Source organism: Tachysurus vachellii, chromosome 16, assembly GCF_030014155.1.
Source record: "Tachysurus vachellii isolate PV-2020 chromosome 16, HZAU_Pvac_v1, whole genome shotgun sequence".
NCBI classification, from domain to species: domain Eukaryota; kingdom Metazoa; phylum Chordata; class Actinopteri; order Siluriformes; family Bagridae; genus Tachysurus; species Tachysurus vachellii.
In genome coordinates, this window is record NC_083475.1 from 14322050 (window position 1) to 14394138 (window position 72089).

At 37.4% G+C, this 72089-nt stretch overlaps 5 protein-coding genes across 7 annotated transcripts in view; 2 read left to right on the top strand and 3 right to left on the bottom strand.

The window, feature by feature from the left end:
* Positions 1-10550: 10550 nt before the first annotated feature.
* Positions 10551-20302, top strand: rint1 (RAD50 interactor 1). The gene is made up of 13 exons (XM_060889977.1): positions 10551-10813; positions 13364-13605; positions 13754-13927; positions 15378-15518; positions 15913-16069; positions 16537-16647; positions 16722-16947; positions 17048-17185; positions 17745-17944; positions 18028-18245; positions 18638-18818; positions 19448-19566; positions 19787-20302. The coding sequence occupies exons 1-13, from the start codon at positions 10583-10585 to the stop codon at positions 20004-20006; spliced, it is 2358 nt and encodes a 785-aa protein (XP_060745960.1). The 5' UTR covers positions 10551-10582; the 3' UTR covers positions 20007-20302.
* Positions 20303-21354: 1052 nt separating this feature from the next.
* Positions 21355-50081, bottom strand: cfap54 (cilia and flagella associated protein 54). The gene is made up of 69 exons (XM_060889225.1): positions 49966-50081; positions 49551-49656; positions 47485-47628; positions 47204-47372; positions 47052-47110; positions 46823-46966; positions 46222-46335; positions 45706-45807; positions 45297-45489; positions 45108-45206; positions 44909-45021; positions 44690-44816; positions 44092-44183; positions 43829-43966; positions 42484-42634; positions 42312-42376; positions 42060-42188; positions 41643-41790; positions 41457-41546; positions 41223-41344; positions 40959-41141; positions 40679-40771; positions 40268-40453; positions 40052-40197; positions 39806-39953; positions 39536-39691; positions 38850-38972; positions 38561-38662; positions 37567-37693; positions 37203-37301; positions 37000-37126; positions 36824-36920; positions 36666-36721; positions 36401-36586; positions 35225-35373; positions 34778-34962; positions 34483-34692; positions 34192-34370; positions 33221-33356; positions 33024-33132; positions 32691-32846; positions 31962-32162; positions 31787-31874; positions 31464-31634; positions 31312-31378; positions 30518-30703; positions 30049-30135; positions 29430-29549; positions 29260-29313; positions 29029-29176; positions 28746-28900; positions 28033-28184; positions 27813-27948; positions 27326-27482; positions 26186-26346; positions 25924-26070; positions 25719-25845; positions 25285-25449; positions 24959-25067; positions 24695-24809; positions 24488-24559; positions 24270-24396; positions 23919-24071; positions 23298-23467; positions 22971-23075; positions 22771-22874; positions 21984-22149; positions 21580-21663; positions 21355-21480 (listed from the first exon to the last, which is right to left on the bottom strand). The coding sequence occupies exons 1-69, from the start codon at positions 50079-50081 to the stop codon at positions 21361-21363; spliced, it is 9021 nt and encodes a 3006-aa protein (XP_060745208.1). The 3' UTR covers positions 21355-21360.
* A 1449-nt stretch (positions 50082-51530) lies between these two features.
* bik (BCL2 interacting killer) lies at positions 51531-55136 on the top strand. Its single transcript, XM_060889638.1, has 6 exons — positions 51531-51635; positions 51737-51765; positions 53883-53985; positions 54153-54293; positions 54404-54518; positions 54720-55136. Exons 3-6 carry the CDS (start codon positions 53891-53893, stop codon positions 54819-54821), a joined length of 453 nt encoding a protein of 150 aa, XP_060745621.1. The 5' UTR covers positions 51531-51635; positions 51737-51765; positions 53883-53890; the 3' UTR covers positions 54822-55136.
* On the bottom strand, positions 54037-58173 carry mcat (malonyl CoA:ACP acyltransferase (mitochondrial)). Of its 3 annotated transcripts, none has more exons than XM_060889636.1 (5): positions 57597-58173; positions 56630-56717; positions 55927-56144; positions 55399-55823; positions 54037-54322 (listed from the first exon to the last, which is right to left on the bottom strand). In XM_060889636.1, the coding sequence occupies exons 1-4, from the start codon at positions 58011-58013 to the stop codon at positions 55410-55412; spliced, it is 1137 nt and encodes a 378-aa protein (XP_060745619.1). In that variant the 5' UTR covers positions 58014-58173; the 3' UTR covers positions 54037-54322; positions 55399-55409. The 3 variants fall into 3 exon arrangements, with proteins under 3 accessions (XP_060745619.1, XP_060745618.1, XP_060745617.1); XM_060889635.1 differs by having other exon boundaries at positions 54037-55096; XM_060889634.1 differs by having other exon boundaries at positions 54037-55823.
* Positions 58174-62710: 4537 nt separating this feature from the next.
* rap1b (RAP1B, member of RAS oncogene family) overlaps positions 62711-72089 on the bottom strand; it is a 47470-nt gene continuing 38091 nt past the window's right edge. The window contains exons 5-8 of the mRNA XM_060890198.1: positions 70637-70777; positions 68218-68361; positions 65408-65523; positions 62711-65225 (exon numbers count right to left, since the gene is read on the bottom strand). Coding sequence (XP_060746181.1) covers positions 65437-65523; positions 68218-68361; positions 70637-70777 — 372 coding nt within the window. The 3' untranslated portion in view covers positions 62711-65225; positions 65408-65436. The remainder of the gene's footprint in view (positions 65226-65407; positions 65524-68217; positions 68362-70636; positions 70778-72089) is intronic.

Below are 72089 nucleotides of genomic sequence, written 5' to 3' on the forward strand. Positions count from 1 at the left end.
CTGGAACTGGAGAGAGGGTCTGCCTCAGCCTTGGCGCAAATCAGTCAGCCGAAGAGGTTCAGCTGAGGACACTGGCAGCCTCTCCCCCCATGAGCTTGCGTGCTGAAAAGCCTGAGTTCAGCTCAGGAGCCTAAGCCCTCTGCCAGCTCTTCCACAACTAAATTAGACTCAGACTCAGACCCAGGGTTTGGAGAATGATTATGTTTCACTTACTGCTGTGTGTATTCAGTGTGATGTTTTTAGGCCTGTGGCTCTTTTTGAATTAGCTGCATAGATCATGGTATTCTGGACCAGTACTACACATCTGCACTTTGTCTTCAGATGAACAGCACACAAGATAAAGCTCCAGAACAAAATTCATTAAAAAAACAACTAATACTAAATACTAAAACAACTTTAATACTAAAAGCACATTTTCATGTGGGTTATTTCTATTTCTATAACATTATTATTATTATTATTATTATTATTATTATTATTATTATTATTATTATTATTATTATTATTATTATTAAACTTTCACTCTGCACACACTAGCTGATTTGATAGATTAGAGAACTTTCATAAAAATCCTTTTCTTTATGGTTTCATCTGAAAAAGTATGGCATGTCCTCACCATGCACTTACACAAGGGGAGTCATAAATCTTTCAGCAGATCTTTCAAATTATAGCTTTAGCTTTAATACTCGAGTTCATTAGTTGAACCAAAGACTCTGCTGTATAATACATCATATGCAAAAATATTTTAATAAATAGCCATAAAATAATGTTCCCTAATTGTAGGCTGGTGCTGTTAGAATAGCTTGTTTTTATCTGGGAACCTTTATCTTTATGTGAAAAGACCGTTGAAACTTTTTATATGGTTATATAGTTTTTGAAATACTAGAAATAAACTAGAATAGTAATCAAATGGATTTATTTGGGGTTACTGTACATGTCAAAATTCAGAATGAGCATAGCCTTACAAATAGGCAAATATAATTATAATTCTACTTTTATATTCAACTCATTTATACAACTGAGCATTATAGAGTTAAAGTCTTTGAATTTGAGGATATGAACTCACAACTTGTTGAACTACAAATTAAATTATTATTGCAAAATTCTTTACCAATTAAAAATAAACTGAAAGTTGTAAATGCATATGTATTCAACCCTTGAGGCAAACCTGGGAAAAAAGTGGTGAATACTTATGCAATGTATTATAGACTATCAGCTTTTACAAGAAGGGTCCATTGTCTAATTAAACATAGTAAGTCAGTAAATGTAACAGGCACATTTGTTCACACATGTTTCTTTCTTCTAAAGGAAATTAAAAGGGGAGACAGGCTTTCATCAGGTAATTACTTTAAGTTCAACTCCTGTCACTCTCAACCTGACCAGCCTCATTGCCATGTTACAGACTACAACAATGCTCCAAGACAAACATTCAATAGATACTGGTCTTGTAAACTACAAGTTTCATTTTACTTTCAACCGTCTCTCTGCCCATACATGCCTAACACTCCAGGATGAGACATTGCTAGGAGACAATGACTGACAAATACTGACAATTCCAAGATCATTAGAGACTTCAACAGTGACACAATGAAAGTAATATCACTAAGAGCCTGGAGCAGCCCAAAATACAACAAATATAGACTGTACAAATGTATTCTCAGAGAGAATTAAATCTGACACTAAAAAAGCACAGAACTCTTTTAAGATGATACAGAGGTATTGCATGCTGGACAAAACATGTCAGTGTCTTTTGCCTGGAACGGCACATTATAAGCAGCAGAAGGAAATCAATTCAGTCACAGACATCAATATCTTTCTTTGAAGAGTTTGCATAAAACAGTGTGCGATTGTAAACCACAAATGCCTTTGAATCAGTTACCCAATGTTTTATCCAAGAAAATAAAGAAATTCTGTGGCAGAGGCCTGAACTGGACAAGCATATTACACAGTTTGCAGCTCAAATTTCCCAATAAGTGCGAGAGTTTGTAACATATTATTATAGATACCGCAATTCAGCAACACAATGAAACATTTAAACTATTGAAACTAACACTGAAATTAGTTTGTTAGTTTATTATTAGTTTGTATAATTAGTTATAAAAAACAAGCAGTCTAAAATAATTCTGAGGAAAATATATCTATACTTATAGTGAATATAACTAACAGGTTATACATATATAACTGTGTCCTAAGCTGTCAGTGAGAAGGCCACTGCTCTCACATCACATGATTTTGTTTACCTTCCTAGGTGTTTTGGATTCTGTTTTGGTCCTGGCTCCACCCATGCCTTGTCACTGGGTTGTCTTATTGTGCCTTATTATGTTCACCTGTATACCCTACTCAATCTTTGGTCTTGTTGAATGCTTCATATGTTACCAAGCCCTAGTGTCTTGTGTTATAGTTCACATTTTTCATTGTTTTGATTGCACCTGTTTATTTTAACCTATGGATTTAGATATGCCTCTGATATACCTGTCTGCATATACCTTGACCCATGGTATATTTCATGACCGTAATTCAATTCCTGACTTGATATAATAAAGTGCATAATGATTTTAAACTTCCTACTAGATTCATCCCAGATATACACAGTATAACTCTCACATACTGCCTACTACAATGCACACTGGACTGGTTCCACTGCAGTTAGTAGAAGCATCAGTCATAACATTAATAATTAATAAACAAATGAAATAAGTCAAATGTTTTGTGACATGCTCCCAGTCTTCCAGAATAAAATACCTGAGGATAAAATAAAATTTCCGTACCCCCTAAAGGGTTAATGTGAGCAGTGGTGGGGTTCAAACCCCACTACCCTTCTTAATCTGCTCTTGAATGTTTTTGCCACGTGCCTGCGGTTTGATCTGCCCACATTTCATCCCATTCCCCCTCTCCTTTCTTTAAACCTGTCAGTGCTCATAAGGAGAAACATATTGAACACATGCTATTTTTTCACCCCACCTTTTTTATATAGGGGTTGATGGATTTTTAATCTACAGGGAATTTTGTGCATGACATCACCCAAGGTACTTTAAACTGTAATATTTCACCAGATGCTGCTCTTTGGAGAATCATTGTTTTATTACCATCATGCTTTACAACAATCTCTTCTCTACAGAATGGAGCTGGTTAAATCTATGGGAGCATGACCCTGCCTTCTATTCTACCTAAGATCATGCGTTACTCTGTCGTTATTATTTCGTTTTAGTCGTTACTCTGTGTTATTTTTGATGGAGCAGGCCTAGCAGTGGTTGCAGCATAGGAGGGACTTGTGTGCAAACTCTTGAAACTATTGACCTTTCCCGATGACTGACTGACAAAACAAGGGATTTTACACATATAAAGAAAAGTTGTTTTCAGCCAAGCAAATCAGAGGGGTTTAGTGATTTGAATGGACTTGACATGGATCTTTCAGCATTGTTGTGTTTATTTAATCATCCAGAAATTATTTCCAGGTATCTGTTATGTTCAATATGTAGTAAACCGATGACCTATTCATTAAATGTTGCCTATAAAAATACAGCTTTAGATACAGAAATAATCAGTGTGCATTCCCAGTGAAGTCTTTAATAACAAAAGCAAGAAGAAAGCAGTCACATGCTGAATTACAAATTAGGCATAACAGGAGTGCCCACTGTGAGATGATTGATATCTGTTCTCTACAAAATTCTCCTTTTGGCTCATCGGGAAATTAAAATGTGTAATGTCATCTTCACTGCACAGTCCAAGATTTCTCCAAGCTAGTCAGTACCGTGTTAACAATTGTGTGTACAAAAAAAAGCAACTTGCCATTCATTTTTAGACTTACCAGAAATTACTTTAGGTACAAGCAACATTCATTCAGTAGGCCTGCTGTATTTACCTTTGAAGGAAGTGAGCAGTATTTGAGGGAATGAGAGGTATTAGGTCTTGCTACCAGTTACCTCAGCTACAGCCGTCTGAGTAAACACTTGTATTTGAGTAATTGCAGTGTTATCACATGGAAGACTATGAATGGGTACGCAGCAGACACAACAGTTCACTCAAAATAAACAGATCTACTTTGGTATGTGCTGATGGCTATAAGCAGCAGGGCTAACACTGCACTGAGAGATGAAGCTACTGTAACAGTTATGTCTAGAGACATAGACCATTCACAGTTAAATTAGCCATCCTTCCCAATGGACGTCATCAATATTATAAGGAATGCACTAATACTTTTTTCCAGTCCAATAATGACTACTTTTTTGCCACTCTCCAATATTATTATTGAAATTGACATTGAATAAACTACTTAGTATTAATTCATCAAGGGTGTGATGGAACATATTGTTTAAAATCTTTTTAAGTAGGTCGTTGCTATGTGCTGCAAGCAATGAACTGCTTGGTTAGTTTTTATTTTTAGGATGATATGCTGTTTATGCTGCATGCTGTTCATGCTCTGTATTAAAGCCACTTTTCACTGTACCCACTCCTCATATTTTCTCAGACCCCAGTTTTCTTCAATTGCCATCATTAATTGTGAAATACATCTAGCTTACTGTTATTTTATGCTATTTTTTTATTAATGGAAAAAAGATATGCTAGGCTTATGACACATGATATCATGTGGTATCAAAAAAGCATTTTATGTAAATACAAGTATAAGTAAGCATTGGAAGGATCATAGTATAAATATTGATGCATTTACTTTAGTTTTATTTTATTGAGATCCATTAACTAAGAACATAAAAGAAAAGCAAATTGCTAGAAGTCATGTGGTAAATTGCTTATTCTGTTTGAGGTATAAACTTTGCAAGCAGTCATAAACATATTTCAAGAATTTCTGTTGACAAAGAACCAACATTAGCCCTATCAATCACTTATATAGCAATATATTTAATTCAGATGTTCACCAGACGTCATTGTTACTGGTACCAAGGTTTGGCACTGAAATGAAATGAGGCTATTTCTAACTAAAATTAGTGCTAGCAATCACAGTAAGCTTTAGACACTGTGGAAACCAATCTCTCTTCACTCCTATAGCAACACAGATGGATGAAGCACATGTGGAACTTGTAACAAGAGAAAGCAAACATGGCCGCTAAGGGATATGGCCTGCACCCTGACAGAGAAATAGGAGTAATGAGTGACTGATATCCCTGATAAAGCCCAGTGTTTTCTTAAGCATATTGCCCGCATGTCTTCAGTTTCTGGTTCCAGTTAGGCAGCTTTTACCTCACTATAATATACACAGATTAAACACTCGATAATGCTTCCTATTTCGTCATTCCCTGCTCAAATTTGCCATCACAGGTACTCATCTGGTATTGTGCAGGACATCTCTCTCTCTCTCTCTCTCTCTCTCTCTCTCTCTCTTTGTCTCTCATTATATATGCATTACTTGCAATAAGTCTGTTACACCGCTGTGGAGGAAACAGTAAAGCTTAACAAATATATATATATATATTTGTGTGTGTGTGTGTGTGTGTGTGTGTAGGATGACTGAGCTTGGACTGAGCTGCATATTATTTGTATGCTTATTATTACTCATACACCGCACACAGCTATGCTGATTTGAGACTATATCAAATTCCAGACTAAATAATTCTGACTTGAAGCTGCAAACTACATTAAGAGTTAAATGCTGCATTGATCCTAATCAATGTTAATGCCATGCAAATGTAAACTATGTTAATCTGCATAGTCTTTCGTAGTAGCTAGTTCGTTCATTTTCTTGAAATCTCTGTAGCACTTCAGAGTTAATTCATTCTAAATTTGAAGATTTTAATCACTTATTTTATTCTTAATCACTTTCTGTTTGTATAGATGTTCATGAACACTCTTTCTGCAGCTGTATTGTTTCCCTGTAAATCTGTGTGAGTGTAATCTGACTGAGTGTATCAGTCAGACAGGCAAAGAGCACTATGAGAGTCTTATCTTGTTCAAATGTCTTTGAGTGATACAGGATATCCTTGTACACATAAATAGCCCGTTATTTCAGGTATGTGTGTGTGTATGTATGTGTGTATGTATGTGTGTGTGTGTGTGTGTGTGTGTGTGTGTGTGTGTGTGTGTGTGTGTGTGTGTGTGTGTGTGTGTGTGTGTGAAAATGGAAGTATGAGGTTGGAAATGCAGTGCACTGGTCTCACTGGTCTTACATTTTGATTATGTTTTTGCAGCTCCAGGGAACATTTGCTTTGAGAAGAGTAGGCCAAGAGGCAAACATCACTTCTATACACAGCACTGACTCATTTTTTTGCTCTTCTTGTGTGGCCCATATCTAGGTATCTCTTTTTGCTTCCTTTTTATATTTTCTTTTATCACTTGTGTGGGCCACGAGCTTTGGTGTACATGGACAGTATAACAGCAATGACAGCCAGAGGTGAGTCAAAATTAGAAAAACATTTACCTAAGTGTTGTGAACTAAGCAGTAAGACTGTGATTTTTGCTGCCCTCTCCTCCCGGACAGCACATCACACGCCATTGCTTTTTTCCTAAGGGCCCAGCTTAGGAGGGCCATGGTAAATATCCAGATAAAACATGGCCCCCACCCTTTGCTTTCATGTGATCCATATGCTTTTATTATGCTGCTTTGAAAGGGGGGGAAATGATTCATGCTGCTGGCGTATGTGGCAGAGCTGCAGCTGCAGGCTGCACCTGCAGCAGAAGCAGAGTGGGAAAAACAAGCTGCCAGGCACATGCGAGGACAAACAGACCCACCCTCTCTCTCTGTCTCTCTCTTTCTTTCTCTCTGTCTCTCTCTCTCTCTCTCTCTCTCACACACACACACACATACATGCTTCCCCACCCACTATTTCAGGCTCAACTGAGTTTTGTAAACACAAGACTAGCTCAAACTTTCTCTGCTTTACAAGTCAAATTCTACAATGAAGGAACAAAGACAGCTAACAGGACAAGGACCCTCACTTGTTTTATATTAGCTAGAATTGCTCAGTGTCATGCTGGGATGGGCATCAGAGCCTCCTCAACCTTTATGACCCACCACAATAAAAACGTTGTCATCCAGCTGCTAAAAGCTTTAATTAAAATGACACTTTACTGCAGAAAGGTCCGACAAGCACCTTTCAGCTAAAGATCAGAGGGAGCAGGGTTTATTGTTGGTTTTAGTGACGGTGACTGTGGGTGAATGTGTCTGCTTTTCATTATGAGAGGGCTTGTTGGACTAGGCTGTTTAATTAACTGAACTGGAAACTCAAAACAGCATTGGATCAAAAGGCCACGCTACAAGAGGTCTGTACTGTGTGCCTAAGCACTGGCATTTGCTCAGAGGCTTTAATGCTTTCACTGGCATTTAGAGACACTCCAGACACAGAAGCTCATAGAGGAGCTCATACTCACAACCTGTTACCTTCCATGATGCAATACTCACACTGTCTATATATAACAAAGTAAAAACATACCTCACTAATGGGGCTATGTTTTTGCATGCCGACTTAACACGCTCTGACAGCCATAGATGCCATTAGGGGGAAAAAAACTCGTACACACGCACACAAATTAGTGCTTATTCTCAATCACATGCAAACAGCTGGGTAAAGAATGTGGGGGAAATATTCCCAGTGTTTGGAACAGTGCTGCCAAGCACACCACGGCACTAAGAGCTACTTTCCTTACACTAAGGCTTGACTGTAAACGTGCCACTTTACATTATGCTTTCCCTTATGTAGCAGGAATATATTGAAATATTCAGCAAAATACATCCATTGTGTGTTTTTTAAGTTAATTTCATTAAAAGATTTATTTAAAAATGTTGTGAGCTGTCTAACTCCAAGATTTCACATACTCATATCTAAATTATATATTTATACAATAATGCACATCTTGTGTACTACAGTTTTATTTTGGTTATTAAATAAATGCTAAAATAAGTCAGTGAACCATTCTTACAACTATGTTGAGCAGGAAAGCAACTCAGAATGCACAAAACAGCAGCTTCCTCTCATGTCAGCCAAGAAAAGGAATCTGAGGCTACAATGAGCTTCATTCCCCAAACTCAACAGCTGAAAATTGGTCTTTTTCCAATTTCCATGCACATTATATATTATATTATTAGTATTCAATGGCTGTTGACATAAAATATTATATTAAAAATAATGTAATGTTTCTATAACATTGTGTCAAATGGTTAATATATTAGATAATATTATACTGTCATATTTGTGTTTCTGTGAGCCTAATGATGTCCATCAGCTAAGCATGTATATATTATATCAATAATGTCATCTTATATAACACTACTGAGAGGTACATGAAAACTTTTTTCTTTTGTTTTTACAGCTTGACAGACCTTATAGCCAGTTTTCAAAGGGTTTATCAAATGGAAAGATCTAATGAGAAGTAGATAGTTATTTAAAAGAAAAACAAAAAACAATTTGCATAGTGTAGACAGATATAAAGCAGTATTGCTGCAGGTCTTGTGCACATTATTTGTGCCACTTTACTACAGAAACTTATCTGATGATGGGGAAATTTTGTGTTAATTCTGTGGTTTTCACAAGCGTTCCTCTGAAGGACCAGCTCTACGCCCACATACTGACTGCTGCTGCACTGAATGCAGAGCATAATGGCAATAATTTTCGCTTATCATTGGTCATTGACTATTGATAGAGAAAACCAGTGTAAGATCAAGGCCATCATCAGTGGCTATTGTGTAACAGACTAATAATTCATTGATCTGGCATTTGTACAGTGCAAACAAGTGAAAGACACAGAGAAGCTCAGGGTACATTATGCAGCCCAAACAGCAGCCTGATTCTAAAAAATCAAGCCAGTAGGTACTGCTAAAGCAGCAGCAAATAAACCCTCCCTGAATTAGTGTGCAAGACAAGAGAGCCTGTAATGTACCATATTGGTTCTGCTGTGGACCCAAAGGGTGGGAGTATCATGGTGTGACAGTTTATGGATGTCTCTACAGCTGTTGCTGCAGGCTAGGTTTACTTTGGCAAGAACACTCTAAGCCAAACATCCTCCAGGACTTACGTTCTTCTGCATGCCATCCAAAGCAAGCAGAGCCCTGTAATATGCACATCATCCAACCTGAAACCTGTTAGGTTGTCTACAGAGAAGGTACGGAAGAAAACACAGTCAGTACTAAATCTAAATGTAAAAAAATAAGGAAAAGAAATCAAATGAAAGGGAAAAAAAGATTCTAAACACTTCAGTGTGTATTTGTGTGTATATTGTGTGTAATTGTTTAGGATACTTTAGTAATGTTAATACTAAAATAATAATAAAGAAGGTACAGATAAAGAAAGAAATAAAGATGGTACAGAACTATCATCACTCAAGATTCAGGGACAATTTCTACCCCTAAGCTATCAAGTGTCTCAGTAACCTCACTATTAACATTTTAAACACTATATCTGTACTGTATGATTAGATTTTTACCCTTCACATTGCCCATGCTTTTCTATTTTATGCTCTACTCATGTCTTCTTCTTCATTTCCTATTTGTACATTGCAACAAATGTGATTAAAAAAGTCAGTACATACAACTATACATCTCATTAGTCCAAACCAGATTTTTTAAAAGTAAACCCACATGATTCACCTTATCAACATATGTTCAAATCAATGTATTAGTTTCTAAAATGAACATTTTAGGGATTAAAGGGATTAAATAACATATATTATTCATTTGTTTGCTTTTTGTTTGCTATGACCAAAAAGTAACTACTTTTTTCTTGATCATTTAAGCAATTATGCTTAAAAAGCAGAATGGACATCTTGATTGTACAGAATACTGTATATTCTGTGTGGTAGCTGTAATACTTGTAGGAGGGAATGAAGGAGGGAAATGACTCACTGAAAATCAGCATGTAATGAGCATTCGGCTAGCAAAATGCAATGCTTTCTCATTCGTATGTGTGTTTTCTTACCTGTTTCCTTACAGGCTCAAGCCTTCCATAGAGATCATCCAAAAATGAAATTAGGCACTCTGTACTGTACAGACATGACTGTAGGATATTATTCCTGCTGTGCTTTCAGTGAAGGAAAAAATCACTGTGGTTCTTTTTTTTATTATTTTGATTTATCCAGCACATTTAGCCAGCTACCAAAACAAAAGAGGAGCTGGTCAAGCAAATAGATCAAGCTGGTAAATGTAAAAAATTCTGAATTTATTTATTCATCTATAGTACTTGCTTTGCAGTAAATTTGGAACAAGAATAATGGGTCTGAAGTGGGAATAAACCCAGAATGGCACATGAATCAATCACTTTATCACCTTTATACTAGGTAATCTGTCTACCAGCATAGTTTAGGGAGCTCAAAAGAGAGCTAGTGTTGTTCATGCAACATTACCTCCTCCCATTGAACAAGTTGAAAGAAAATAGCTCAAAATTAATGGTTAAATTGGTTAAATTGATCTAATTATAGGAAGCCAGATTGACCAGCTAACTGCTATCAATTTGACCTCCAATTTGAATGTAATAAGTTTTTTAATAAAATACTTAGACTTTTGTCAAGTTGGCTGTAGAAATATTTTTTTACTGTAGTGCACGTTTAATTCTAGCAGTACTGCACTACAGCCTCGTGACCGACAGAGTGCGTGCGCGTACTCAGTGTCAGCTGATGACGTGGTACGTTAAGCGTGGGCAAGATGGCGGCGCCCGCAAAAGATCACAATAATATTAATAACACTGATGTTTGTATGCCCGGGTTATTAAATGAGAGTTATTCTGATACTAAACATGCATCATATGACGGAATCTGGACGGATTATGTGGGTGAAGTGGTGGAGAGAGAAATTGGTGGGGATCTAAAATCACTGAGAAAAGTCAAAGGGCTTCTTGAGAAACTGACAGCAGAGAACAAAGTGTTAGAGGAGCAGGTAAGACATGCGGGTCTCCTAACACACTTATGACTTAAACGTTGTGTAGGTGTTTTGGATTTTTCATTTAAAATAAATAAATAAATAAAAAGCTTCATTACACCATATTCCACCACACTGTTAGTCAAGTCAGTAAGCTTTTATTGTCATTTCAGAATCAGAATCAGGTTTATTGGCCAAGTTTGTTGACACACACAAGGAATTTGTTTCCAGCTGTTTGTGACTCTCAAAAGTACAGACATAAATAACATTATACTATACAAGACAAGATAATACAGACATAAATAACATTATACTATACAAGACAAGATAATACAGACATAAATAACACTATACTATACAAGACAAGATAATACAGACATAAATAACACTATACTATACAAGACAAGATAATACAGACATAAATAACACTATACTATACAAGACAAGATAATACAGACTTAACACTGTACTATAGAAGACAAGATAATACAGACATAAATAGCATTATACTATACAAGACAAGATAATACAGACATAAATAACACTATACTATACAAGACAAGATAATACAGACTTAACACTGTACTATAGAAGACAAGATAATACAGACATAAATAACACTATACTATACAAGACAAGATAATACAGACATAAATAACACTATATTATACAAGACAAGATAATACAGACATAAATAACACTATACTATACAAGACAAGATAATACAGACATAAATAACATTATACTATACTATACAAGATAATACAGACTATACAAGAATCTGGACTGTCACTTTAACTCTGGACTTGCACAGCACAGTGCCACTTTATACACACCATACTGCACATGGACACTTTAAGGACAATCATAAAACGCATTTATGTATATACACTATATTGCTCACTTATTTTATTCATTCATTCATTCATCTTCTACCGCTTATCCGAACTACCTCGGGTCACGGGGAGCCTGTGCCTATCTCAGGCATCATCGGGCATCAAGGCAGGATACACCCTGGACGGAGTGCCAACCCATCGCAGGGCACACACACACTCTCATTCACTCACGCAATCACACACTAGGGACAATTTTCCAGAGATGCCAATCAACCTACCATGCATGTCTTTGGACTGAGGGAGGAAACCGGAGTACCCGGAGGAAACCCCCGAGGCACGGGGAGAACATGCAAACTCCACACACACAAGGTGGAGGCGGGAATCGAACCCCGACCCTGGAGGTGTGAGGCGAACGTGCTAACCACTAAGCCACCGTGCCCCCCCTCACTTATTTTAATATTTTCATATTTTATATAGTTTTTATATAGTTTATACTTTATTTATCTACCTCCTTTTTATTTATCTACCTCCTTTTCTCGTTTTATCATTATTATTATTATTTTATTTTTTTTTTTATTTATCTATTTATTTATTTATTTATTTATTTATTAACCCAAATTGCATTCCTTTTTCCTTTTATGCATGAATACCGGACAGTTGTAAAAAGCTGTCTATATATATATGTGTGTATATATATATATATATATATATATATATATATATATATATATATATATATATATATATATATATATATATGTGACATATATATATATATTTCAACCATATATAGCTGTTGCAGTACACAGTGAAATGAGACAATGTTTCTCCAGGATTATGGTGCTACATAAATCAAAGACAGAGATAAGGACTTAGTAAGTTTGTAGTCGATACATAAAGTGCAACCTGGTGCAAATAGTGTTATATACAGAGCAGTTTGTCGTCGTAAAATATTTGCGTTGAGACTGTTTAGAAGAGCTGCAGTGATCTGTCCTGATTATTAATTAACAATTTCTCACTGTGTTCATTTGAATACAAGGCATATAACAATCACAATAAGTACAATTATATGTAATAATTTGTGTATTAATCTCTTCGTTCGTTCTCAGTAACTGTTTGATCCTGATTAGGGTAACAGTACATCTGAAGCCTAACGCCAGAAAACTGGGTGTGAGGGAATACACCATGGCTGGGATGGCAGTCCATTGCAGCACACATGTACACACCATTTACATACCCGTTCACACCTAGGGCCATGTGGAGAATGTGCAAACCAGTGAACAATCAGTAACCCAAGATCAGGATCGAATAAGGGAGACGTGTGGCCACGCCACCACACTGCCAGATGTTTAAAGAAAAAGAATCTAAAATAGTATTTTGCCATCATTGTTCTATACGTTTATGTAGGGAATGAGACTGTAGAATTGTTAATTTTCTTCTTTACACTGTCAGGTGTTCCGCTGTTTTCTTTAGCCTGTAGGATACAGTTAAACCAGTAAACGATAAGATTTAGGATACAATAATTAATTACAGTCCAGAGAAGTACAATAAGCCAGCACTGTGTGGTATGTAATGAGAATAACTGTACCATCTTGTAAGGTATTAGGATAGTGGACTGAAATGGTACAACAGTATTAGGTCAGACTTGACACATTTTTTTTTTTTCCATTTATATATTTTTTTAAAAAACAAAGAGATAAAATGAAATAATGCATGTTTAATTTTGTTTCAGGTGGAGACTGTATCAAGCTCAGTACCTTTGCGTGTATCAGCTGCACTTGCTGATGCGGAGGAGTCCTGGTCCAAACTGGAGACTTTACTTCAGAGAGAGAGAGTCCTGTCCAACACGCTGCAGCAGCATCTCCAGGGAGCACAGAGCTGGGCTGACAGCCTCGGACAAACTCTTGGAGAGCTAGACACACTGGAAAGACACATGAAATACCTCCAGTGCTTGTCCAGGATTGAAGAGCTCAGGTAAGAAATATATTAGCTGTAGGTCTACACATGCAATGCTGTTTCTATGTATACATGCATTCAAATGTACTTTTCTGCTGCATCACAAACTAAGCTGTACACTGCACAGTGATGTGATCTTTAATGATTTTTATTTGTGCGCAAACAGTGACAGCATTCAGCAATTCCTGATGACTAACAGTGTCTGGGAGGCAATTGGTGAAGTAGGCAACATGGCCACTCTGGACATGAGTCTTAAAGATTCAGGCTGCACCCACCTCCAAGCATTCCTCAGAGAAACATTGCACTTCTGGCATAAGATCCTAAAAGACAAGCTCTCAAGGTATTAATCATTTTCAGAATATCATGATATACATTCACTATATTTTTAAATCAGAACAACTATTCAAAAATCTACTATTGTTTTTTCTCTCCATTGGAAATTTTGGCACAATGATATTTGAAAAAAGCTTTTATTTAAGGTTCCAGCTGAACTGATATGATATTGTTGCTGGTTGGTTATGGCGCAAAATATATTCACATACTCAAGTCACGTCAAGAAGCTTTTATTGTCATTTCAACCACATATAGCTGTTACAGTACACAGTGAAATGAGACAACGTTTCTCCAGGATTCTGGTGCTACATAAAACAAAGACATAGCTAAGGACTTAGTAAGTTAGTCCTAGACACATAAAGTGCAACTGTGCAACCTGGTGCAAACAGTGCAGGACAAGACAAACAAGACAGACAAGACAGTGCGGGACAAAAGACAAATAAGACAATACACAAAAGACACCAAACACAAACAGCGCCGACCAGTGTAAATACTGTATGTTCAACAATATTGCATGCAGTAATACTATAATGAACACAGTTTCATAGCAGCAGGTCCCTGAGATAATGTAAAGAATTGTGCAAACAGCAAACGACTGAAATGTTAGTCAGTATGTGCAAAGAGCAAAGAAGTGTGCAAAAACAGCATGTAAACAGGTTGATGGATGTAAAAAGCATGTAAACAGGTTGATGGATGTAAAGAGCATGTAAACAGGTTGATGGATGTAAAGAGCATGTAAACAGGTTGATGGATGTATATTGGAAGTGTGTGTTTGGTGTTGGTCTGTGCAGTCCATACAGGTGATGTGCTTGTGTATGTTGTGCTCAGAACAGTACAGTTTCAGTTAATAAGGAAATACTGTGAACGAAAAATGAAAAAAGGCAAGTCGAAAATTTGCATATTTTTTTGTTTGGGGCACAAACATGATGTGCTACATTTATTAGACAAGGATCATGTACAGTACCATATCATTTTCCTAGCCTATTTAATGCACTTTTTTTAGCAAACTGAATGCTGTGTATTAGTATATTATTTTAACTATAACTCAGCCTGCACAAGTGATGAGATTTACTTGATTTTTTTAATATGTACCAGGTCAAACAATGATCTGTTCAAGTTCATTCATGTTTTTTTTTAGCAAGTACAAAACTGGAATCTTTTTAATTTTATCACAGCGTGGTTTTGTCTAGTTGATAATGCTGATACAATTTAAAAACATTGCAAATGGAATTTTTTGGTTAGAATTTTGTTGTAGCTAATATGAACCAGTGAAACAAAGAGCTTAACTGTTGAATGTAACAGTGTTGTTTTTTCATGAGGGTGCAGACAGTTTTACTTGAGTCACTGTGACTGTAGAACCATAACTAGAACACTAAGACCTGTTGTGTGGGTCTGTTTTTGTTTTTGTTTTTGTTTTTGCACTGGATGTCCTAGCACTCTGTTTCCCTTAATTTCAGTGATTTTGAGGAGGTGCTGACGCAGCTGCACTGGCCAATAGTGTCTCCTCCGACACAGTCTCTCTCTCCGCTGCCCAACGCTCAGGAGCTCAGCAGCCAATTGGAACTGCTCGTTTCTCAGCTCATCTCCCTGCAGACGTCGTATCCTCTGTGCTACACACACACACTTATTCAACACATCTACTCCAATTATGTATATATATATATATATATATATATATATATATATATACATATATGTATGTATATATATATGTGTGTGTGTGTGTGTGTGTGTGTGTGTGTGTGTGTGTGTGTGTGTGTATGTATATATATATATATATATATATATATATATATATATATATATATATATATATATATATAAAAATATATATATATATATAAATATATAATGTAATAATTTGCTCACTGTCCTAGTCAATTTAACACTTTTCAGTAATGCATAAGTTCAATGTTTGTCTCATGGAAATTAAAAGATTTATAAGTAATTGTAAAATGAACATAAAACTAGTTTGCCTTTAACCCATCAAAGCGATGACCTAATATCAGAGACGAAGGAGGTGCCCATCCGCCCCGGCCAGCCTCAGGCCCCACCGCTCTCACTTCCTGTTCAGATCATGCTGCAGCCTCTCAGTAAGAGGTTCAGGTATCACTTCACTGGGAACCGGCAGACCAACTCGCTAAGCAAGGTCGGAACAAGTAATCAATTAAAAACCATATAGAGTATTATCATGTAAAACTGAATTTTTTCTAAAAAATGTAATGTTCAAATAATATCAGTTTATGTCACAAAAGAGCTTTGGGGCCTTGAATAGATTACATATGATATATGAATTATTAAAGCAAATATAACTGCAAACTGTGCTAAGCTAACTAGTCAGTCATGAAGTTATAGAAAAGTATATCAGAATTTGGTTATTTAAACATAACACAGAGCAAAAAAGGACCAAAGTTCTAATTCACGTTTGTAATAGGATATAGTTTTTAACAGTTGTAAGTTGTACATCAGGGATTTGATTAAAGATACAGCTTTTTTAAAGCTTAATATTTTTTTTTTTTAGCAGTCACCATATGTCATCTGCTATTAACCATCTACTATAGCTCTGAAAAACAAACATTATGAAATGCTAACTGTAGTCGTATAATCCACATACAGCCAGAGTGGTATCTGACTCAGGTCCTCATGTGGATGGGCCACAATTCCAGCTTCATGGAGGAGAAGATTCAGCCCATTTTTGACCGTGGAAGTGCCAAAGTCAATGCAAAGGTAAGACAAGTTAAATATATGTTTCACCCACAGCATGGGTCAGATACATGTGTAGTCCTTCCTGTGTTCATTAGGTAGAGCTGTGCAGAGGGCTCCTTACTCTGGTGCTTGACAAACTGGCTCAGGATGCCCAACGGCTACTCTATGACGATGCTCTCTTCTGCCACCTGGTGGATGAGGTGCTGCAGTTTGAGAAGGAGCTGCGCTCTACACACTCCTACCCCAGCAAGTACCCTGGAGCCCTGCACATACTGCTGGAGGAGAACGTCTTTCAGAAGTGGCTCAGTGTGGAGAGAAAGAGTGAGACCTCTGAAAGTGTAACTGAAGACACGTACTGGAGTTTACCGGAGCACTGTAATTGTAGTTTAAATAAAATAAACCTGTTTGTGTTGATATTTAGTGGCACTGGAGAAGGTGGATGCCATGTTGTCTGCAGAGGGGGCCTGGAGCTCTCAATACAAAGACATCTCCGATATGGATGAGCTGAAAGCACCAGACTGTGCAGAGACTTTTATGACTTTACTTCTGGTCATCACAGGTACAAGCTATTTATTTATATTAACATTATTGTGTTAAGGTAAAAGAATTAATTCTGGTTTTCTGATGTTTTATCAATGTAGAGTATAAAACACCCGTTAGTGTGCCTTTGATTAGGCGTCAGGTATGTCCCTATAGGAACAAAGCTAAAGAAAGCTGTGTGCTACTTAGAGCAATTTTCTAAGAGTGTATGGTGTTTTCCTCATGCTGTTTATTAACTCTCTTTTATGTTGTGCATACCTCTATGTAAATTACCTTTGTTTATGAAATGGTATATAAATGAACTTCATCTTGCCTTGTACAGTAACACAAAATAACAATAATAATAACATTAATTTGTTCATTCATTCTTTCATCTTCAGTAACTATGTTCAGAATGTCATTATACATGTCATCATCTGAGGATGTTTTACCATTAGGTTTTCATACACACCAAATTCTTTTTCATTTTTATATGATATATTAGTGGATTGTTTAAGAAAATACATTAAATCCAAACCAGCTTGTCATATCAGAATCCGTATGCTCCTACCCAGCTCCAACACATTTGTCTGTTTCAGATCGATATCGCTCCCTGCCATGCCCTCGAGCTCAGCTCAGTTTCCTGGCTCTACAAAGAGAGCTGGTGGATGATTTCCGCATCCGTCTCACTCAAGTGATGAAGGAAGAGTCCCGGCAGCCACTGGGCACTCGTTATTGTGCCATCCTGAATTCTGCCAACTACATATCTACAGTTCTCAGTGACTGGAGTGACAATGTGGTTAGTGTTCTTCATGCCCATTTTTTTTCCAAGTAATGGAATTAGGAAATTAATATGTCTCTCCATCGCTCTCGTTTTCTCAGTTCTTCCTGCAGTTGCAGCAGGTAGCCGTGTCAGTCGGGGATGAGGTGTTGGGGCCTCTCGGAGCTACAGAGAGTGGACGTCTGGCCTCCCTGGAGGGCTCCCTGTTTGAAGAACTGCTCTCACTACTTGAAAGACTGAAAGGAGACATGTTGGGCCGTCTGCTGGATGCAGTTATGAGAGATGTGAAGGAAAAAGCTCAGCCTTACTGCAGGGACAGGTACTGTACAGCAAACAGCTGTATGTATGTATGAGCATGGGGGACTTTGCCAAAATATGAATAACTGTAATGATGTAATAAATAATAATTGAAAACCATGTCGTATGTAGTGACTAGTAAAATAATGTTTGCACTGTGTAATTCCCAAGTTTGCTCCAAAAGGTATTTCTAATATTGTAGTTATGATATAAACATATTAAATATATATATTGATGCATTAATTCTGGATCAGTTCATTTTCATTTTAACTCTTTCATGTTGCTGATTCTGTTTTATTGTCACTGTCTTTTGTTTGTATAAAAGTGGCCATCTGTGGTGGCCAGAAAACACTGAAAACAAACAACTGCCAAGTCTCTGTGTAGATGTCTCAAAATGTAACGTGTGTATTTCAGGTGGATCTCTTTGCCGTCACAATGTGACCAGACTATCATGTCATTGTCCAGCTCTGCGTGTCCCATGCTGCTGTGCCTAAGGGATCACCTGCTCCAGCTGCAGCAGCTGCTGTGCCTGCCTCTGTTCCAGATGTTCTGGCAGGGCCTGGCAGAGAGGCTTGACCTCTTCCTCTATCAGGATGTCAGTCTCACTTTGCAATATCTTGGCATTTATATTAACATGTCTTTTTTTAAAAATAATACATGGCAGACCTGATTATCCCAAATGTAAAAATTCAAATGTAAAACTTGATTTTGTTCAGGGAATATGTGTGTGTGTGGTATGGTCATGTAGTTTGTTGAAGTTGCAGCTATAAGCTTACCATATTTCTTAGAAACATCAGAGGTGGCAAAATCTATGTATTTATTTTTGCCCTTTTGCTAGATTTATACATAAGAAAATAAGAGTTTTCTGAAGGAGAAAAAGAGCACACATTTTTGTCTGGTAGAGATTTCTCTGGAAATCATGAGTATATAGGCTGAGGCTTTGACCTCTGTACTTTCTTTCCCTATAAAATGGATAGCTGCCTGTTGTAGAGATCTTAAAAGGAAAGAAAAGAATTAGCTATTTTGTTCTCTTGCATAATATTGACTTTCTATCTTCTGTTTTTAATCTGTTAATAATGCTGGCACCTCTGCGAGATCAACCTAATAGCTGAACTAAAGAAAACTCGCCATGTCTTAGGATTTAGAGTTCGAGGAATTGTGTAAATCTCATGTTTGTTTAAGCCAACGTATTAATGGATGTACTTCTTGTTTCTGTGTTCACAGGTGATCCTGTACAACCACTTTAATGAAGGTGGTGCTGCACAGCTCCAGTTTGACATGACCAGAAACTTGTTTCCATTGTTTGGGCACTACTGCAAAAGACCTGAGAATTTCTTTAAACAGTAAGTTTGGTAGAAAAAATTACAGAGAGATTCACACTCACTTGAAAGAAAAGGAATTAGCCCAGTGCCTTTATAAATCAGGCAAAGAAGAAAATGATTTAATTTTGTTTAAAGCATCAGTAATCAATAGTCCATTTGAGTTTGTATTAAAGTACACAAACCTAGTGCTATTACTGAAGGCTCTGCAACTAACCCAATTCCCTGTCTATCTATGTGCCAGTGTGAAAGAGGCCTGCATTATCCTGAATCTAAAGGTCGGACCGGCTCTGTTGCTGTGTGACGTGCTGAAGCAGGAGGAGGAACCAGGAGAGGGAGAGGACTCCCTGAGACACCAGCAACCCACACCTGAGTCAGCGCTGAATGAGTTGGGGGTGTATAAACTGGCCCCAAAAGATGCGCAGATCCTCCTGAATCTGCGATCTGCCTGGCTCAACCACTGAGGGATGAATTCTGACTAAATCAACATCACTGGCCCTTCAACATAGAAACACACAGCTGGGCAAACAACAGTCTTACATGCTTGCTAAATCTGATCTAAAGAAATGAAGCGCTTCTAATATAAATGGGGTAGCAATGACAAAATTCTCAACCCTGATGTATCTTTATACCCAGTCTAAATATTAGAAGGTCTGAATATGTTGAGATTGCTGTTTTAAGCGATCCTATTAATCTGTAATTTGTATAGCTATGTAATGAATCTGCATTTGAAACTCTAATAAATTCACAGTGGATGTGACTCATTTTCTATTTATTTGGCATTAAATCTCTTATAAATTATAAAGCAATAATCCAGATTTTTTAACTATATAGATGAATTATAATCCAGATTCACTCATTCATTTTCTACCGCTTATCCGAACTATTCTCGGGTCACGGGGAGCCTGTGCCTATCTCAGGCGTCATCGGGCATCAAGGCAGGATACACCCTGGACGGAGTGCCAACCCATCACAGGATTTTATAACTATATTCTAAATACATATTTGTTTCCCTGCACTGAAAAAAGTGTGAACAGAGAAAAACTCTTTACTCATAACTTTTATTAGATGAGTTTTAAGCAAACCAGGTTTCCTTTTTTCAGCATAAATCAAATTGAAATTTTATTTGTCGCATACATAAACATACACTGTATGACGTAGTGAAATGTTTTATGAAAAAATACAATAAAAAATGAAATAAAAAATGTAGGTGCAATTAGAAGGATAAATAAAGAAAAATAAACATAGATCTATGAATCTGTATTTAAAGGTGGGGTGCATGATGTTTGAGAAATGCTTCAGAAAACAGTCGGGCCGACTAACAAAACAAACGTGTAGCCAATGAGCAGAAAGGGGTGTGTCTTCTCAATATGCAGCAGAGAGAGTGTTCAGTGCACATGTCTGACATTAGCAGAAAGCGATTGAAACGTTGACATGGTGGATACTTGCCGTTACCTCTGCCTCGGTTTCTAGGTGTTGAGCGTCGTCTTCCGCGTGAAACTGAGCTAAACCTTACAGTACTACAAAAACATTTGTATTAAAATAGTATTACTCATTGAGTTCATTTACTGATAAAAATATCCCCCCGGCCAGCTGCCCCAGCAGGTTCCGCCATAATAGTTGCCTGCATTACGTATGTAATGTGTAATATACGTATAATGTATGTGTAATGTATAATGTATAATAAATACAAAAAAGTAAGAGTAAAAAAAACAATGATAGTCACACACATGCTACTGATCCAAAAGAGAATAGTTTCAGACTAGAGTATTCCTTTACGTTTAAATTCCTCTTTGGAGTCTCTGGGTAGTCGTAGTGTCAGATGAGAAGAGAAAAGAGCCAGTCACATAGTGCTCTGTCCTCCAAAGTGGCTCCTGAGGCAGGGTTAAAGCAGCGTTCCAGGTCACACAAGATCTGAACACTTGGCTCAAAGGGTACCTGAAACACAACAATGAAACAGAGCAGATGCACACTCAGCTGACTCTAATAATGCGTGAGGTTCTCTGGAGGTATGCAGAAGATCTAGACGCTGCCTACCTTTGTGATGGGATTTGTTTTTAAATCAGGCATCAGCAGATTTCTTATCTCAGTACACACATGCATGGTTTTCTTTACCAGCATCTGATAACAGAAACAGCCACAAGCATGTTACTGACTTGTGAAAGGAATATATCGAAAATATGACTTTTTTATTCAAACCCCCCCTTCAGAAACTACTCATTATTTCTCGTTGGGGTTGGTAGGTCTGTAACTGTTTAACCCAGGTTCCTTAAATCTTTTCCACAATGATCTGTGTGCAGAATTATTTAGATTTGATACCGCTCGTTCAGTTAAATGATCCGAGTCTTCAAAACCACTACAAACCATGGCTTCTAATTGAATAAGTAGAATGGTCTGGTAAATGTGCTTATTAAGAACATAGCTGGAATGATTTTATTCACCGTTTGCTGTGAGATGGTGCTGGCTTTAACAGACGTCTCGCTGTCATGTTCACTCTCCTGTATGCAGCTGACAGAGGTGGTCAAGCTGGTTGAAGAGCCTGACACACTCACATCCACCTCAGTCTCCACACACAACGAGATCAGCTGAGCATGTAGAGCTTTCAAACTGCAAGTATAGGTAATGAGAATGTACGCAGTACAATATACGCAAAGCTTGGAAGGGACAGTTTTAAATGTAAAAATTATTTCAAAATATAAGGTATAACATTTTTTCTTATTCATCCATGATTTGAAAGTGAAACAGTTAACAGCCTTTAACTCAGTGGTAAGGGGAGTTAACTGGTTAATGTTGTTTCTCCATACAGATAAAAGTAATTCTATTTTGAATATGATGGAAAAACTAGAGTTTTAAATAACTGGCGCTGATGGATGATGCATAATACTAATAGAAAATGGAAACTCCTGAAACTCCTGGCCAATATGGACTCAACCATTACACACCCCATTACACACACAGTGAAGTGCTGACATTCTTCTTAAATAATTATTAATGTGCAGTTTATATTAAAATTAAAATAAGTAAAATAAAATTTCTTATATTAAATATTGTTATAAGTATATTGATTAGTATAAATCAGTACTAAAAAAATAAAAAAATAATCTATCATGTCATATTCCTCTTTTGATCTCAAACCCAAATTTCTTCAGTGTATAAAAGACACAAAATATAAATACAAAAGAATTGGCCTTGATGTTCTAGTACATTTGGAGGGTACTGTAAACTCACCTGTCTGTAGAGATAAGTCTGTATCCAGCCTCTATGTCAGCAGCAGCCGGGATGTTGGGCTGTGTGTCAGATGGTGCTTTATTTAGTCCAAAGACCAGCATTATCTATAGACAAGGAGCATGAGTCAGAATTTCTCTACGCTGTTTTCCATAATCCCTATGTTATGCATTATGAATGAATCTTATATATTATATGTTTACCGTTTTGGGTGATAGTCCATTGCTTGCGAGCGTGGGTCGATGCCACTGAATGCAGAGCTGGTGTGTGTTCAGTGTGGCCCATGGATACAGGTCTGACATCGTCTGCTAGGGAGAACAAACATAGGTTAGATTTAGTTTATATTGTCAGTGTATGATTCTACCCACTGTTACCATGGGTGTCATTTGATTAACTACAGGAAATGGTGTGATGTGACATTATGTTGTTGTGTTCCTGCATTGTCAGCATAGAACTGATGAAATACATAGCCATAAAATAACCAACAATAAAAAGCTCCCTAGATTTCATACATTAGTGTTTGTGTGTACCTGTATAGTCTGAGGCTCCAGTATGAGGACAGATGGAGGATCAGGTATAACACACTGCTCTTTGTAATTTGCTAAGTGATCACTGAAGAAGGTGTGTAACTGAGTGAGTTTGAGAGTTAAATTTGAATCAGCAGCTGGAGACATAAACTCCTCTACACACTGCTTTGCCACTGTAAAAAAAACATACACACAATATAGCATAATGCTCCAACACAACTTAATTCTGAATACCTGTACTGAATTATTATGAAACTATTTTTGGGGTAAAATGAACACCCTTTAAGACTTAAAAGCAAATAAGGACGATGCTGAAATCTGTGTATATAATAGTTGGGCAGTAAACTGAATTGGTTACATATACCTGACCATGGTGATCATTTTTACAATAATAGAAATTAAAATAGTAAAAATCTATTTATTTGTTTGTTTACCAACTTTAAAAATGAGATGTTCATCAATAGCCTACAATCAAAAACTCCCAAATGTATAGGTTTTGTTTTGGTGAAAAACAAAATAAATATCTCAATGCTGGGTCACAATAATCCGTTCAAAGTGATGTTACAGTAGACACTCAGAAACCATAAGACATAAGGTTGGGACATGTGAACTGCTTTACTGTACTTGGTTGTCTGGAGATGTGCCTCAGATTGAGTAGGTGTGTATAGTAGCGGATGAGATGCTCCCAGTTGATCTCAGAACATTTCTTGACTTTCAGCCCATTGTCTATGTCTGGATCAGAACTGGGCTGAACTACCGTGGGCTCCTGCATCCCACCTGAAGCACAACCACCATATACATATACAGGTAAGAAGATTTCAAATTGAGCAAAGACCATTAAAAAATTCTTATTTTTTCAGAACTTTTGTCTTTTTCTCTAAATAAACAAATGAACAGCCTATCCAGACTCATACAACGGCTGTTTTCTCTCACATAAAGAGAATACTATATGGTTGAATGAACATAAGCACTTACCACAAGGACTGAGTAGATCATTGGAGACAAAATCAGCAAGAGCTTTGAGAGATCTAAGAGGAAGTGGACCTTCTGTCTCTGTAGTGATGCCACACAACTGCCCATGGTTTGTGAGCACTTCCACTGTCTATAAAACACACCACAATTATAGGCTTAAATGTTAAATGGGACACAGTGTCATTACAACAAAGTCAGTTACATGTTAATCTGTGACTCACCTTTGCAGCAGCTCTCAGACAAACCCAGAAAAGAAGTAAGTGACTCTGCGCCACAGTAATGCAGTCTGAGCACTAAGGACAGTAAACATACATAGTTGCAATACTTTAAATTATATAGTGCATTTCTTACATTAAGGTCACAAATTTAAAGGCCAAATGCAAAGACACTTCAATCATCATCATCATCATCATCATCATCATCATCACCTTGTCAGATTCAGTAGGTTCCAAAGGTGTTGGAGGTTCTGCAAGGTCAGTGGGGGTATTCTGCCACTGCTGCAGGTATATTAGAGCCATCTCCATATAGCACATGTGGATCAACCTGAAAAAAACACACCCATGCAGAACTAGATAAAATGTATTGAATAATACTGCAGCTTATGTTATCAATGCCGATCAATAGCAGTAATACATCCTGAATTGTACTGAATAATAACGAATGCCTCAGTGACACACACACACGTTACTCACTGCAGACTGTGGGTGTGAGAATGAGCCAATGTGATGCTCTCCAGAAAGGTTTCCACCACTGGCTGGTGTCTGAGTATGCCCAGTGACATCAGGCTCCTCCCCACAAGTCCTACACAAACATAGTCATAATTAAAGACAGACTTATGCCAAAGCATATTCATCAACTTATACATGGCCTTGTATGGTGCACGTCCCATGTTTCTATAAGTCTGTAGTACGAAAACTTTGTAAACGTCATATACAGAGCTGTTCCTTTGTTTTATTCCTTACCTAAACCCACAGTCTATTATAGTCCTCTTTGCAAGCTCTGCTCAGACTGTGCTTACCTTTAAGATGTAGGATATCAGCCTCCAGCTGGGGGTCTCTGCTAGCCATGGCTTGTGAGATGATGAATGCAGAATGGAGCTTCTCCTGAGCCAATAACCACAGATTCATGTATTGTTTATCCTCTTCTGAAGATCTCACCATTGCCTGCAGGGCCAAACACTGGCCTGGGATACAGAAGAAATCCAGTAATTCGCCATGATGGAATATAAATGTAATAAATGTGCACAAGTAGTTTATAAAAGTATGAATTATGAAGTATTATCAAGTATGTTTATTAAATGTATATATTAATATATACTTAAATTAATAGACATTCTTCAAGTTGATGTAGGTTTATAAAGTATTTGCTACTATTTATAAAATAAAAAAAATAAAGTAAAAGGAATAATGCAACAGCTCAGGTCTCAAGAGAGTATATTGAAGATGAGCTTACCCAAGCGCATGGTTGTCCGGGCCAGTAGAGGGAGCTGTGGGTGGTAAATGTTCTTCCATGCTGGAGTGGAGAGCAGCTTCAATCTTCCCTCTGCCGTCTTCACAAAACACTCGCCCAGTGACATCAGCTGTAAAAGGAGAAATGTGCTCACTTTAGAGGTTGCTATTGTTGACCTTTATGTAAGGGTCAGTAATTGAAGACTGACCTGCTGCAGCAGGAGTTTCTGATTGAGCAAGTAAAGCGGTTGACCATCTGAACCCCTCAGCTCACTCAGCCGAAGAGTGGCCTTAGCAAGGGACAGACCAGACTGCAGAGAAAGGGTACTGCGGCCAGACAGCAGACATACTGCCTCCTACATTTATACAGACACACAGAATATTTCACTTAACTGCTAGATCAATGTTTAATTATTATACATATGGGTTTCGCCTAATTAGTCAGTAAGATATTGTGAATGGGTCACAAGCCTGCAGCATGGCGGTGCTCTCCTCTGGTGCCCTACCACAGTGTGTGTTCAACGTGACCCCCTGTAGGAGTAGCAGGACCTGTGTGTCTGGGTCTCCCCAGGCCTCAGCATCAGCTAGGCCTTGTTTTATCAACCTGTCTGCCTCCACACTGCTGTCCACACCTACACACACATACACATACACACATACACACACAAAAAAAACACTGTCTGTAGCCTCCTTTCAGATCTTTTAAATTAGACCAAAAGCCTGCAGTGTGTGGTGAAGCGACTCTGTTGTGTTTGCACTTACTGTTTTGGGACAAAATTCGCTAGATCATATCTAGGAAGTTTACTGTTATGGGTTAGAAAAGAAAATGTGGGTATCACATGCTAAATACTGCTCTGCAAAAAAGATTATGATTTATTACTAGACCTTTCAGAGATTTTAACCCATTCATTTATTTGAATCTTAATTTATTAACAATTTAGTAGTTTTCAACTTCCAGATGCTAGTAAGTTATGAATTTGGGAGGGTGGGGACATGAAGTTGCACATAAAGTCAGTCAGATTTCTTTAAACTGCTCTTCCTGCAATGTCACAGGGCAGCTAAACAATGATAGTGCTAACTATCGTTTTCTGTACATATCAGCTAACATACCAGGGATCATCAAGTGACATACCACTGTTCGGATTCAGATGCAGAAAAGTACTGGAATGAACTATAAGCATAAATATATACTGTATTGTAGCAGAGCTGGTGAAGATATGGGAATTTCATATTGTTCCAAAAGCAAGAAATGTCTGGAGAGGTCTGGCTGTTTAAGGGAGACAACTATAGCTCAAGGTTTAGAGTTCTTTATGTTGTTAAAAAGGGAAACTTTATTCACATGTTTGACAGTAATGAAAACAAGGCAAACCTAAGGATTTGACAGATGGAGCAAGCACCATTTCAACACCTGCCTTAAACCTCTACATCCAGCATTTATCACACTGTCTACAGATGAAACCATATACCAAATACTGGAAATTTGTTTAAAACAAATGAATTAATTTAAAAAATCTATTCAAGGCATAAAATCTTAAGTTTTGAAAAGAATTACTGCAAAATAACTGTATTGGCCAAAATGTACTGGTAAATATTTTGGGATTTCCTGCTGACCTGCATAGATGACAGTGCCAGGGATGTGAGCAGAGAGGCTCTGGACCACAGCCACTGTGCAGCGGAGCCATAATGAGCGACCCATACGCTCTAAAGCTTCCACTGTAGCAGGCATGTCCCCTAGCTGAGGTCCTGTATCTGCCTCAGGCTCATACAGCTATACAACAACAAAAACATAAATAGCGGGTTACACTTTTCCTTGAAATATTTAAAATGACAACACTGCTATATGAGCACTGTCAGGTTAGTGTCAGGTTCTGAGGAACACATCCTTGTAATAAATTAGTAAGTATTTGGTTTATAATAAAGAGGTCTAAAAATTGCAAGAACAATTATCATTAATATTTTGTGCAATTTCAGACCGAACAGTCTCTCAGCCATTTAAGATAACTTTACAATGCTTATGAAACACAGGTTTCAGAATAAGTATATGTGAGTGCATCAGTTTAGCACTTCTATTAAATATTTTCTACATATTACAGAGTACCTTCTCATGCTCAGCTCTAGTACTGGACTGATTAAGCACAGAAGATGGCTGTCTTGGTGCCAGTTGTTGGATACTGTCACTCTGGAGCAATGAAGAGTCCTGCAGTAATCTGAGAGCTGACGCTGCCTGATCCGCACTGCAGCAGGAGAACCACATGATTGTTATATACAAACACACACAGATATACAGGCACATATGCATAATCAACCTTGGGTTTTACCTTAAGGCAGCTTTGCCTTGCTGCAGGGTGAGACTGGACAGCAGCAGTCTGATCTCCACAGCCAGATTCAGCTCCTCAGGGTCTGTATGGATGTGCTGAAGAGCATACAGCTCAGAGTTTAGCTGGTTAAAGGTCTCTTTCAGTAACAGCGTCTGCAGAAATACAGTGTCATAAGAAATAAACTTAACTAATCAAATATAGAATTTAGCATCTAAAAAAGCCATACAATTGGCATTGACTGATGTATAATATAGTTTATAGGCATATATATAGTTTATATAGTTTATATCAAAATTGAATGAGACACCAATAGATTTATATCACAGCAAAAACAGCTACAGTATATACAAGTGAAGAGCCTTAGAGACCAAAAAAACAGAAATTTGACAAAGTGGCTACAAAATAGATAGATAGATAGATAGATAGATAGATAGATAGATAGATAGATAGATAGATAGATAGATAGATAGATAGATAGATAGATATGATTTATTGGTATGATTTAAAATGATACATCATCATTATAAAATAATAAATAATATTTGTGAAAGCTTAATCAGCTAATGTTTTCAGCCAGATGATATATTGGTTGGACCAAAGATATAATAAGAAGTAATGGTGTAATTATGTAAAATGATTCTATAATTTTGATGATTATGATTTTATATTTAAAGCTTATTTTGTGACTATTTTAAAAAATAATAAGCATTGACCTTGACTTGTCCTGGAGTAAGTGTGTCTTTTTGGAGCTGAAGCTGCAGGCCTTTGGGTTCTACACTCTTCATGTTGGGGCTGCTGGGAAACTGGTCACTGCTGGATTTGCTCAGGCTGGAAAAACCTGAGCTCCTCACCTTTTCCTCCAAAATGTCTGTGTCAAAACGCATATGCACATATATGTTTGAATGTACCTGTATTTTGTATATTAGAGTATACTGGAAAACTACTAGCATTCACTCTAAAAGCAAGTCCCTTTTGCATTGTTACAGTATTTAATACCTGACAGTGGCTCAGGTAGGTAATGAATTGTACTACATATGGCCAAGATGAGTTGAAGTCTGGCCAGATGGAGTTGGCAGGTTAGTTTGGTGCCATACAAAGCCATGATGTCTTCAATAAGTCTCTTGTTCACAAGCTCCTCCAGAACCTGCAGACAACACAATAGCATGTTGTTTCTATACAGACAAGTACTGTTTCTTCATCCATTATCTGAAAACAAAAGCTTGTTACCTCAAGATTACAAGGATCTGTGAGAGGTTTATAATTACTGAACTGCTTCCATGTCTGTGAACACAATACACAAGAGAAGAGTATATCCTTAATATATCCTACAGATATAAAGTGGTGTTCCACCATTGTTATTACTCCCACAAGCTATGTGATTACTGCACGTATGATACCGAAATGTTCACTGATTTAGTGAAGCTACTGTGAGGCTGGGGGACTTCCTCTCCATCACTGAGATGGTGTATCTCTTTCACTGCCTCAGCAAAAAGGTGCAGCTCAGTCAACATTTTTACCTGTACAAAAGAAAGTGAGAGCATGACCTATAACCAAACTGACAGTTACATTACAAGCAGCACCCATAATTTTAATTAATTACTTAATTACTTTATTCATTCATTCATTCATTCATTCATTCATTCATTCATTCATTCATCAGTAACTGCTTCTACCTGCTCAGATGTGAGGTGGGAGAGCACTTTGGATGGGACGCTAGTCCATTGCAAGGAACCATAGTGTACAAACTCTAACAAAAATTCATAGGGACTCCACAGAGACAGTAACCAGAGTTCAGGATCAAACCAGGGTAATTGAAGGTAGCAAAGCTACTCACTGTCCCCTTTAAATTTATTCCAATATTGTTGACTATAATCTACTACTAATCAAGAGAAAGGCTAAAAAGTAGGGGGAAAAAACCCCAGAAAGACAGCCTTTCTTTTCCCCAAAGCCTACCTCCAGTGTCCTCATACCCCTACAGTCTATCAGGTTTCTACACCTGTATCCACTCTTACACACCTTCAGTATTCTGCATCCTGCAGTGAGATGTGGGTGCCGACACACTTTACTGGCTACATATTCGTAGAGAACCAGAAGAGGAAGTGCCTGCAAGCAGACAGAAACATAAAATGAACTTACTGGCACATTAAGGAATGCCAAAATATTATTAATAGTGTTAACTAATCAAAATAACATCCAGATCCAAAAAGAGCATGTAAAATGTGTGCTATGGTTGCGGTCAGGGAAAGTGCGTTTGCTTATAAGATAGAAGGCATTCTTGATTGCAGCAAATGTCTCATGTAGCAGTTCCACAAAGTATCAAAAGACAGCATAAAAAAGCACACATTTATCTTTGAATATAGGACAATTATTTTGCTCTTGTATTGTATGCTACTTGTGGAGAGATTAGATAAATTAAAAAAAAAACATATTTGATCAGGTGTAGGATGACTGTAAATGTTAGTATGTGATTGTGATGCTTCAGTACTGAGAGGTGATGTCCTGTGGTGTAGAGCCAGTCACACACAAAGCCCAGGCTAGCCACAGTGTTTCCGATCAGAGTTTGGTCTGAGTCTGAGAAGACCTTCACCCCAGGTATGAGCTCCATATTCAGTGTGTAGGACGAGTATTCCAGATCATTATCAGGATGAGGCTGGGATGCCCTCAACAGACACTGCGCAACAATTGTGCAACACACAAATAAACAAACAGGAAGAAGAAGCAAACACTGATTTACATGCATTCTACAATTCTTACAGGCCTTCTTCTTCAGATAGAAGAATGTCCTCTAAAACAGAATAAATAAAAGGTGAATATCAATATTTTCTATACCACAGCACTTCTCAATCTGATTAATCAGAAGGAGTTGATTCATTTTCTATAATTCTGACAACAGTCCAGGCTGTTATTCAAATCCCAGGCTTTTATATTAATGTACTAATTCTAACATGTTTGTTTCAATAGCAACAAATCAGGTTTGTGCTGCATAATCTAAAAGTACTATTAACAGATTAAGGAGGTTTGGTATTTAGAGAAATACATCCAATTTTTGGAAAGCTGTCATTTTCTTGTGTTTGGGAGGCAGGTGCTTTGCAGTTTCTCAAAATAAGATGCCTTTAATTGTCTAATTAACTGTAATTAAAATTGTGGGAACAACCATTTATAGCTGCTGTAATTAATCTGTTTTGGAGTTTGTGTGAAAGAAAAGGTATAATAAATGGAGAATTATAAAATCTAATCCCTGATAAATTGCTGGGGAATAAGAGGAATAAAACAATTTACCTTAAAGAGCTTAGCAGAGAGAAGGCAGCAATTTGTCCGTTGGCTTATATTAGATGTAAAGATATACCTGTGGCCAAAAGAAAAAACACTGTGATCAAATCTTCAATAAAATGACAGCCAGAACAAATAACTTCACTAGTCATTTTACGTACTGAGCAATCTTAGCAGACAACAATGCACCCTGGAGACAACCCCATATCCCAGCATGCCTCATGGGCTGTTGAGTAGAGTTATGGCTCCAAGAATCACCATCCCAGGATTCTAGAACATTTGTGGTCTGCAGGGAACAGTCCAGAGCCTTGCTCCAATGTGTGTGAGCAGCCCTGCGCACAGATTATACAAACATATATGCCATTATTGTTAATATTCTCACTAACTGTACTTCATATGTTATTAGGTATATAGCTAGCTACACTACTACATAATTATAACTTATAACTACCTATAACATAGTTATAAATATGTTAGTACATACTTTGGATTTCCATTGTAGAAATATAGGTTCCCCAGGTCATGCAGAGTTTGAACTTGCAGTGAGTTATAATTATTTGCCTGAAGGTATTCTACATTAATGAACAAGAAGAGTTTAGCTTCAAGATCAACACTGTATTTTATTAATATGTTTTCAAATTTCAGATATATATTCTTACTGATAGAGCTGTTATAGGAGGACAGGACAGTCTGGATGTACGAGGGAGATAGAGGTGAGCTGTACACAGAATCCACAGAGTTGTAGTCTTCATAGGACAGATCTGGAGGACCGATAGATGGAGCAGTGCTGACTGCTATGTTAAACTCCACTTTGTCCTGTGAGCCATGACAGGGCTCCTTACAGAATGGCACCTCTATTGCTAGAGAGTTATTTAAAATAGGAAATTACTCACACAATAAATATGTAACATTAAACATCACTCAACTAATAAGGTATACATAGTTTCAACAAAATCTTGGGGTCAGTTGGTGTAAATAGGAAGGCAAGCCATGAATAACAGTTTATCCCCAAGTCTCCCTTGATTTATGGATGATCTCATCAAGATAAGTTAACGACTGCCTTGTGCGCTCTGTTCTCATACTGAACAAACTTTCAACATACTTAAAACTATTCTCCTTTACTCTTCTACACCATATTCAGCAATGATTTCTAATTCTCCTTTTAGGCACCAACCACCTTGTGAGTCTAATTCCTCTGAAAGTTGTTGTTCCTCTTCTGTTCTTTGCCATTGTCGCTCTTTTTTTTTTATCAGCAGGGATCTAAACCTACACCCAGATTTCTACAAAGCTGCTTGGTGCTCATTTCTAATGTTAAAATGCTATATGAATAAAATTAAATTAAACTTATTCATTATACACTTGTGTGCAGAACTATGAGAAGGACTCACGGTGCTGTGAGTTAGCTAGCAGAAGCATAAACAGTGTGCGGCTGTGTTCGAAGGCACGAAGTGTGTGACATCTCTTGGCCTGGGACTCTCTGAAGCAGTGCAATGTGTCATCAATGTCCAGTGGTACAGAGACTACGCACATGGCTCGTCTTCTTTCTGCAGAGATGGAAAAACCAAGGAATTTTTACTAGTGTAAAAACTGATCTCATATATTCTGAATAACCTGCATTTGCCCAGAAAATAAGATCTGAATGCAGCTAAAGTGTATACAGTGCCATACAGTATAAGAGGTATATGAAGAGTAAGACAGCTCTGAACCATGTCAGCTTTTACCTGCCAACTCCAGAGGTTCTGAGGCAGTACTATTTGAAGTACTCTCAAGACAACTCTCTACACTAGAACATAAGAGCAGTTGCTTGACTGCATAGTTCCTACAGGTCACCTGTGGATAGATGTCAATTACACAGGATTATTCTAGTGCGCCGAGAATAAATGTTATCTTTCACAATTGCCTGCAGCATTTTATTCACCTTTTTTCCAGTGACCATCTCTGTGTAGGTGAAGTGTGGCTGAGGGACTGAAGGGCCTCCAAAGTAGCTTATTCTTTCCAGCAGTCTTCTCTGGGCATATACCAGTACTGGGGTTATGACATGGGTGTAGTGTTCCCTGTAAAACAGACCATTAGTTTCCATTTTTAAGATTTCTTTTTTTCATTTTTTTTTATTTTCATTTACTGCTGAATTATAACAATTTTATATGTTGCAAAATAGCTACCTCAAAGTATTTTGTACAATTTGTAAGCATAAAAATTATTTAGCAGTGGATTAGGAGCTTGTGTGCAGTCAGTAACCGATTCCCAACCAACCAATAAGAATTATATAACCTGGTATTTAACAACTTGATAGGACATCATCGTTTATTATTCAATTTCCATCATTTTCATCCCTGTGTGCTCATTTGCCAATTCTTACCCATCAGCTAACTCTCCCATATTACACAGTACATAATGCCAACCTCAGCATTTGTTCAAGCTGCTGTTCATCACAGAGCAGTGTAACAAACTCCAGGGAAAGCCATACAGTACATAAGCTCACAGATGCCCACAGTAACTGATAGGTCACTGATAGGAGAGAATGGGCAATTTTGCTCTCTAGGCTCCCAGCCATCAATGGCTGCAACACCATTAGGATTTGACTTGCAATCTCCTAACAATAGAACAAACATATGTCTATTGTGCTACAATGTTTATTGACTTGTCATCAAATTATAGCATCATGTAATCATGATTATTTCATCATGTATGCGTCATATTCACAACAAAAATATGTAAATCCTTGAAAAATAAGTTTACAACAGTAAGCAATCCAGAATATCAGGCCCATTTTTGCCCAGATACAAATGCTCAGCATTGTAGTAGTATAATTGGCCTGAAAACATCCTCTCATTGTCTCTTTTCTTCCAGTTACTTCCTTTCTCTGAGTTTCTCAGTGAGACGACTCACCTTGAATAAAAGTTGTATAACAAGGCAAGATGAGCAAGAGTTTCCCATTTGTTCTGGTAGAAGAGGAGTTCCAGTGTGTGCAACACCAAACTCTTCATCCACTTCAAATCTATCAGTACTCCATTATTCAGAGGCCTGGTCTCCAGCTCTTCTCCTTCCTCATCATACACCTTCCATTGCTACAAAGAGAGCCCTCAGCATCAAACACTAAACATAATAGGTTATGACTAATTGTATAAAGTGTGACACTCATGGTGGATGAGTGTACACTGTCTGAAACTGTCTACTGACCTCTAATTTTTCCATCATGTCCATGAGCATCTCTGAGGCGAGAGCCAGCAGGGGTGTGAACACTGTGTATAAGTGAGCCAGTGTTAGTGTGCTGGGATTTTCAGAGCTCTGGCTACACTCCACCAGAAATGCAATGGTGCTGAACTGGTCCCACAGGATTTCACACACCCACTGTAAAGATGTCCAAAGTCTTCCACGATAGGCTAAAACCTACACAAATATTTAAGCACAATCATATCTCTAACATCCTAGTTAAGAATGAATGCTTTTAGATTAAGTGTGGACTAGGGAGTACCATAGCTCTCCTGAGGTGTAGTGAGGCCTTGGAGACTATGTCCAGTTGCTTGAACATAAGGCATTGCATAGAACTTTCAGTTGTTTCACTGCTTTCTGATTCACTGAACAGTTCAAAGCATGGATTGTAAATCTCACTCTCCACTTCACTTTCCCCAGACCCCGATTCACTGTTGATTGCTACTCCTAACAAGATATCCGGCACATTATTACATATTAGCCATGGCAACAATACATGGACAGTTCAAGAATTTCAATATTACAGAAAAATAAACTGTATTTCAGAAATATATCTTAAATGAGTGAAAGCAGGTCCAAACCTGATGAAGATCTTAGATGTTTTAAAAAAGTAAAATGTTTTAAACTTAGTTTTCTTTATTTGATGTAATCCATCATAAACCAATCCTGACAAAATTGTCCATCACCATTCCTTATCAAGGATACTCACCCTGACTGATATCCTTGGCTTTGTAAATGGTGGGTTTGAGGACTGAAGGGCTCAACTCAGGAGGCTCGGTTTGTTGAGAAATATTTTTCCATTTCACTAGTGTTCCCAAATTTGCCAAGGAGAAGCAGCGCAGAGACAACTTGCTGTAACTGAAGATTTTAATCAAAAACAGAAAGCGCTCACTATATATAACTTTATATATATATATATATATATATATATATATATATATATATATATATATATATATATATATATCAATCCATTAATAATGTCAGGTTCTGGGACATGTTAGACAAAACATATTCTGTCTTCTTATTTCTTATAATTCATTGTCCTTACAATGCTGTTGCAGTATGCTACATCCTGTACATATAATCTTTGGCAAATATTTTGGCTGTTTCCCACTTTTAAATCTATATGTTCTTGACTATTTGTACTTAATAGTATTTGTAACTTCTATGTACTTTTATATTCACATCTCTGGTAGACTATGAACCATCTTCCCCCATCATTATGAACCATCTTCCCCATCATTATATTACGTGGAAATATAAAGAAACATATACAAAGTATAGATAATGACATTTTGAATTTTTTTAAGAAAATATAGGGCTGCAAATACATTTTTATGATGTTTTTGGGCTTAAACACTATTTTAAATTAAAAAGAAATACTTATGATTATGATGGTTGTAAAGGAAAGTTAATTTTAATTATTGAGCCTATTTTTTAGCAGCTTAGTAAATGTATTATAAAAATTCCTTCTAATTTTATAAGACTGAGGCAAATCATTGAAAATTATCAACACTTGTCAGTGCATAGACAATTTATATTTGAAACCCCAACAACTCCACAAAAAGCAACATTCATTAAGCTGCAGATGAAAAATGACTATTTGACTGAGTGCTTGAATTAAGGATTTCTTTTGGATTGCATTCTTTTAAGTCATTAATATGAAATAAATGTACTTCCTAAAAAATATAATAATAAGTAAGAAATAAATAAGTTATTTAAACTTGACAGAATAATCTGTACATAAAATTGAGGTATCTCACACCGATTATCTTCTCTTAAGGGAGTCTCCGCACATGTTGCTTAACTTAAGAGCTTCTGTAGGTTACAAATGTAGGTAAATGCAAATGTAAAAATGTTTTAAGTGATAAAATGGGCATACCAGTGCTGGAGAGGGTTTAGTTGTAGGTACTTTCTTAGCAGACCAAAGTGTGCTTGAGCCAGGGTAAGGTTGGCACGGCATCGCCATGGCAACTCATCCAAGTGCATCTGCATCATCATCCTCTGCTGTTGGTGGCTTCTCACGGAACCCAAATGTTTCATCATTATCTCCACTGCCTTAAACACTCTACCACACCATACAATGCATCAATATACAATACACAACATCAAATGAAAAGAACACAGGATTAACTATTAGAGCTTACTTCTCATAATCTTCTGAGCTGGATACTGCTTTCTTCTTTTTATAAACTCTGTTTTTCTGGAAAAAAGACATAGAAAGTAGCAGTTTAAAGGGTTCTTGAAGTGAAAGGGGCATCAATGAACATGTGTATGTGTAAGTGGGTTTGTTTTCTTCATTTACTTTATTACAGAACTGGATGATGGATATCATTAACTTCTTCTGATCTTTCCCCAATTTCTCATAAGGCTTCTTTGGCAACATCAAACTTTCATCTCGGCTAGTAAAAAAAAGACACATTTCAGCCATGCAACCAGACAATTGCCAATGTGCACATACATAAACACACACATACAGACCTCTTAATCCACTTGAAGATTTCTTGGCCCCACTGGATTAGCAGTTCCAGCTGATCCTCCTGCATAGCTTTCTCCAGAAGAACTGCCGCAAACTCCATGAAGCCAGACGTCTGTTTAAACTTCATTACTATTTGGAAATACAGTATATACATTACAATAACCGTTTTTATGTTTTCATGGCTGTATTATTGTGACCAGCTTACCATTTTTGAAGGCATTCTTTAGGGAGTTGGAACCAATCACGTTGTACAGAATTTTGGGATCCTCTTCTCCACTGAGGTCATGATCAATACTGTCTGCTGCTGAAAGAGATGTTTCTGACACTAGAAATCTGATTTTTAACATAGAGATCTCAAATCCAAAGGATAATTCTGTCTAAAACACCTACTGCATTACAAGTAAGTAACTTCAGGACATGCTATTATAGAAAATAATCAGTGATAGGGTGGTGTGATGTAGCTCAACACTGAGTTACTGTTACCACCTCAGTGTTAATTATTCTCCCTTTTTAGTGCTTCTAGCCTAATCCTATTAGTTAAGAATGACCATATTCTCAGGGCTTTCTACCTTCTCTCTTCCTGTTCAGTGCTCTGGTTTTTTCTTGCAGCTTCAAAGCAATACATGTCAAAGCCTTCAGCTCCTCACTAGGTTCATCCTCCTGTTCAGCCACTGTCTTCTTTTGGGGTTTCTGAACCTGAAATATAAAACACATCCACAATAATTATGAATTTTTAAAGCTTATTATTGTGTGCTTATAATGCTAGCTATGTAAATTAATAGTTTATATTTATTAAAAACAGCTTAATGACCACAAACAGGACTGCTGTATGGTTCCTTTTTGTACCTGTTCAAAATTGGCACCAACATGAACAAATGATGCTCAAGCATGGGGCTAGGACAGTGGCGGCTCAGTGGTTAAGGTTCTAGGTTAATGATAAGAAAGTAGTGAGCTTCAATCCCATCACTGCCAATCTAACACCGTCTTTGAACAAGGCCGTTAAGCCTTAACTGCTCCAGGGAGGCATATCATGTGCTGTAACTAACCATAGCTACTTATTAAGCTGTAATGTGTGCATAAAAGACTGACTGTATGTGTGACAGTACAAACTTTATTTGTAGAAGCACTTTTCACTGCAATATATAGGTATATTGAAAGAATCTGTAGATATGAATCCATACAGAATGTTTCTGCTATTTAAAGTAATATGATGATAATAATAATAAGAAGAAAAAAATGCTATTTTTCTATTTACCTTGTACTGTATAAATAATTAAGTTTGTCTCATTTCTAAAATCAGACAAGCACAAAAAGTGATTATGTTATCAAAGGAGCTCAAACAAACTGCAACTATATAACTGTAACAATTTTCTATCCATAATAATTGCCATTCGTTTGTTCTTTTGTTCATTAATTTTTTTTGTTTGTTCGCTCGTTTATTCATTCATTATTTCATTCCGTAAATGCTTAATGTGCCCTGGGTGGCCATGAATCTGGAGACCATCACTGGAACCCTGGACATAATGTTGGAAAGTTTATATGAGTTTTATTAAGAGCACTCACACTGTCATTCTGTGGTAGACTCTCACTCATCTCCATTAAGAGCTGCTTGCCTTGTTCCATCACTGAAGATGCCATGCATTCCTCTTTTGAAGCTTGCAAACCCTAAACATATAAAAACACACAGAACTTTGTACTTTGTCTTAGCAATGCAGTCTCTGGTTACTGGATTTGCTAAACCATTGAACTAGAGTAGAGTAGAATGATTATCTGCATGCAAAAATGTCCCAGTGTATTTCGGATTAGTTTGACATAAATCAATTCATTTGATAAAATTGTTAATCTGAATTACCTTGGCTACATAATGTGTAATGCAGGCCACCATATGATACAGTGATTCGGTAGTAACTACAGGCCTTTTTTGCTTAAGTGCGCCTGGAATCTCCTGCAGCACCATCAGACACTTCAACAGCACCTTTAATAAGCACAAAGAATAGTTAATACGGTTCATAGTTCCATAATTGAATACATAAAATGAAAAGACTGTACAAACATGACATTTATGTTGTAGATTTTATATATATATTTAACAGCCACAAATGACACATTATTTCTACAGTAAAAGCTATTTGTATAGCTGTAATATGCTTTAGAACAGATAGAGCAACAAATGACATTAAGAAATAAAACACAAAGTGGAGTGGGTTACAGGAAAATATCCAATAACAGCATACTGCAAATCATTTATTCCTCTTTTCAGCTAAAAATGCTCAATCAGCTGTATTGTTGACTGTTACAAAGTGTTTTTTTCTAGAGAACCTTCCAAAAATTCTAAATAAAAAAGCCTTACAGAAAATGTCAGCAAAACAATTATGCATGCTTTTTAATTCATATGTGGAGCTTCTGCCATGTACAGTACATCATTACTATTGAAACACTAACATTTTAAATAAGCTATAGAAAATTAATAAATATCTTCTGACCAATCAGATACAAGCTTTCAACAGCTTATTGGTATAAACACCTTGATCAACACACCTGGATCACAGGGTCTGATGGGATCTGATAGAAGATAAGAGGTGCCAGGAGGCCATAGCAGCTCACTACTGCCTGTAATGCAGCACTGCTGTCATTGAGATGAAGAGACAGATCTATGGCCACAAGCATCTTCTCACACTCTGCAAGTCTATCCTCCTGTAGCAAAGATTATGAGAACGGCCTTAAAGAGTATTTGCATTTTATTTGTCACAAAATATTTAGATTTGCATTCAGTCAACACATTTGATTTACAATTGCTGAGGCTCTAACCTGTTCCCAGATCAAAGGGCTTCCTTCACTGACGGAATCACAGTATAGTGCTCTCTCCTGGATGTTGATATCAGTTTGCATAAAGATTGAGGTGAGGAAAAGCTGCTGTAGTATAGGAGAGGAGAGCTGCAATGTCTCTGCACACAATCTTGAGGGATAAATATAAAACAAATAAGACATAAGGTTTCTGAGGGTGTATTCAGAAGAACATCAGGTAGATAATCTCCACTGATATAGTTGTCTAACTTTGTCTGGGCAAGCCTCTCAGGAGCATTCTCATCCACTGGTTTCTGACAGGCTCCAGAATCTGCAGCCGATGGAAGAGTAAAGTGGCTCCAAATGTCACTGCAGGCTTTCTTGGCTAGTGCATACTGTCCTGTTTGGTACGCCACCTGAACCAGAGAAATTGGAATATTACTGGTGTAAGCCTTGTGTCTTACATTTTACATTTATATGACGTACCTGAGCCAGATGTGCCCAGGCTGTCAGCAGAGGCAGGGGGAGGTAGGCTAGCACTGGCCGGGTGGTATCTCCAATACTACCTCCGATCAGGTTGCCCTGAGAATCGTAGGCTGCCAAAGCAAAAATATACTTCTGGTTGGACTCCAGGCCGCTTATGCAAAACAAGCGTTCTCCTCTAGACGGAATCTAATTGGATCAATAAATTTACTGCTTTAAATCACAAGTACATTCTGACATAGTGTACATAAATGACTCAGAAGACAGCTAAAGTAAGTACAATCCAAACAGCATGGAACAATACTACAGTCACTTTCACACTGCATCAGCATTTTGTTATATTTAAATTTCTTGATTATTTTATTTTTACATTTTTTTCACTGGTTCACTAGGTTTTGAATTTTTGATATTTACCATTTCACCAGTGCCAGTCAGGTGGCAGTCTCCAATCCTCACTTTCAGGTTGACACCTCCAACTTCTTTACCATAAATTCGGTACCAGCAAACCTGACCCAAACCAAAATAAATAATTGAGACCAAAATAACTTTTGCTCAAATGTATTAAAACGAAAAAAAGTCAAAGCCAAGTCAAGTCAAAGCCCAGGCCACAATCTGTGGCAAGACACTGGACTGAAGATATCAGACAAAAAATGAAACAAAAGAAAAAAATCCCAGAATAAGAATTTGAGTTCACCTGCTCCTCCTGCACATATGGTGCTGGTGTGAAAGTTAAAGCTTGGTTGCTACGTGATACCAGCACAGGAGGTGGAGGAGGTCTACACCCTTCTCCCACTCCTAATCCCATCTCTGCAGAGGTAGCATCACTAAGCAGCCGCTTCTCCTCAACTCCTGCTTTCTCCAGTAATGCCAAAGCCTCCTGTATATAAAAACAGCACAAGACAACAGTTACATTGTTTTGTGCTTGTTTAGATTTTAAATGGACGTTTTAAATACTGACCTCAAGCAGCTGTTTGGTTCCTCTGTTAGTAGCATCTTTCTTGTAGGAAAGTAAGGCCTTCTGCACCAGAAACAAAACTCTGGAGATTTTATTCTTCTTAATCTTTGCTTGCATTGCACATTCTGTTACAAATAAACAAGGACAATGCAGCACTGTTTAGGCTGTATTCTGTGTACACAAAATACTTATTGGATGTCTTTTTTTTATTTGGAAAAGATAAATAGATGTGTTTACCTGTTCTGGCCCTCTTTGAAAGTACAGCAGTACACTGTCCTTGTGTACTCTGCATAAGTGGCCTCTTTCTCCCCTCAGGATTCTCATCATCTGAGTTGATAATATTGGTTAAATTTATCACATAAGCATTATTATTGTTTTTTTTCTTTTCATGAAGGGTGGAGTGGGTGGTGGAGTGTCACATACCTGGGTAGATATCTAGGAGTTTGAGAGATATCCTGTGCTGAAAAGCCAACAGTTCCAAATGCATATCCATTAAGAGAGATCTTGTGAATGAACTGCTAGTTCTCTCAATCTGTCCATCCCTAGACGATCTCAAATGTTCACTAAACATCTGAGAAACATTAGATGCCGTTTAGTGCTTGGTATCCACACATCATTTTTACAAAACCAGTTGTATTTAATTGTATGTATTTCAGTCTGCTTCTTGCTGACTAATGATTCTTTTGTCAAAACACCATCTTGAACAATTTATTATTTCTACAGAAATATTAAATTAATACTGCATTACTGGGTACATGTGACAGTTATTCTTTCTGTTCTCATTTCCATGTAGACTAATTGGAGATGCTAGCTTTATTGGATTGCAAGCTACAGTATTACCTGTAGGTATGCAGTGTCAGAGATGGCAGAAACACCACAAGGGAGACATACAGTCCTGCCTCTTGATACACACTCCAGGCCTTTCTGTAGCACAGTCCACACCATCTCAAGATGTTCTACTTGTGAGTTCTGGAGGCATGTAGAGGTACTAATTGTATTTAAGTCATGCTCAATCTTATTACACAGTATCATTACAATTAATTCATTATTTTACATTTAATTAAGACAACAATGTGGCTTGGATGAACATACAATACTAGGTGTGGCTGTAGGTTTATCCACAGGGGTGGAACTCAAACTGCTGCCGTTAGTTGTGTCTACATAGACAAAAGCAAAATAATGTGATTGCACAAAGCAAGTGGGAATTTTGTACTAATCCTCAAATGTGTCAATGAAGTCAGCAAAACAGTGTGTAATTACATACATTTTGTTGAGATGGTCAGTGAAGGCGAGTCTGCACTGCCCTCCAGCACTGAGGCTAGTCTTAATGTCATCTCAGCCACTGCCACTGGGTCTATATCAGCCAGCTGGCACATATAGGCCACCTCACACAGAAGGAACAGAGTCTGGACCCACTGCATAATAGTCACAATTAATTGCATTCATTAATAACACTAGAGATGTGCTGCTTGCAAACAAGTTCCCTTTGAGGTTAGGCTGAACACCGGAAGCGACCTTTATTTCTGAAGAGGTGCTTTTTATAAGAAGATAAGACAAAAAGGTCTTCTGTTAAATATATATCAGTTTTTTGTATTTACAATTATCTCAAAGCATATAATGTGCATCTGGTATTTACAGAGTGTGACTTATCAGTATTGATCAGAATAATATACAAGGAGTCTAGTGTATGGGAGAGGTACACATTAGGCTAAATAGAACGGAAGCCTGTCTAATGCAATTCTGTTGTGTTACTGCATTTGTTAATGTGCATAGTGCTTTGCTGTTTTCACATATATTTAGGTTGATTTTGTAACAATATAAATGTGCAGAATAGTGTTATTTTCTGGTAAGTTAAATTAAATGAAAATCTGTCATTAAAAATCTGTCAGTGAAAATTTAAATGAGCTATTTTAGAATTCCAAAGATCTGTCTCTTATTGTTAAGCAGGGCCTAGTACTTTATTGTTTTCTATTTTACTTTATTTTTACAATAATGCTTTTTTTACATATGCAGCATCCAGTGTGTACTAATTGAATGCTGGTGTGTTAACCCCCTTAGTCCAGTTTGCTTCAGCATGCTTAAGCCGCAAAACCTTGACTATGAGTCATTCCCATGTGAATCATTTCAAATTTAGTTCCACCCAACTTCGCTTACCCAAATGGATTTGAATCATCAGCTAGATCAGTAAACAACATTCATGACATTCTAAAGTGAGTAAAGAATATGTAAAGTTTAGTGCCAAATAGTGTCAATGGTTATTTCCCTGATTCCTACTGTAGTTAATTTGCCAAATAGTGTCAATGGTTATTTCCCTGATTCCTACTGTAGTTAATTTGCCAAATAGTGTCAATGGTTATTTCCCTGATTCCTACTGTAGTTAATTTACTTTCTTTGCATTTCTCAGAAAACATATTTCTGAGAAGTGAATGAAAAGTTAGACTGTTTCAGTCCTGCAGTGAAATTCTTTTCCGTTCCAGTTATATCTGTGAACTGTAAAGCCAAATAAGACTAAACATTCTGACTAGGCAACTATGACTAAATGGTGAGAAAGTGTATTTAAACTATATATAATTATTAAATCAAAATACCACAATCTGGCATATAACTACCTTGTCTGGAAAGGCCATTTTGGCTATGTAGCCTACAGGGTCATTGTGTCTGGCCTGAGCTCTCTGAAACACAAGCTTACATTTCGCCCAGAGATACAATAAAATATCCAGCACCAGATCCTCATCCGGTCTGATGTCCTGCACACAGATACATGCAGTACAGTATACAAGAGCACAATCAGCAGTCTTTCACCACTGGAATAACAAATTACAAAACAATTTACAAAGAAATGTATATCTGCTGTGTATATCTGTGTGCTGACCTGGGCTGCTTCACACACGCATACATGCAGAGTCTGGACCAGATTTAGTAGCTCATCTGTCATGCTAATTGGCACTGAAGATTGGTCTTTATCTGTAGTTGAAAAATAAAAACAAAAAGACAAGAGAGTATGTCAGAATGTATGAAAATTAAATTGATGAAATTGAAATATGAAATTGGTGCAAACCTATTTAAACTTGGTAAACTTTTTTTGCACCCAGAGACACCTTACAGTGTGCAAATATTTTTTATGAACACCCATATGATCATAGTATATTTTTAATTTATGTGTAATACCTAAGGAATAAAACTCAACAGATGGACACCTGACCATAACATTCATATATGAAGGAAGAAGGAAAGGAATGGGTATGCTGGTAAAATGTCCAACTTTTGGCCATACAGTATAGAAGCTAGAGTATAAACAGTCATCCCTTTCTTTCTTTAGAAACAACAAGAAACAAAATACTCCATCCTGATAATTTTGTCAGAATACCTAGCATATGTAAAAAAAGTGTTGACTCTGGAGAGTAATACTATAAATGTTAATTAGTCATCTTTATACAGAAGGTTTCAACAATTTCAATAGTTTTTGCTACCAGTTTGAATCTCAGCCATGACGTCTTTGGTCCCCAGCGAGACCCTCTGCGAGGAAATGAGATGCTCCACAGCCTCCAACAGAGTAAGCTCCAATTCAGCCTTCCGGAAGAGACGGCCCTCCAAGCTCTACCAAAAACGTAAATAATACACATCTGAATGTCAGGGGATTCATTTTTAAACACAATTTTTTTTTTTTATGATTTGACCAGCTGACTTACAGACAGTACGGTCACAAGGTTGTTTGAAAGGCTGCAGAACACATCCCACTGCTCATATCTAAACAGCAACTTCACAAACTTCACTGCAGCGTCCACTGAAATTTGATTTTTCCCTGTGGTAAAAGTCATAGTAACCACAAGATAAGCACAATAGCCACAAAACATAAATCATTTAAAATTTAAGAAGTTTAAGATTCACCAGCTATTGCCATCTCCATAAGGGTGTAAGTAGGAGTGAGGGCATTCAAAGACAACGGCAGGCTATCACTTCCAGCTCGAATGAAGGAGCCACCATTTCCTAAACCACAAAAGAATGTTAAAACTACAAGCTACATCAAACCATGGTTCATTTTTATACATGGGGGATTAAATAAGGCAGCATGGATACCAGACAGTATGCTGATGCCAGCTGACATGAGCTCGATTGCCACCTCCTGTATATCAGGATCATCTGGGAAGCCAGTCTGCAGAGGTCTGCGGGAACTGTCCCACAGAGCCTCCAACACTGCCAGGAACTGAGCAGCATTTCCGTCAAACAGCTCCATCAGGATGCGCTCGGTTGTTGTACGTGGCCATGGATTCTGAAGTGAAGTAAGAGTAATTAACATAGTAATGGGAAGTAGAAGAAAAACAGTTTTGTCAGCAGTTTGTAAAATCTATAAGTTTAAGCATGCTCAGAACAATGCTATAAGATAGTATCTTCTACATAAAAATATGCATCTGTAAGAATGTAATATATATAGTTTACATAAAGTCATTGCTATATATGCTAGAGGGTGGCAGGAAAAGACACTCACGTTATGACCATCCCTGAGATTGCTCTTCTGTTTTAACCTGAAATATCCTTTAGGTTTCCTCCGAGATTCATACACTGAGCGTTTAAACACCATGACAGCAACCTGTAACCCAACACAGCAGCATTGCAAAGCATGGACAAAATCACACTCACCATTAACCAGGTACCTTTAAGAATCAAATTTTATATCTTAAAGGTATTGTCAGCAATCCTGTGGGAACTAATCCAAACGTATATAGTTCCTTCCATCAGATTTCCCAAAAACCATGCAAAGTCATAAATATTGGTTCACAGAACTGAGACCTTACAAAACTGACAAGCAAATGCCTTTTTTCCCAGGCTGGATGATGGCTGGTTTTTTTTTTTTTTTTTTTTTTTTTTTGCTTTTAATTACAGAGACTAGACCAATGTAGAGAACAGATTATTGACAGCTTCTAAGAAAAAAGGGTTCCGATCCTGAAAAATAGCTGATCCTGTTTAAAGAGAAATACTTTTCAAATATGAATTACATCCATACCTTGATGGTGGCTTCTTTAAAGGCTCGCATTGTCTCTGGTGAGGATGGGAATCCACTCAACTTTTCCAGCTTCCCTAGCTCATCTATTTTAACAAGAGCTCGTCTAGCAAACATCTGTCCAAGAAAAGACACAATGTAGAAGATTAAATGTACTAAAGCATGCATTTACAAAATATGATAACACCTCATTTAAAAAAATGTTAAATTGCACCAAGGCAAATAGAATGAAACATTAAGGACATTATATATATATATATATATATATATATATATATATATATATATATATATATATATATATATTTACAATTATTTTATTTATAAATATATTATTTTACTAATAAATTTATTCACAGGAGTAAACGTTCAATTTATCAATTTACAGGGTTGAACTGATGTGAAGGAGCATGATTAAAATGTACATTTTATTCTAAATAATATTCAGTAAGTACAGTAAAACTACAGTGAATAGGAAAGCTATGTTGTTATGAAATGGAGGTATACATAGTTAAGGGAATAAAAATCTAAGAGGAGACAATAGCACATCAGGATACTTAATATTTTAGGCTTACAGATTTGATCAATGAAGTGAGAAACTGACCTCTGCTTGCACAGCAGCCTGGCCAGTATAGTAACATTCACAAACACTACAGTAAAGTGTTGCTCTCCAGGACAGGAAACTAGGAGTTAGCAGTGGGATGGATGTCTCCAGACACACACATGCCCACAGTAAATACTCCAGAGCCTGAGAGGTAGAAAAACATGAACTGTTAAGAATCCACAATGCTGCAGGACATTTCAGTGCTATGACTGAAAGCATGCATGCTTACCTGTGCAGAGTGACTTATGGACATCAGGAACCTACAGATTTTGTAAATGTACAAAGAACCTAGAAACAGAAATTAAATTCTTACCACCACATTACTTAAGGAAATGTTTAACATCACTTTGCTTCAGTGGGAAGAGCTGCAGCATTACGTACCATTGTACAACAACCAGCTCAGGCTCTCATGGGGCAGGATGGCCTGCATCATGATGCGCAAAAATGCAAGAATGTTGAGCAGTTTCTGCATCCCAATGCAATCTCGCTGCCTGCACCTCTCACGTTCCAAGTAATAAGCACACAAGCATTCCCCATACAAAGCACGGAGCTAACAAACACACAAGTAACCAGTTAAAATACTTAACAAATGACATCTCTTTGGTCCAGTAGAATCTATAAACTAGCTTTTGCAACTCATGGCTAGGTTAAAAATGCCTAACCGTAAGCTTTGCTTCTGCAGTATAAAAGCCTTTTGAGAAGAAGGCCTGCTTGAACTGCTCCAGATCTTTGATGTTGTCCAAGCTAGCAGGGGAGAACCGGTGTAAGTAGCGTGTGTATCCTTGCCACAGAGCCAATCTGTAAAACTACATACAACAATTACAACACTTTAAGTGACCTTTATATTTATATTTCACACCTACTTGCACATAATTGCTCATGTATTTACTCAGTGGTCACTTTATTATGTATACCAACAATACAAGCCTTCTAGTTAGGTATACATTAATAATACTAAAAATAATAGTATAATTGGCCATTTTACTAGGCAAATCTTCTTTATACATATAGTCATTAACCAAAGCCCATACTGGTTCTCAGCCAACAAACCCAATTAAATACAAAGATACACCTCAACCAATTGTTAACTTATCTGTCAGAAGGCAGACAGAAATAGATAGTGCAAAGACAAGGAAAAATAGGAAAAGAAAGGAGAGATGTAAGGCGAATAGACAAACGAAAATCAATGTGAAAATACAAAAGGTTGAAGAGTTGGTTAAAGAGTTGAAAGGCTTAAATATAAGTGACTAAAAGAAGACAACGATGAATTAGACGCTGTACCTAGACAGCTGAAAGAAGAGTCCAAAAGAAAGGAAGATTATAATGTGTTAAGTTTTATTCAGGAGAACTCTGAATTGCTTTCCTTTTTCTTATATTCATGTATTTTCCTATAATAGAATTGATTAGATTAATATTACTTATTTGAACTGTAAACGTAGATGATTATGTTTCTCACAATGAAATCTTAAAAGCCCACTCTGATGTTTACACTGTGGCATTTACTCATTTTACTCATGTGACATTTGCTTGTACTGAAAATCCTGGTGAAAAAAACTGAAGATGATGTGTTTAATGTAACCACATCTTTGAGGCTGCAGGAAGTTAACTGCAACAATAACTATATATAGAATTTGCAACCTGTGTATAAGACCCATGAAATGCCATTTGGGTGTGCATTCACCTAGAGGCAAGCTCAGTGTGTTATACTCAGTTATTGCTGATAGTGGGTGCATCAGAGAACAAACGCAAGCTTACACTTGGAGAGTGTTTCTTGGTTTGTTAGTATCTTTGCATTTTAATTACTTTTATTTATTCTAATACTGTTTAATTATTTGAAGGAGATTTTATTTGTAATTTTCTTTTTCTTTTACTTTACATATATTACACACATCTATCTGTATTACATTGTTTTTAATTAAAACAAGGCCTCCCTTTGTGAGGACCCTGAAAAGACAAGAAGGTCTAAGTCTGACTCCTTCATCTAAAGATTCAAACAATAGATTAGGTAGAATAACTTGAAGAGGATCCTTTGTTAAAGGACACCTGCGTTAAAGGTAAGACCAACTCTGATAGTTGATCTTGTGTTTTCAAAACTAACCCGTGCAATCTAGGACACATTCCTTAGTGTGATTGTGAAAGGGTTTCCTGCGCAATCTGAAATCAAGTGTCACTAAGGGACACATGCATCAGTATAAATTACTTCAAAAGGCACCATGGAATCACCGCAAACTAGATACTGTTTTCCTGATGGACCGTTCTCAACAGAGCTTTGAAATAGTCAACATAATAGAGTGCATTGAAGCAGCTTTTTAATCACTGTACATTACTCGTGCAACTTAATACAAATCAAAATCTATCAAAATTTGCTTTAAGCATCTTCTAGCATTTAAGTTGGACTTTGTGTTACTGTCACTGTGGAGTTTCAGTGAATGGTCTGTTTGGGTTTCCTCCCACTTCTCCAAAACATGGGCATACAGTAAGTGGATGTTTTTGACTCTAAATTGCCTCTGAGTGTGAATGATTGTGTGAACAAGTGTGTAAATGTTTACATATGACACCCAGTGATGGGCTGGAGTCCCATTCCTCATGCCTAGTGACTATTCTTTTAACACATCCAGTAATGCTGCTAAGCACGATAGTCTCGTATCAGCAACACACTACCATTTAGTGCCTTCGCTGTGTTAAGAATGAAAACAATCCACCATCCACTCATATCTGGTCAGCTTACTTTCGTCTCGAAAAGAAAATCTGCAGTATCCAGCAGATGCTCCTCATAATAAGGCTTTGGGAGACGAGGTTCATATTTCTTCCAGATTTCAAAAAGTTTCAAAGATCTGTAAAAAACAAAACAAAACAAAACAAAACAAAAAACATATAAAGTAAATGTACATTATATTTAAACTAAGGAGGTCAATCCAGATGACTTTTATGTATATAATGTATAAAGAAAGTGCATTAAGTTATACACCAAATGTATTTACCCTCTTGAATAAGAGAAATGGTCGAAGGTTAAAGACTCACGAATCCTCTTTGTGTACGATTTAAAATCTTTTAAATCCTTCTCAAAAGCGGAAAGGACCGGATTTGATTTGTCTAAGGTTCCATAATCTGAAGCTTTTAAAGGTTGCATCTTTTATTCGAACCGTAAACATCGGCGTAAACTGGAAGGCAAAAGTTTCTTAATGTTGCTATAGAGACGAGCATGCGCGGTGGCGATGCACAGGTATACGCTGAGGCGGTACGTCAACCGCGCCGCCATCTTGGAGAGGTAACCTCCCAGGTTCAGAGACACGTTAGTTGAGGTCACTACTTTTTTTTATTTTTCGATTTTTTTTTGTCTGTTTGTATTTACATATGTGTATTTTTTTATTCTCATCTTATTTTTATTGCCTGTGTGTTGTTTCTGTCTCTGTGTGCTGGAAGCGTATGACAAACAAATACATGGCAATAAAGTTCTTTCTGATTCTGATTCTGATTCTTATATAAGATAAGATAAGATAAGATAAGATATACCTTTATTGATATATACCTTGACATATTGCACGTGTTGGTTAAATACTTTGTTATTGTTATTATTGTGGTTAAGCAGTAATAACAGTGTGTAATTATGGTGACTGGTTCACTGGGAGCAGCTTTGATTGTAAAGTCTAATAGCAGCAGGGAGAAAAAAAGTGTCTGTATCGCTCCTTCAGACACAGGATGTAACAGTCTGTCACTGAAGGAGTTGCTCAGAGATGAAACCGTTTCATACAGGGGGTGAGAGTCGTTCTCCAGCAATGATGATAGTTTTGCTACCATTCTCATTTCTCCCACCTCCTGTACAGTGTCCAGAGGAATCCCCAGGACTGGGCTGGCCTTCCTGATCAGCTTGTCCAGTCTCTTCCTTTGTATAATTTTTAGTACCTGTGAACAGTTTCAACAGCCTCTCTTTTATTTAATCTTAAGATTAATAAGAAAACCAGAAACTGATCTCTTGACAGAAAAAATACTGACAGTTACAAATCACTGACACTGGGAACTCTTTAAAGCTTCATCATGTCAATGAACTCAATTATTAGCTTCAGAGCATGATCTATTCCATCTGATCGATCTATTAGCACTTTTGAGCAGTAATACGAGCCTGTGATTTGAAATGCATTAACACAGTCTGTGTTAATGGTTTAATATATGCTACATAATGATGCCCTGTGTTGCTGTTGCCTGTTGGCAAGTGACATTCTCTGATGGAAAGACTCGTGACAGATGGTTTATTGTCTTCAGCCAAACATCAACATTGCACAAAGTCACATTGTGTTTTTCTGTATCCAAAGTTCTGTGCAGGTCAGAAAACACAATTTATACAATAATGTACAATATAAGCATTAAGAACATAGGCTCAACATTTCTTTAGATAGGTTGTGGTTCAAGATGTGCTGTGTGGAAATGCGCAGTTAAAATTCAATGACATTTAAGGGTGTTAAATAAAACATTATTTTTCATTTAAAAGTGAAAGTTGAACATTCTACAATCCCAACCATTAAAACATTATCTTTATAAAACAATAAATTGGTTAATGTTTAGAGATAAAGTGTTTGTGTCTGCTTTTTATGTCCAAACATCAGTGCTTTGGCTTGTCGAAAGAACACAAACATGACTCAGACATGCACTATTTGTTTATGTATGAGAAAGAACTCAGTGACGACATGGAGTATGTCCTCTAGTGGACGCAGTTCATTATGACTGCACGTCCCTCAAGGAAGGAAAACTCCTAAAGGCGTGGTTTTATTGTTGCTCAGACACACACCTGTAACCGAAAACCATTAAGGACGCTGCTGTGAGTGACTCTGCAAATATATATGTATTATTTCAATTTAAAATTGTTCAAATGAATGTAATAATTTAAATTCCATTTGATAATGGATATTTGTGTTACAGGGCGGCGTCCATTTTAACCTACAATTGAGGTACGTGTATATGTTGTTTTTGCCTTTGTAACCTGTCCTTTGTCAGACAACACAAAGATGGCTGCTGTCACTATAAGCTGTTGTTCCATTTTCATCAGGCTACTACATCAAATTGGTGTTTATTATGAGACTGGCATTGATTTAGTGTGTTTAACATGAAGCATGTATACCAGTATAGAGTTTTGAATGCTGATGACAACAATCATTTTGAAAATCTTTTTTTAGTTTTTATAGCAGATTGTGGGTGAAGGTAAACAAATAAGCCAACTACAAATATAATTCCAGGTGTAAGTTAATGTGTATGGGATAAGACATTTTAAACATTAATACTTTAGTGCATTAGTTGGGAAAAACAACATGTATAAATGTGTTTATTTCGTTTACTCAGCTCTGTACAGTTTGGCTGATTTGAATGTATATTTGCATTAAGCTTTTATCTAGGAACACACGCGAACAAAAGGGCTGCTCACACAGCATTACACAATGTATTTACACTTTATTAGGAACAATTTATGATGAACACTACACTAAAATTTGTATCAACACACCAATTCTTCCTGACACGGATTCCATGAGAACCATGGAATGGAAACCTTCTCTTGAGATTCTGGTCCATGTTGAAATGATTGCAACAAGATTCTTTAGGTGCACTTTCATGCTGTAAATCTCCCATTCCACCAAATCCCAAAGCTGTTCTGCTGAATTCAGATTGATCCAGTGAAGAGAGCTGAACTATGAACTCATTATCATGTTCATGAAATTACTTTGAGATGACTTTTACTTTGTGTCATGGGGTGTTTTCATGCTGACGTAACCATAAGAAGGTAAGAAATGTGGCCATAAAAGGATGTACATGGTCAGCAACAATACTTGAATAGTCTGTGGCATTCAGGCGATGAATGTTTAGTATTAACAGGCCAAGTGTGGCAAGAAAACATTCTCCAAATGCCAGGGAATCTGCCTGCCTGACTGTTAACACAAGGCAAGTGGGATCCATGGATTCATGCTATTGGCACCATATTCTGACCCTACCATCTATGTACCTCAGCAGAAATCAAGATTCATCAGAACAAGTTTAATTTTTCCAGTTTTCAGTTTGTGAGCCTCTAAACACTTAGCTTTCTATTCTTGACTGACATAAGTGGACCCCAACATGGGCTTTTGTTGTTGTAGCCCAGCCACCTCAACATTTAACATGTTGTACTTTGAGTTGCTGTAGCCTTTCTGTGTGCTAAAAACGGTCTGATCATTCTCCATTGACCTCTTTCATCAACAAGAAATTTCTGTCTGCAGAACTGTCACTCACAGGATGTTTTTCTTTACTGCATCATTCTGTAATGTTAAACTCGAGACACTGACGTGTGTGGTAATTCCTGAAGAGGAGCATTTATAGAAATCCTAAAACCAGCCCATCTGGCACCAACAACCATATCACGGTCAAAATCACTGAGATCACATGTTCCTCGTTCTGACGGTCGAACATTACCTGAAGCTTCTTGCTGTATCTGCCTGATTTTTGCATTGAACAGCTGCCAAACAATTGGCTGATTACATAATAATTAATGAATGTGTAGGTGTACAGGAGTTCCTATTAAATGTTCAGTGAGAGTACATTGCATATAATTATAATTTAACAGCATTATATTCTTTTTTTAATGTATACTTTCTATGTATTTTTTATTGGTTCCACTTCCTCATCATTCGGTTGTCATGATAGCGAAATCTGACTGTTATTAACTAGTATATTTTTGATTTGTTATGGGACACAGCAGTAAAAGTTATTTATTGGAAAATCGAAAGTAATAACAGCAGTTAATAAGGTGTGGAACTGGAACCTACAGTGGATGAGCTCATCTTTTCACTCTCCACTGGCAACACAAAGGACACACCCAGTATGCTGACAAGTCATGTGACTCCATGTTTACATGGCGAGAACAAGTTCGTTGAAAGCCATAAAAAAAAATCAACCACAAAGGGCACAGTACAACCCAACAATACTTGTAATAAATAACCACTTAAAACAGATTGAAAAGAAAACAAGGAAACTGATACACAGCTTTACTATGCATGGATGCTGTTTAGATAAAAATAAAATATAAAATATTCTCTCTGTTTAGAATATAAAATGGTGGAACAAGCACTACAAGTGAGCAGTGCCATTTCCCCTCAGGCTGGACCTAGCGAGGTGGAAAACCACATTCTCTCCGAGATCAACATGAGGTAGGAAAAATAAAAACCCCTCCAAATCCATTTTACTCAGTTGTACCAAAGTGTAGGCATTGTGCTTTTTTTATTGTTACAGATGGCTCATGTTATGGAGCAGATTACTGTGTAGAATGACATCATTCAAATTAAACTCTTACGATGATACAAATTGTTTGTTCTAGGAGAGCTACTCAGCAAATTGGTCGTCAGCTGGCTCAGATCGGAGATGAACTGAACAGCACGTGGAGGGAGAAACTCCCTCAGCAACGACACCTAGACTGGCAGTTTCGTCCGAACATATTGATCTGGAGAGCCTTCAACAGGTAAATGACCACTTTTAGGCATACATTACCTAGGAACGAGAAGCACAAAGCAATCTGTTTTATTTATTGAGGATAAAAGCAAGAAACAAAGTGTTAAATGTGTAATACAGGAGGATCATTGGCAGCCTTCAGTGGTCTAAGATCATGCCGATGATAAGAGCATCCAGGCTGGTTCCAGAGCTGCACATACAAGCCTGCCAGGGAACTATGAAGTGGATCAACTGGGTAAGAGCGAATTATTTAAAATATAATAATAGGATATGGTAGAATGTGTAGTATAAAGCCAAGGTACTGTACACAAATAGGAAATATAACCGCTTAGGAAAAGTTTCCATCTAGACCAAAGATACCTAGAAATGAGTGTAATACTCCATTCTGATTGCAGCTGTTTATTGAATACTGACATTCTATTTTCTCTTCACGCAGGTAAAGCCACACTTTCCTGGTTGGTCCTGCAAGACAAAATGTTTCCTAGCTTCTGCTGCACTGCTATTAGCTGCAACTGTCTTTAATGCAACCAAGATTTAAGGCACCATCCAGAAAAAGGCCAAGAGCGGGTCTTTGGCGGGTCTTCGAATGGGTCAAGAAGGAAAATTATATGTGTTCATTTTTTATATAATTTTATATATGATTGTTTTCTACCTGAGTGCTGGTTCACACGATTTTTGTAAGTTGTTTGATGCCGTTGTTGGTTTACTGTAGGGTCTGTTGCTGGTTAATTGGGCCGTTCATGCTCTCACCTCTTCTTCTAAAAGAACTGCTATACTATTATAGGAAGCTGGACTTTCAATCTGATGTTTTTACTGTAATGCAAATAATAATAAAGTTGTTGGATGGAATCTACAGTTGTGTTTTTTCTTCCGGAGTTTGGAAAACAGGATGAAAAAACAATGTCTTGACGTTTATTTTTGTCTTTCTTCAAGTTAAATATTTCACACCATTTTTCCACAAATGCAGCACCACTAAAGTTAATATGTTATAATGTAAACTGATAAGACTAAAAGAAGTGAAACAAGCCAACAGACAATTTCATTGAATTCTGAAAAAATAACAGAATGATCTTGAATATCCAAACCCATTAAGAGTTGGTAAATCGAAAATTTACCTAAATGTCTCTCAATCGTCTTGTGGAAGTGCCACATCAACGTGTGTGTAGTTCTTAAATGCCTTCATGTTGCACTTCTGCAGTGTAGCCCCCAGTTGTCTCCCAGGTCCCACTTCGTATGTGTTAGGAAACTCCTGTCCACGTGTCCGCTCATAAATCTCATGCATCACCTGCTCCCACTTCACCGGTGACACCAGCTGCTTGACCAGCTGCTGCTGCACATGTTTTTCTTGCATGTAACGCTTTCCATCGACGTTCGAGTGGACTGCAATCTCAGGCCGGCGCACCTGTATCTGGCGCAGCACCTCGCTCAGAGGCTGCACAGCTGGCTCCATCAGCTCTGTGTGGAAAGCCCCGCTTACTGGCAGCAGCTTCGTCCGAACAAAATGCAGCTGCTTCGAGGTTTTCTGGAGGAAATCCAAGGCCTGGGGAAAGCAGGAACAGTCAGTTGTGTTGCAGTCATTGAATCCCATTGCATTTTAATGCTTCATCTAAAGTTGTTCCAGCTCATAAAGGGCTAATTCGTACCTCAAGATGTCCAGCAATGACCCTCCCATCTGGAAACAAGTAATTTGCAATGGAGCAAACAGGATTCTGTATACCCAGAGAACGACAGTGCTCTCTAGCTTGAAGGCAGGCATATTTGTAATTGGCTTGAGGTCTACCAATTACAGATAACATTCCACTTGGGGTCAAATCTGAGGCTTTCTGCATGGCTTCTGCCCTCACTTTCACTGCAAAAAGGGCTACACAAAACATTGCCATTAGTCTAAAATAACAATCTTGATGCAGGTCAGATTTACATACAACATCAAGATTTCACTCTCACTCATTTTCTACCGCTTATCCGAACTACCTCGGGTCACGGGAAGCCTGTGCCTATCTCAGGCGTCATCGGGCATCAAGGCAGGATACACCCTGGACGGAGTGCCAACCCATCGCAGGGCACACACACACACTCTCATTCACTCACACAATCACACACTACGGACAATTTTCCACAGATGCCAATCAACCTACCATGCATGTCTTTGGACCGGGGGAGGAAACCGGAGTACCCGGAGGAAACCCCCGAGGCACGGGGAGAACATGCAAACTCCACACACACAAGGCGGAGACAGGAATCGAACCCCCAACCCTGGAGGTGTGAGGCGAACGTGCTAACCACTAAGCCACCGTGCCCCATCAAGATTTCATTTTCCTGGAAAATAAACAAGTGCTTTACTCTTACCTTCAGCAAAGTCCATAGCACCAGAGAATACCAAAGCAGCAAACTCCCCAACACTGAAACCAGCAGCAGCAACACAGTTCTCTATTGCCTGAGGAAGGACAGACTTGGTTACACCTGACTGCTATTTTTCTCCAACTGTCACCTCTTCAGACAAGACGGACAATGGAATAGTTATTCTAGCTGTTATTTTCTATATTTATATAAAAATATGACTATTTTCCACCAAAAAACTATTTTTACTGTGATGAATTACCTGTGACAGAAAATTTATTTAGCAGCCTCTGCACACATTTTGACAATCAGTGAATTTAACTGACTTAATCAAATGACTTTATACAGTGCATAGTATACATTAAACATATACTGATGCATTATTTAGTAGAAATTGAGGTCATTTCAAACAGTCAAAGTATAAAACAGTCAAAGTAAACTGTAGATCACAAGTTCCAAACCTACAAGTACCTAGTTTTAGTCTTTTCCCCGCTCTAAAACAAACACCTCATCACAAGCGTCAGACGTGTTATTGTGAGCAGGGGAAGCACTAAACAGTGCTGTGAACATGTTGTAGATGAAAAGTGCCCGGATGTCACTTTACCTAATCCATGGGGTGTGGAAACCTTGCAGGTGGGATCCAACAGCACGTGGTTATTACACCTATAATGTATGACTTACTTATGTACAGAACAGAAATTTGGCTACTCAGAACAACAGAACATTAAAAGGAAATCCTTGTTTTGCACAATGTGGTGCTTTTTAGCTAATGTGAATTCAGACAGCACTATTTATCTAGTTAAAAGTTCAAAGTGTGTATAAACAAATAGGATGGACTATTCAGTGCTTTTTGTACCCGATACCTTGTTTTGGAGTTTTATAGTGTGTCACTTCAGGTAAAAGAGTAAACTACTGAGATTTCAAGCACAGAGGCAGGATGAAGGGGGAAATAAAAGGTCGTTTTTCGGACACTTACAGCAGGGTTTTCGTGATTCAGTCTTTCCACAGCAGCTAAAGATGTGATGAATACAGCTGGTTGGCAATGTACTGTCTTCATCAGATCCTCCTCGGGTCCATTCATGCACAGTGAGAGAAGGTCATACCCCAGCACTTTCTCAGCCACAGTGAACATGTCCTTAACGTTGCTGTACTTGAGCAGTCCTCTGCCCATGCCCACAAACTGACTGCCCTGCCCAGGGAACAGCAGCACAGACACTTTCCCTGGGGGTTTCCTTACCCTCTGTTTCTCCTCCACCGGCTTCTTCTCTTCTGGCTGAGTTTGCTCCAGTTTCTGAACATGATCACTGAGTTTTCTGCAATGAAGAACAGCAGCCTTGCTACAAAAACACCTTAATGCTGCACTTCTACAGTGAACCAGAGCTATCAAACTCATGACAGCAGGCGTTTATAAATCCAACTCTTAAACTCTTTACCTGATTATAAACATTTATAACAGAAACTTCTTAAGACAAATAAAAGAAATGCTGCATTTGTAAAGCATTTAGTAAATTAGAGATAAGACCCTGTACCTTTTACTATCATTTTGGAATCAAACCACGTGTGAGTTTTTCTTATTCTGTAGTAAACAAACACATCCATCGCCCTCTAGTGGACTGGAGTCTCTTCCTGGTCTGTTCTCAACCGTGTTGCACTTTTATTTATTAGTCATTCTTAATAATATTATACCTGGATTACGTTTGTACGATTTAAGTTTAAAACCAACCGTTTCCTCCTATTTAGAGGACCTAAATATAACAATATGTGTTATCTATGAATGATAGACGGCGTAGAAACCTGCACTCTGTCGCCCACTATTGGTCAAATTATGATATTACAGAAGAAGAAATATAAAAATCCTAGCCATATTCTGATAGGAAAACCTTTAATGCTGATTGATGTAGATGTTTTGTAGAAAAACAAGGGAATCCCAAATGTGCAGATGGCTCTAAGGTTTGTATGTTTAAGCTCACTGCCTGTTTGATTCAGGTTCAGAGACTCACTATGTCAGATTCATGAGTGTAAAGAAAGAAAAATATATATATATATAAGATGACAGAGGGATATGACTATATGTTCAGTGTTATCAGACTCCCTAAGTCAAGAACCCACAGCGTTTAAGCCATTACTGCAGTTTACCAGCTTGATTTGGCTTCTATTGAATGTTGATCTTTGGGTTTGTGTTCATCTGAATTGTCATTTTGTGAATCTTAACACAAGAACAGCATTATGAACACAACAAATGGGTTGTTTAAAGCCAATAATCTGACATTTATAAGAAAAATAAGATCTCAAAGGCTCTGAGGCCACTAATAATAATAATAATAATAATAATAATAATAATAATAATAATAATAATAATAATAATAATTTCTCAGCTGTGTTATAGGTTAATTTCACACAGGTCCTGTCAGGAGTGTGAGATCAAAAACATTGGTGAGGACACCGGAGATAGCAAGCTGAAGGTGTTCTGCAAGTTCTGTGAGAATTTTTGAGTTGAATTATGATTAATACACATGAAATCTAAATCACCAATTATGAAATCGTATGAACTATGAAGACTTTTTGTCTTGTATGTAAGTCAGCAATCGCATAATTTTGTTCACCTGTAAATATTGTTCGATAGAATTGTCACTCTGACTAAGGAGCATGATTTAACACATGAACAGCTGTTTTGTGGCAAACATTTTTATTTTGCTGTTCTGATTGACAAACAGGATTGTGCACAACGGAGAAAGACATGATGATAATAAACTGGTAGTATGTTAACTGCTTAATGTTTTACTTAACAGTTAGAAAAACTTTAAGAACATATAATTCAGGAACAACTATGAATTTTATTATTTAAGAGCTCCAGTGAAACTAGTAAAAAAAAAAAATAAAAAAAAAACAAAAAAAACTGCAGTCTGGAAATCTCACTAGTTTTAAAGTGGCCAAATCACTGCTGTATATTTTGTGATATTGTTTAAATGAAACATGCAGAAAATGTTTATTATTGTGTGTTTGCACATTATGGCACCAGTGGTACATGTGTACCATGGTGTCCTTTTCATGCTGCTCTTCTTTCCCACACAGTCATTAACATATCGTCTTTCTCCTGGATCAGAATCAAAAGTGATCAGTAGTGTGTACATGAGATCACAACCCACAGCACCTTCCAGCTTGGTCATGCATTCTATTCCTCACATACACACTCAAATGACTCTGAAGCCTTTCACGTCAATGTCCTCAGTGTCCAGCTAGTGTCAATTTTCTTCTCTTCGGCTATTCCAACTAGCTGAAGTCACAACAAAAAGACAATCGCTAGTGTGATCATTTAGCAAAGTGGTCATCTTTGATTCTGATCCAGTAGAAAAATTATTTGAAATTAAACTTACAGACAAATCCAGCTGCAACTCCAGCATATGGGAGAATGGCATATGGAAACGGACAGCACTGGATTACAAAACCAGTGAAGGGGTAATGTACAAACAAACAATTTTCTGCATGCTTAATTTAATAAATATCACAAGTGTGTTGTACTGAATATCAGCACAGCAGTGATTTGGACAAAGACACAAAGCTGCACAAACCTTAAAACATTTGGGTTTTTCCAAAGAGTGCAAATCTTTCTTACTACATTTATTGTAGCTCTTAAATAATTCATAGTCATTACTGAATAAAATGCTTTTAAGATCATGTGTTTAAGTCAAGATTTGAAGGAGGTGACAAATTACAGATTCATTGTTCCTTTGAGCACAATCGTGTCTGTGCATCAGAACCGTAAAATTAAAACAGTTCATAGTCTGTAGTCAGAGCAACAATTCTGTCCACCATGTCTTCTATGAACTGAATTATGGGATTGCTGAGAGCCTTATGATGTCTTCCGATGGGACATAATGTATTTTGCTGGCCAGTAGAGAACATGCATGAGAATGCTGAAAATGTTCACGTGGTAATCATTTAGAGTAGTGCAACGATTATTCAGTATCATGATATCTTCATACGTGGTTTAGGAATTATCATGATATCAATTAAAAATAAATGTAACAATCAACACATGCCTAATGAACATGAACATACACACAGCTGTGCTCTAAATGTGGTTAAATAACACCAAATTTAACCATACTGTACATGTAATCATTTGGAAACATAGAAATTCAATTGAAAAGAAAAACTTGTAAACTTATTGTCACAACATTATTAAAACCTTAGTGAGAAAAATTTAAATTTTAAATTTTAAATATATATTTAAAATATTTTATAACAATACTAATAATTAAACAAGTGTTTCCTTCAGGCAACATGTGAGTGATAAGAAGTAAACAAAAAGTTTCAGCACCTGAGGAATTTGTTTCCTGTTAATGGTCATGGATTCAACATGTTTCTGTTAAGGACACAACACAACAAACGGTTGTGCTAATAAGTGGAAAAAGACGATCCTGCCATTAAAGTTATACTGTGGCTACACCAAATCTCCTGCTTTTACTGCTGTAGATTTGTCAAGAAAAAGGACTAATCTTTATGTCTAACAAAGGTCTGTAAAAGAAAATAGTTTGAGTTACAGGTGCAAGTTTTAATATGATTCCCCTAAACCTTGAAACAGGCAGAATGAAGCCCATGTCGTTTACCGTATTCAGAGATGTTCACCAAAGGTTTTAGGACACATGCCCATCACACCTACATGTGGTTCTTCGACAAATGTTGGAAGCACACATTTATATAGAATATATCTGGATGCTGTAGCATTATAATTTCCCTTCACTGGAACCAAGAGGCCCAAACCTGTTCATGGCGATGCCCCTGTGTATAAAGCAAGCTGAATGAAATCATGATTTGCCACGATTAGAGTAGAACCTGGGTGGTGTGCAATCACAGATTATTTGAGTCTGATGACGGCCTTTTGAATAGCAAAATAACTTAATCTATACACTCAGTGTCCACCTGCACATTCATACAGTTATATAATCCTACAACCATGTGGCAGCAGCACAATGCATAAAATCATGCAACTATAGGTCAAGAGCTTCAGTTAACATTGAAAATCAGAATAGAAAAAAAATATGATCTCTGGGGCTTTAACTGTGGCACGGTTGTTAGGACCAGATGGGCTGGTATGAGTTTTCCAGATCTCCTGGGATTCACACACAACAGTCTGTACAGTTTACACTGAATCAAGATATATTAAACAAAAACAGAGCAATACACTCAGAACATATCCATTAGAGCTTCCTCCTAAAAAAGTGATACTTCGCTACAGAACTTTTACAAGTTCCTCCAAATTGATATTATAAATATATATGTATAGAGAATATACACACATGTATTCAATACCTTTTTGTTTGTTTGTTTGTTTAAGATATCTTAGAAGTTGAGTAACTCCAATAATCCATGTAGAAAATAACCTGATTGCTTTATTAACTGCCTTCACAACTGATATGGTCTTAAATCCACATAATGACCCCTGGATTTGTGCCCCGCACCAGTACAAAGTGATCTTTCAAGACGTTCAGCACTGGAACAAAATTAGCATAAAACTAGCTAGCTAATCAATAAATCATGCTTCATAAGAGAGGCTACAGGATGGCTTTAATTATTCACAACTGTTCTTGCCTCCTTGTTACATTCATTTATCTATTTAGAGGAGGATGTAATACCATTTTCTCATCCATTGCTTTCCTTTTCCCCCCCTCAGATCCTGATAATGTATTTAGGCAGCGGTGTCCAAACCTATCCTCGAAGAGCCTCGTGTAGTTGCAGGGTTTCACTTCAATCAAGCAGGAACCACATCGGATTCCTCCTGTTTAATCAGTTAATCTTGGCTTTCAGTAGACTCTGCTGTGGCTCCTGTTTGGTTGGAATGAAAACCTGCACCTACACTGGACTTTTCTGGATAAAATTAGACACTAAGCTAAATCACACATTCAGTCTGACTTGAAATAACTTTATGCTTAAGAAACTTTAACAGACAGAGATTTTGTAAGTGTACACGTGCCATCACTGTGACAAGCCCATTACAAAACCTCTACATTAAATGATCTTTGTTCTGTAATGAACTTAAGTCAATTTCATCTTCACACCCATCTAAAAACAATCTTAAAACAAGTATCATTAGAGCAAATGTTAAACTGATTTTATTGACAGAAGAACTGTGAAACATTACACAATCAAGTGGCAGAACTGGCTTCTTGCAAGCCCTTGCATGGCAACCCAATTTATTGAACTACAGACGCTCGATTATACAAAATTGCACCACTTCAATTAAGGCTTTTAAGTTTACATTTGGCCAACCGTCCACCCACCCACCCGCTCCCCAACTCTAAAGGTTTCATTTCAAATACTGCGGCTCTCTTACAGATTCAACCCCACCGAGATTTTGTGGGAAAATAAAACTAAAAAAAAAAAAAAAAAAAATTCCAACAAAGCATTTAATTACAGAATCACCAGAACAGAATTTCAACGTTAAACCTTCACTCGTTCGGCATTGCTTAATAGATTTTTTTATTTATTTATCACATTTTTTTACTGAGTGATCCTCCATAACGCATGCATAAAGCATCCATGGTGCACATGTAGTATATATCGAGCTAGAAAAATCAGAATTTTAATGCTGGGAAAGACAGAGGCTTGGTGCAGACAAAAAGATGTTCCGCAGCTCGACTAGTCAAACACTTTGTGTCGCACAGTTCATCAAAATCTCATGAATGCTTTATGTACGCCTCATATGATTGCACTTGTTACAATATTCATCTTTATTTTTTGAACTCTTGTTCCCTTTTCTCCCTGCTCTGAAACCCGACGTCCCCATCCCAACATTTACTACAGTAATTCCCACAGAAACGCAGACAGAAAACAGTTCAAACAAAGTTTTACAAAAGTGAAACAGTCACTAACAGGCAAGGCTTTTTTTTTTATCTTTACTTACAGGATCCAAAATGATCAGTTGCATTCTCAGGCAAAATGGAAGGTCAGGTGAGTAATTACATTTAGAGATCATCAGTAAATGCAGCACAGACGCTGATATTACTGAACATTTTTCTATTAAAATCTCAATTATAGTAACACTTTTGATGAAGGCCATTTTTATAAATCATTATGTCTGTGTTTATATTTTTTTCGCTAAGTTGATAATGATTCCATGTAAGCATCTGTATAAACTCTAATAAAGCCACATAAAGCTCTAAATCGATGTTCTATAAATAATTCCACGAGAATTCATAACCATGGTTTAGCTGTCCGTTACAATGCCATGTGGTCAACATCTCTAATAATTCCTGCAAATAACTATTTATTAACAATTACAGAAATATTAGAAACACTAAATGTCACTGCTTTAAAAGATTGTTATATGTTAAAGTTGTTTTAAATATTTCAAGTTAATCTTAGTAATAAAGGTTGTGTAGTACATCACAAGGCATTATAGTGAATAGCCTCACTTGTGTAACATGATTATGTGTCAAGCAAGGACTTATTAGATTAGAGCTGCATGAAACATTATCTGTCTTTATAAAAAAGACCTACAAGAAATCATTACCAACTTTACAAATAATTAGAAACACAGTTGTAATAATTTACCACTATGGCTTAATAGAAAGTGTAATCCTTTTAATTCTTTAAAATTTACTTCCTGTAGTAGTTTAGGAGAATTATGTGAAAGGGACTGGGCAGTTTATATTCTATCAACGAGAGATCACATGATGCGAAGCCGATTTATTACATTTCACTCTTTCAAGGTGAAGCGTGAATGTCCCTTTCAGCAGTGCCCCCATGTGAGCACCCCAAACTGTACAAACGTCTCTGTAAACAAGACAAGAAACCTGGTATGAGAGATGGATTAAGATTTTTTTTTTTTAGTTGGATTCAACTGGAAAGAAAAAAGTCTAAATACATATTTGAAGGCATTTGAGGCTAAGAACAACATAATAGTGACAGAAATTATATTTTTTAATTTTTACACATACATGTATCCACAGGTTTTCCTAAAGATAAAACTCATATCAATAGTTCATGTGATATACCATCTTGGCAGAGCAAAAACTAGTAACATTTAAAAGGAGGAAAATTAGGATGAAAATAAAAGAAACAAAAAAGAACAATGTTACAAAAGACAAAATCTACAGAAAGAAATGCACAGAAACCAAGGAGCAAAGTTAGCTGTATGAAATGGACTATATAGGTGTCTTTGGACTTCCTCTCATCTCTGGCTAAAATAGTGGTGCTTATAAATATCGCATCATTGTAATTGCCATGGCAACGTGCACAGTAAGGTTCAACACGCGCTCCTTACTTTTCCAACGGTGGCTGACTCCGTTAGTAATAACACTGTGTAGGGCTCTGGGTTTTTAAAAATTCTTTTAGGACTTTATTCATTTATCCACGGAATTATTGGTCTATTTTAGTTGCATACAGTTAGAATATATATTTATATATTTATAAGTAAAAATCTTTCTTGCAACTCTGGAAAGTGTTGATGGTTATCTATGTGCAAAAAATATGATACTGTAGCCTTGAATCTGTTGGTTGGTTTCTTTAAAGGGGCATCACCACACAGGAAAGTCCATTCGATGTTAGGTTTTAGTAACGTCGGAATGCTGGCACTGCTGACAGACACAGCAGCAAATCAGACCTACAGACAGAGAAAGAAGCAGAAAGATGGAAGGAGAGAGAAATCGAGAACATACGGAACGATCAGATGTAAGCCGAGATTACTGGGTTTATTCTAATGATCAACTTAAGCAGGCAGAACTGATCCTGAATCAGCCATGAATTCACACACCCACACAGTACAATCTGTTCTCTAGTTCTCACCTGGCTCAGAGCAACAGAACAGCTGTGTATTAGAGCAGCTGACAGTTGGACTTTTTGCGTGCCTTCCCAGGTACTGGGGTTTTCCTGTTGATTTGCCGGACCAGGTCATAGAAGATCTACAAAAGCACAATTTATGACGCAAACATTTAATACACGTTGAATACAAATCACACACACTCGCACACATTCTAAAGAAAGTTTCATTTAGCACAAATTACATATTTATTATCCAGTCCCAGAGGAGAATGGTTTAAGATGCTGGGAAACAACCACTTGTTGCAACTGTGAGCAGAAAAGAAACTCTGAACACTCAGCATGTCAAACGCTGAGGTGGATGAACTACAAGAGCAGACAACAACACTGGATTTCATTCCTGTTAAACAAGAACAGAAATCTGAGACTGAGTAGTGGGCTGAAGCTGGACGGCTGAAAATTGGAAAGTTTCCTTCAATAAAGCCCAGCTTTGTGAAGTGCCCAGGTTGTGCTTCTCCTCTGAAAAGCTTCTCCAATCTGAGCCGTGGATCTCTCTAGCACCTTCAGAATTACCTTTGGCCTTTCAGTTGATTTCCTGACTAATCCCTTCTCAATCCAGTCGTTGACTTTAGTCTTGACACATCATCTTCTATGCAGATTTGTGGATGTGCCAAATTCTTTCCATTCTTTTTTTTTTTTCTACTTAATTGATTTAGGTGTTGTGGGACTTGTGAGATTTATCTTATGGTAGCTTCTTTATCTTTAAGATTAAGATTTATTTTCACCAACTGTGATTCCTGGAACATGACAATGAACACTGGTGTATTTCATTTAAACCATTTCAGATCGCTAGCACAAACAAGAGTGCAGTGGAGAAAGCCACCAAGCTTTCCCATATGGCCCGTGAGCAAACCCTTAACCCTTATCTGCTCAGAGTAGCCGAAGTCATTGATCAGCATTTATTTCTGTGTCACCCTACGTCTGTATATCTCCACATGCCTGCAGTAAAACTAAAAGAGCAGCATCAAGTCACCAATTGTGGTAAGACTGAAATTGCACAGACAGCGTGATTGGCACCAGCAGAGGACTGTGAGGCTGCTCATAATGCAAATGCTCGCAGCACAGAGAAATCATCCACTTGTTAATGCGAAAGCTTCGAATCACATCTGTTCCAGTCCATGTGGAGCTAACTGCTTTTGGTGGCCACTTCAGTAAAGCAGGACAAAAAAGAGAGTTATCAAGTGATAGTTTATTTATAAATGCTACTAACAAGTCCAATGCTCAAATTGTTATAACACTTTACCAGTGTTTCTTATAAAACCATGACCAGCTGACATTGAACACGCTGCATCAGAACAACTGATAGTTTTTCTATATGATTTCAACCTAAATACAGTGACGCAACACATCACATCACAGGTGTGATTGCTGTGTCAAAACTTCACAAGTGGCTTTTTAAAACTTGTGTAGTCACCTGCAAAAAAACACTTGCACCCTATTTAAATTCTGATAAATAAGCAAAAATGATGAAATATCCAGTTTTTAACACAACCGAAGGTTTTCGTTTTTGTGAATACTTTGACACATATTTGACTTAAGTTATTTTTGACTGTACATATGGAGAAGTGGTGGTTGAGTAGAATCCTGAGTATGACAAACTTCCCAGCAGCACTTTAATTTACTCTGCATATAGATTTTGCTGAAAGCTTAAGACCAGGGAGAGGAACAGCCAACTCAGATCCTGAGCACCCAGAGATAAGCAGTTTGGCAATGTCCTGCCCAAACACAGCTGATTCAACTCATCAGCTAATTACCAGTTTTAGCAAGTTTGTGTAAATGGAAAAAAGTGACTAACTCATGCTAAACATCTGTCATCCTGGCCCACAGTTGTGCGCCTCTGGCTTAAGAGACTAAATGATGATAATTCACCACCAGACAAAAGCTGATCATGGCCACAGACATACTTAAGCAGTTTGGTGTAATTTCTCAGGCTGAGAAAAGGTAAACATCATCTTTCCCCACCTAATTAAAAGCAGTCTGGCTGAAAGTCTTATAGACATTGATTGAAAGCCCTGCATTCCTAAGACAGCAAGTGTCTCAGAATAAGACCTCACTATAGCCCTGATTGAGATGTAGCGGTGTCTGGATTTTGATTACAAAAAGCAACAGGTAAGGTTTTTTTAATGCTGCTGCTTTGACAGGAATGAATGAATCTCAAGACACAGATGACAAAATGATGATATTAGATCATTTCTTTCGGCTAACGCCATGAAGCGTGAAACCTACTCCAGGGCACTGTTGGGATTTCATATCATCTAACACTGGAAATGAAGGATACCAGCATTGTCTGACTGATCAGATAAAACTAAGGCTTCATGCTGACAGAACACAAATCAGCACGATGATGTCGAGTCAGCAGAGGCAGAGCCAAGGCCCTCGTTCACAGAGCTTCCTCTGTGTTTGTGTGCTGCAGCTGACTGCCTGACATGGTAGCTGTGTGAATATGGATATATGAAGTGATGGCACAGGGTGACCCCCCACACCATCAGCTAATTAGCAGAACAAGGATTTTGTTTTGCTCATAGACATAATCCAACATCTATTATTCATAGCGTGGCTGAAAAGTAAAACAGGGATTGCTGTCTGTACAGAATAGTTGGTGTGCTGCATTGTTCAGGCTAATGCTAAAGCAAGCTAGAGACTTAAGAGGTAGATTTATTTTGAGCTTATCAATAGCTGTGACAAAATACAAACAGGTGTTTGACAAGCAGAGCATAAAGGAAACAGTTGACGCAGGTTCAAATGTGCTGAAGATCAATAAAGTGTGTAAGGCTCACCTCATTGACGTTAATCTTGGATTTTGCAGAGGACTCGAGGAAGGCACAGCAGTTCCACTGGCGGGCCAGGTTCTGTCCCTGTTCCTTTCCCACCACTCTCTCATCCTCCAGATCACACTTATTCCCCACCAGGATCATCGGCACCTGCAGAAAGGGAGTAATTATTTGATGGTGAGGGAAAGATCCAAGACTTTCACTTCTCTTACTCATGAAAGTAAAACTAAATGCATATTATATTTATGGGAAGCGTGGCTGCGCCAAAAGTTTCACTAAAATGCTACAATGAAATGATTTCCCATTTGTCACTATTATGCATCAATCTTAAGAAAATTCAATATTTTATCAAATCAAGACATCATCTCACAATGAAATATTGTGCTCTCTGTTAATACAAATGGTATTTAATAGTCTCGCTTGTATGCATGGCTTCACTGGGAAACAATGTGTTTCTCTCAAGTGGGTTTAAATAGTAAATGCTCCTTATAATGACTCTGAGAATTCTCGAATGGTCTGAATGTCATAACCAACTACCAATCAGTGAAAAAGTAATGCACATGACCACATTTCAACATACCAGTGCCAGTTAGTCAACCACAGACTGACAGACGGCTCAGAACTGAGAACCTTTACAGAACTACTCAACAATGTTATTTTTTGCATATTTCTAGCAAGCTAGTTGTAACTAACTTCTTGTAAATAAATAAAATATAGGTAGCTTAGCTGCTTTTTGGAGCAACATAGCGAAAAAACTATGCTAATGCCAACCTGATTTTGGAAAAGTGATGCAACAATCACTTATAAAGGGAATTGAACAGACAGGCAGACCCAAAACTGATTTAATTGAAGCCATTGACATTCTTTCAGCTCTCTTAGTAAAGTAAAGATGATTATCTTGTGCTATGGCCATGTGTTAGTGTCCTTACACGCAAGACAGGTTTAATTCTATTATTTTAAAAACCAATAGCCATCACTGTCACGCAATGCAATTCATAAGCATTCAGAATATGTATATTACATTGGAAAACTGACATCATATTAAAGGTCGCCCTGATTGACACGAGCCAAAACTTTGAACACAGCGTTAAGAAAGTAAATGACATGATTTTAAAATTCAGAAATGAGTGGAAAGTGTCAAACTGAACAGAACAGATCACATCCATGGTTTAGAATAATACTAGATACGGCCTTTTAAGAGTAAACTCATTTCTATAGGTACTATTATCTTCATGGTCAAAAGAGAGATACAGACTAGAAGTAGAGATAAATATTTTAACACAAAAACAACATTCTAAGTATATCAGTATAAGTATCGCTCACAGTCTTACATGCACATTATGTGGAGATTTTTTGGTAAGCCAGACTAACAGAGACTTCCTGTTTCATTTGTAAGTCTTTCAAGACAGCTGCTGGAAGGCCTGAGAATCTAAAAATGAAAGTGCTTAGAAACCCCCTGCTGAGTCAGACTGCGCTGAAATGGAAGAGGAAGATTAAAAAATTGAGATGAAAAGCTCAGATGAAAACTGTCCCTCAACTGAAACTCTGACATCCCAATTCAGTTTTCAGTTCAGCTCTGTGGAGAAGTGAAACTAGAAGACAGACTTAGACCTGGCTGTACAAAGAGCTTATCCAATTCACCTCCAATCAGGAAGAGGACTGAAATAGCGCATGCCAGAGGGGGCCGTGACACTGTCTTCCTTCTCGGAAACATTCTGAGCGAGCCTGATATGCACATGCACACATACGTCTTTCACTGGGATTCTTTTCCTGAATGCGTACGTATATTCCTGTACACACCCCACAAAACTAAACTTTGGTAATATGACTGCAATTTAGCAGCTATAACCGGCAGCTACAACGGTTGTATGGACAATAAAATGTTACAGCATAGTCAATGATTGTGAATGGTCCCACATGGAAACCCTAAACACTTGCACTTTCTAGAAGTTGATATCAGACTCGCTTTTAGTACACAATCTATGTCTCATAAACATCTTTTCAACACACTGTAATGTTTAATAATCACACTATCGGCTGGGTTCCCGGTTTCCTCTCAAGATGTCTTCACATTGTCTGAGGGGAATTTTTGATGCTACTGTTGCCTCTGACTTGTTCATTAAGGAGCTACATCTACATCTGGATTTCTGTAAAGCAGCTTTGAGATGATATCTATTGCTAAAAAAATTAAATTAACAATAAAACAGAACAAAGTATTCGGGGAATGAAGTTTTTGGAGTGAGGTCAGTGTCTCTATGGCCTATAAAAGGGAACACAACCAACAAAGTACTGAATCTATCAAACAACCCTTAAATAAATGCCATCTACAAAGGAACACAGCCATGGAAGAGGAGATGGGCTGCTGAAAGAAAACAGGTATTTCTATAAATGATGAATGAATGTCTGTATGGATATGTAAACTCACATCATCAGTGTCTTTGACTCGCAGGATCTGTTCTCTCAAGTCCTGCAGGTCATTGAATGTGGACTGTGCAGTTATGGAGTATACGAGTGCGAAGCCCTGGCCGTTCTTCATGTACAGGTCCCTCATGGCTGTGAATTGTTCCTGTTAAAAAAGGGGAAAAATACTATAACGTGAGGACTGTGAACAAAAAGATAAATGTAAACACAGTGACACCAGTAATGTATGTCTACAGGGGTCAATTTTCAGAAGCTTTCAATACTTCTGCTAAAAATAGCTTTTTCTTCCTGAATATTTGAAGTACCTTTTCACGAAAAGAATATTTTCACGAGCTATACGCATTTTCCAGACCTTGGCATAAACTCAAATCCTGGCTGTATTACAATAATTAATCAGAATTCTTCAGGCAGAAGCGTGGCAACGGAGTCTTAATTCAAAAAGGACGATAGGGAGTAGCCAATATTTATTAATATCCTAACAAGTACAAAGTCGAAATCTAGCTTTAGTTCTCAATTATATCCTATTCCGCTCACGCTCAGAGGGTGGTTGCTAAAGACATATTAAGTATGAGAAGGCCACATAGTGGATATAATTACTTGTTTGCCAACAGGACAGGATTGTACTTGTTATGGGCCTGGTGATTTACTCAGCAGAACTAACATGTGCATGTGCCCAGTCAGACAAACAAACGTCACCGAGGCTGCGGGTGAACAGCTCTTCAGCCTGAAATACTGCAGACGAATGTCACAGTTGTTGGGGGGCTTTTACTGGCTTTGTTTAGTGTGTTATAAAGAATATTAGATACACAAATATCTCTCTCTTTTCCACCACAACTTTCATTTAGTCTTGCAAGGATTAAACCTTTCTGCAAGTCAAGGTGATCAGATGGGTCTCATACAGTTTGGTAATTATTAACTAGCTCATCACTTGAATACACTTAGTTCTGCATCTGTACACATTATGGATTTATAATTCCACTATTGAATGTCACCCTGAAGAGGATGGGCTCTTACAGTAAGTCTGGTTCCTCTAAAGGTTTCTTAGGGAGTTTTTCTTTGTCACCAACACCTCTCACTTGCACATAAGGGATGTAAATCTAATTCAGGGTTTCTAAAAGCTGCTCTGTGACAATGTCTATTGTTGAAAGCTCTATACAAGTAAAACGGAATTGAACTGCACTGTTCTTACACATACTCATGACAGAGACTAAGAGGTTACACATTCATTGAACTTTTTTTTTTTTTTTTTTGGGCAACATTGTGATTTTAATCCTCCTATTTTTAATTTTACACTAACTGCACTTCAAAATTAAAAACTGCATATCAAATATGGACATACAGATGCTGGTATAAATTTCTGGTGTTACACTGGGTTTTTTTGGCATGTTTTAAAGGTTTGAACCCAAAATATATCCAGGCGTCTGAAATACAACTTTCTTTGCTTGTAAAATAGTCTT

Bases quoted from the DNA above. Each gene is read 5' to 3' on its own strand.
- rint1 (XM_060889977.1), top strand. From the start codon at position 10,583: ATGGCGGCGCCCGCAAAAGATCACAATAATATTAATAACACTGATGTT. The intron at 13,928-15,377 runs GTATTAATCATT...CCTTAATTTCAG, and splicing joins CTAAAAGACAAGCTCTCAAG to TGATTTTGAGGAGGTGCTGA. The intron at 16,648-16,721 runs GTAAGACAAGTT...TGTGTTCATTAG, and splicing joins GTGCCAAAGTCAATGCAAAG to GTAGAGCTGTGCAGAGGGCT.
- cfap54 (XM_060889225.1), bottom strand. From the start codon at position 50,081: ATGGCGGCGCGGTTGACGTACCGCCTCAGCGTATACCTGTGCATCGCC. The intron at 45,022-45,107 runs GTGAATCTTAAA...CTTTTACCACAG, and splicing joins TATGGAGATGGCAATAGCTG to GGAAAAATCAAATTTCAGTG. The intron at 34,693-34,777 runs GTACTCCCTAGT...ATATTTGTGTAG, and splicing joins TACACCTCAGGAGAGCTATG to GTTTTAGCCTATCGTGGAAG.
- bik (XM_060889638.1), top strand. From the start codon at position 53,891: ATGGTGGAACAAGCACTACAAGTGAGCAGTGCCATTTCCCCTCAGGCT. The intron at 53,986-54,152 runs GTAGGAAAAATA...TGTTTGTTCTAG, and splicing joins CTCTCCGAGATCAACATGAG to GAGAGCTACTCAGCAAATTG. The intron at 54,519-54,719 runs GTAAGAGCGAAT...CTCTTCACGCAG, and splicing joins CTATGAAGTGGATCAACTGG to GTAAAGCCACACTTTCCTGG.
- mcat (XM_060889636.1), bottom strand. From the start codon at position 58,013: ATGAGTTTGATAGCTCTGGTTCACTGTAGAAGTGCAGCATTAAGGTGT. The intron at 56,145-56,629 runs GTAAGAGTAAAG...TGTTTTGTGTAG, and splicing joins TGCTATGGACTTTGCTGAAG to CCCTTTTTGCAGTGAAAGTG. The intron at 55,824-55,926 runs GTACGAATTAGC...TGCTTTCCCCAG, and splicing joins TCATTGCTGGACATCTTGAG to GCCTTGGATTTCCTCCAGAA.